We start from the raw sequence: 72089 nt of genomic DNA, 5'->3' as shown, positions 1-72089 counted from the left end.
ACACATGAGACTGTGTCCCAAAAGAGAGAGAAAGAGAGACAGGAAAAACAAATTATTGCACGTAGAGAATCTGAAATTATGCATAGTAAGAGTAAGAAGTCCGTACTAGTGCAATTATTTTGCTAATATTTTTATTCTCTTTCTAATATATCATGAGCCAGTCTTTCTTATTATTCCAGGACTTTTCTTTCCCTGTCTGCACTTTGAGTGCTCAAGTTTCTCACTCATTTCTTTGTTTTTGAGACAGGGTTTCTCTGTGTAGCCTGGCTGGCCTGGAAGTTGCTTTGTAGACCAGGCTGGCCTCAAACTCAACAGAGATCTGCCTGCCTCTGCCTCCTGGATGCTGGAATTAAAGGCGTGCACCACCATGCAACACCCTTCTCACAACTTACTCTATACACTCTAGTAGGGCTGTCTTTTATTGTCTCATCCAATGGCCACTTTTGTCCCTAGTACCCATATCCAAAGCAGGTGACTGTGCTGTGACCTGGACTCGCTCCATCCAACTGTCTGTTTTAGAGTTCACCTGCAGATCACTCAGTTCTTCAGGGTCCCCTTGTGACTCCCCATTGCCTGACAGCTCACATCCTCTTCAGTCGGTAGTTCCACTGCCAGAGACTACCTGTTCTTCACCTGAGATCAAGGCCCCTGGGCCTAAACTCTTTCATGGCCACATCCAGGTACTCAGTGCTACCATCTCCAACTCCCCCCACCCCCGTTTTGGGATATTTGATCACACTGCGAAACTCTGAGACTGTGTTAATAAAATTAACCTTGGATCAGGGGGCAGAGCCAGAAACTAATTGACAAGAATTAGCCATAGCGAGTATGGAGGGCCCGGGAATATGGATAGAGAGGCACATGGGAAGGAGTAAGAAGGGACTCAGATTTATGGTCTTTGGTTTGGGACAGTGGAGAAATGCTTCTCTTGCTGGGTCTAAAAGGAAGGTCAGCTGGTTGCTTCTGTGCCTCTCTGACCTAGCAGGTTCTTACCCCAGCATCTGACTCCTCATCCTTTATTGGTACACAGAATGATAGACACTTAGTTAAAACCTACATTTGGTGGTGGTGGCCAAGCTGGTGCTGGCCGAGGAAGTCCAGCCAGGCTGAAGTCTGAGTGGAGGGTTGCTGACTGCGGGGCCTCGGGGCCCAGATGGTATCAGTAGACTTGATAGTAGACTCAGGTGTGGCCACTAAGCCAACAGAAAAGCAACACGCCCCCCCCCATGCATCATGGATGGGACATGTTCTAGGGTTCACAAGATCAGGACTGTGGGAAGCTGGTTCTCAGATGAAAGGGGTCAGGAAGGCTGGTCGCTATAGGGAAACCCTTTAAATGGGGGCAAGTTGTGGGTAGGGGGCTGTGTCCTCTAACTCTCCTGTCACCTTGGGTGCTTGCATGAAGCCTTTTGTTGGAGCCCTTTGTTGAAATGAAGGTGGTCACATGTGTCTCAGCTCCCAAAGACGGCTCATGGAAGACTCATTCCTCAAATGGTCAAAGACTGAGTGGGGGCTTCCTTGTTTTGCTTGGCTTGAAACGAAACAAAACTTCTTAAGTCACCAGAAACCAAATGAACAAATAACAACAAAGTCAGTGGGTTTTTGTATTCTTATATTTGCAGTTGCCTTAGTCACCATACTACAGAAGGGAGAGTGCCAAATCAAACAATCCTCTGGGTAAGTGTTTAGCTCTGTCTAGGGCACAAAGGGACACATTTTTATGCCAGAAAAAAAGAAAGAAAAGAAACAGTGCATATTTAATCTCCAAATGGTTCTCCTCTTGTAGGTGACTCCATGTGGGTGAATTTTTTTAAATCAGCAGCAGCCAGGTAGTTATGTAATACTGGGAAACACTGGCCCCAGGCTAAGATACCAACTTTCAGGGAAGCATTCAAAGTTTTACAATACGCACCCCCTGTTCAGCACTTTGGCCTCCTCTCCCAACTCTCTGTGTAGAAATAGTAGCTCAGGCAGTACCAGAGTCTGGAGTCTTCATCTTCTCTGTCCAGCTCATCTCACCCCAGGGATCTCCATTCTCGCTGTGAGTTGGCTCGGGTTAGCCTCCACTATTCTGGACCCTTATCTATACCTTATGGTTACATTTACCACACGGGGGTTCAATGAGCCCTTTAGGTCTGTTTCTTTGAATGGAGAATAGAGACCATGATTGATTGCCTGTGTGTGTCTATGTGTACCATGTGTGCCTGTAACACACAGAGGTCACAAGAGGATGTTAGAGCCCCCCCCCCAGAGCTGGAGCACAGACAGTTGTGAGCCACCAAGTGGGTCCTGGGAACATAACACAGGTCCTATGCAAGGGTGGTAAGGGCTCTTAATCCTTCCACCCATCTATCCAGGCCCCATATAAAACTTTTTGGGAGAGGGAACAAAGTCTCACATAGCTTAGGCTGGCCTCCAACTCACTGTAGTTAAGGATGGCCTTGAACTTCTGACCCTCCTGCTTTGAGTGCTGGGATAACAGCTATGCCACATAATGACCAGTTAATGTAGTTCTGGGGATCAAAACCAGGGCCTTGTGCATGCTAGACAGACACTCTACCAACCGAACTACATCCCCAGCCTAAGGCCAGACAGTATTAATGTGTATACATGCCGTCCAGACAATATTAATGTGTGTACATGCCGTCCAGACAGTATTAATGTGTATACATGCCGTCCAGACAGTATTAATGTGTATACATGCCATCCAGACAGTATTAATGTGTGTACATGCCGTCCAGACAGTATTAATGTGTATACATGCCGTCCAGACAGTATTAATGTGTATACATGCCGTCCAGACAGTATTAATGTGTATACATGCCATCCAGACAGTATTAATGTGTGTACATGCCGTCCAGACAGTATTAATGTGTATACATGCCGTCCAGACAGTATTAATGTGTATACATGCCGTCCAGACAGTATTAATGTGTATACATGCCGTCCAGACAATATTAATGTGTGTACATGCCGTCCAGACAGTATTAATGTGTGTACATGCCGTCCAGACAGTATTAATGTGTATACATGCCGTCCAGACAGTATTAATGTGTATACATGCCGTCCAGACAGTATTAATGTGTATACATGCCGTCCAGACAGTATTAATGTGTGTACATGCCGTCCAGACAGTATTAATGTGTATACATGCCGTCCAGACAGTATTAATGTGTGTACATGCCGTATGACTGGCGCAGAGTCCAGAAAAAAGTAAGGTGCAGGAGGAAGCATGAGAGGGATGGTGTCCTAGTTTGCCTTCTATTGTTGACATAAAACACTATGGCTGAAAGCAACTTGGGGACGAAAGGGTTTATTTCAGTTTCCAGCTTACAGTCCGTCATGACGGGAAGTCAAAGCAGGAACCTGGAGGCAGGAACTGAGGCAGAGGCCATGAAGGAACACTACTTACATGGCTTGCTCAGCCTGCTTTCTCATAGCACCCAGGACCCCCTGCCCAAGGGTGGTAGCACCCACAGCGAGCTGCATCAGTCATTAATCAGGAAAATGCCCCACAGACTTGTCCCTTGCCAATGTGGCGGGGCCATTTCCCCAGCAGGAGTCCTCTCTTCCCAGCTGACTCTAGAGCAGTGGTCCTCAACCTTCCTGATGCTGGGACCCTTTAATACAGAGTACTTCCTAATGTTATGGTGACCTCCAGCCATAAAAACATTCCTATGCCACTTCATAGCTGTCATTTTGCTACTGCTACGAATCAAAATGTAAATATTTGGTACACAGGATATCTGGTAGAAAAACCCAAAGTGGTCACAATCCACAGGTTGAGAACCAGTGGATTCTAGCTTGCATCAAGATCCAAAAAACTAACCAGCATTGATGCTATTAGTTTCTCTTATGAGAAGGAAGTATGGAGATAAGGTATGTAAGAAATAAATGTATCGCTGAGAAAATGCAGGAGAGAGTCAGAAAAGAGCACAAGGCCTCTCAGGTCTCAGTGCACGGAAGCTGGGCGCTCAGCACCATTGGTGGGTCTCAGGAAGGAGAGAGGCCAAGAAGGAAGTTTGGTGGAAGCAACAGACTACAGTTCAGTCTGAGGAAGCTTTGGGGAGGCCGGTGTGGAGCTCTATAGCCAAGCTGTTGGTTCAAGGCCTTTCCTTGTCTTCTAGGCATGGGCCTGCCTCAGTACTCCTGCTGTACCCGGCCACTGGTACAGAACAGGTATCTCAGCACCAGGGGGGTAGTGCATTTGAAAGGCTGTAGGAGCCCCAAAGTCCACTACATTCCCAACAGCAACAGATCTGAGAGACGGATTGAGGGAGAGAGGGGAGAAGGAAAGAAGAAGAAAGTAATACATTACAGAACGTTATTGGTATTGTTTATTTGGTTTGATTTTTCTAGACAAGGTCTCACTATGTAGCCTGGGCTGGCCTGGAACTCACTCTGTAGCCCAGGTTGGGCTGGAACTTACGATCTTCCTGCCTCAGCATTCCAAGTGCTGAGCTTGCAAGTGTGGGACACCATCCCTGGCTGTCTGTGGAAACTGTGACAGCTTAGACAGGCCATCTGGCTGTTTGGATGCAGGTGGCCTGGTTGTATTGACTAAGTGTGTAGCCAGAGGCTGTCCATCACTATGTATCTCATTCTTCTCCTCTAAGTTAGGAGTATTAGCATCAGGCCCACCCTTGTCACAAGATCCATGTCCCAATTAGGGTCGGGGCACCCCTCTTCACTCAATCTTGTTTGCAATCAAGGGAAGAAATACAGTTTTGGGGCATCCACAACATCAAACCAATAATACCTGGGATTGTCTATTGGCTCACTAGAGTTGTGGGTCCTTGTGGGAACACTAGAACAGAGTGTGCCCTTCACCAGGGTTTTCCCAAGTGACAGCCACCCTTCCCTGCCTTCCAAGGTCACCACTCATTTCCCTAAACTTACAATGAAAGCTACCTATTGATCAAGAGAGTCACATAATTGCAAACCCACACTGCATTCATCCCTTAAGCCTCCCCGGGGTGTTAAGCAAACGCATGTGTGAGACTCTCGGTCAAGCTTTTCCAAAATGGGAATTTATATCCTCACCTCTGACCTCCTGCATCAGAATCTCCAGTGAGGGAGCCTGGCATTTTATTTCTTTATTATTATTTTACTCTGTTTTCATTGTATGTGGTACCAGTTACACAAAGACATTTTCATACAAGTATGTAATTTTTAATCACATTACCCCCTTTATAACCTGCTCCTCTCCCATTTCTTTCCTCCCCCCACCATTAATTCCCTTTGTTCCCCTAGACATCTGTGTTTTAACTGTCATGCCAAATGTATGTATACAATCTTACATATCTATAGAAAATCTAGAGCCAGGTATAGTGACACATGCCTTTTAATCCTGGAACTCCGGAAGCAGAAGCAGGCAGATCTCTGTGAGTTTGTGGCCAGCCTGGTCTATATTGTCAGTTCCAGGACATACAGACCTGTACATCCTGTACATAGTGAGACCTTGTCTCAAAAGTAAAAATAAAAAACTCAACCGTGGTGTGTATATACATATATTTATACTATATATAGTAGCTATACATATGTAGTTCATATACATATGTATATATGATCTACAAGTGAGAGAAGACAAAGGTTATTTATCCTTTTATTTATGTATGTATTGTTTTATTTATTTAAATTGTGTGTACATATGTGAGCCTGCAATGGCCAGAGGCATCAGATCCCCTGGAGTTGGAGTTACAGGCAGTTGAGCCACCCATGGGTGCTGGGAACAGACTTTGGTCCTCTGGAAGAGCACTATAACTGCCGAGCCATCTCTCCAGCCCACAATATTTGTCCTGCTGAGACTGACTTAATTTGCTTAATATGACTGTGTCCTGATGCATCCATTTTTTGCACAGGGCTAAAAAATGTCCTTTGTTCATATATACCACCTTTTCTTTGTCCCTCCCTCTGTATACGCCACCGTACCTTATCCACCCCTCTGCTGATGGACACCTGAGCTGCTTCCATAACTTAGCTACCGTGACTAGTGCTGTGGTGAACACGGATGAGCAAACGTCTCTGTGGTATGTTAGCTTAGAGCCCTTTGGCTGAATATCTAGGGATGGAACAGCTAGGTCATGTGGTAGATCTATTTTTAGTTTTTTGAGGAACCTTCATACTGTTGTTTAAAGTGGCTGAACTAGTTTACACCCCCACTTGGAGTGTATAAAAATTTCCTTTTGCCCACATCTTCATCAATATTTGGTATTTGTTTTCTTAATGACCAAGGTCCTGGCTGGTGAGGTGGAATCTCAATATTGTACTAATTTGCATTTCTCTGAACGCTAATGAGGTTGAGCATGTCAACATGTTTATTGGCCATTTGTAATTCACCTTTTGAGAACCGTTGCTCATTTAATCTGTTCATTTATTAATTGTTTTGGTTTTTGAGACACGGTTTCTCTGTATTGTTTTGGAGGCTGTCCTGGAACTCGCTCTGTAGACCAGGCTGGCCTCGAACTCACAGAGATCTGCCTGCCTCTGCCTCCCGAGTGCTGGGATTAAAGGTGTGCACCACCAACATCTGGCTAGGGGACCTTTATTTTTAAAGATTGGTTTTATTTTTAGTTTTGTATATGTGTGCATATAGGTATGTGCATGTGTGCGGATGGCAACAGAGGCCAGAGGAGGGAGTTAGATATCCTGGAGATGGAGTTACAGGTGGTTGTGAGCTGTCCAATGTGGGTGCTGGGAACCATACTTGGGGTTCCTCCACAAGAGAAGTACAAGCTCTTTACCACTGAAGCATCTCTCTAGTCCTGAGGACTTTCTATTTAAAAGGTCTCGGTTGATTCTAAACTATAACCATTAATAAGGAGGTCATCAAGCCTCTTAAGAGTTGAAATGTCTAAATCTAGATCCAAAACATGCCAGCAAACAATCCCCGTCTGGTGCCATAGTGCCACACTCCATGCTATGATCAGTTTGGTGGGTCCATATAGGTTTTTTTTTTTTTTGGTTTTTCGAGACAGGGTTTCTCTGGCTTTGGAGGCTGTCCTGGAACTGGCTCTGTAGACCAGGCTGGCCTCGAACTCACAGAGATCCGCCTGCCTCTGCCTCCCGAGTGCTGGGATTAAAGGCGTGCACCACCAACGCCTGGCTCCATATAGGTTTTTAACCTCCCCCTCCCATATCAACATTATGAAGGGCATTGAAAAGAGATCGTCAATTAGAAAGACCATCTGACCCCCGATCCTGAGCCTGTTCTGGGTGCTATAAAACTGTGCTGGCTTTGTGGGGAGGAACAGAGCTTTCTTTGAAGCATGACTTGTACTATTGTGGCTCTCACTGTATCTCTATTGACACTGATAAGTACACTCCTTGGTCGGAGTCTCCAGACAATCTCCTTGACAGTTCCAGAATCCAGTAAGAACCAAAATTAGGGGCTAGAGGGATGGCTCAGAGAAAGTGTGAGGTAATCATTCTCAGCGCTTCTGCTGTGAGGGCGTGCAAGACAGCAGAGTCCCCAGAAGGTCTCAGGGACTAGCCCAGTATAAGCAGCAGTAAGCAACAAAGAGTCCCTGTCTCAAACAAGGTCAAAGGCTAGGACTGATATCCGTGATTGTCCTCTGACTTCTACAGCGGTGCATAGCATGTGCATGCACACAGTCACACAAACACACAAATGTGTACACACAAATACAAACACACACATTATACAAACACAACCAACCAGGATAATAAAGTTATTGGATACACAGCAAAATGATCCTTTAGTGCAGACATTTTAATTGGACCAGTTTTTGTGAAAACCAAGAATAGAGGTCAATGTCCCCTCCCCCTCCCTCCCTGGTGTGTACGTGCACATGTACCCCTGCTTGTGTGGAGATTAAAGGACAATTTATGGGAGTGAGTTCTCTCCTTCCACCATGTGGGTCCCAGGACTGAACTCAGGTCATTAGGCTTGGTGGCAAGCATCTTCACCAGATAGGAGGTCATTGTTGCCTTTCACATTTCCCCTGTTGCTCCGTCTTTGACTCAGTGAGTATTCAATAAGTGTCTGCTGACAATGAACATGTAGGTACTGTGACTCAATTAAGTGTGCCTTTCATCACAAGGCAACATAGTCACCCAGCTTGTGAGGTTTTTCCTTCTACTGGGGCTAGGCCACTCAGTTCACCTGGAAATGACTCAGTTTTCCCTATTGTCCTGCTTCTGCTCCTTTGTCACAGGTCAGTTTAGTGCATTTATGTGGTTCTGTTCCTGGGCTCTCCTATCCCATGGTTCTGCTACATTTGTCGGTTCTTCCCTCTCTATCCAGACTTGCTGCAAGTTTGCAATCAGCTTTAACATGGGTAGCATTACTGCTCTAACTTTTCTTTTCCCCCTCATTATTGTGTTGGCTATTTTGGGCCTTATGTCTCTTCATATAGACTTTTAATAATTTTGTCAGTGTCTGTAAAGAACTTCTGAGATGGTTAGTGACTGAGTCTGAATTGAGTGTGTGGATCGAAGGCAAGGTGCTGGGGATCTGGACTCAAGTCCTCATGCTTGCACATCTGAGCCATCTCCGCAAGCCCTTAAATTCTTTGTCTTTTTCTTATCAGAGGTGGGATGAAATACCAAATGTGGCATTTCCTTAATAAAACATATTTGATTTTCAGCAACTTAATATTACAGATGTTAATATAAGTTCTAATATTATGGAAATTCATCCTCCATCAGCCATTAGTTGTAAGCAGAGGTTTTCGTTGGGACCCCTGCTCCCCAATAAATACACAGAGACTTACTATTAATTGTAAATTCTTGGCTGATAGCTTAGGCTTGTTAGTAACTAGCGCTTACAACTTAAATTAGCCCTTATTTCTTATCTGTGCTCTGCCATGTGGCAGTACCTTTTTTCAGCATAGCATGTTCATCTTGCCTCTCTCCTCATCTTCTGACAACTCTGCCCTCCTTCTTCCCGGAAAGTCCTGCGTAACATCTGCCTGCGCAGCTGTTTATTAGACCAATGAGAGCACAGTGTGCAAAGGATTGTTCCACAGCAGGTAGTTATAACTATTTTCTCACTGCTTATTAGCCGTCTTTTGACTTAAAAATTTAAAGCTTTAAAAAGATTCATTTATTTACATCTTATGTGTATGAGTGTTTTGTGTTCATGTATGTATATGCACCATGTGCATTCAGTGCCCATGGATACCAGAAAAGGGGGTCAGATCCCCTGGAACTGGAGTTACGATGCTTGTTCTGGGAAATGAACCCTCATTTTCCCGCAAGAACAGCAAGTCCTCTTAACTACAGAGCCATTTCTCTAGCCCCCCTTACATGTTTCTTTAAATGTATTTTGTGTGTATATGTATATGGGCACTCATGTGCCATGGCACTTGAGTGGACGTCAGACGACAACTTTCAGAAGTCAACTCTCTCCTTTCATCTTGTGATCCCTGGGGATAGAACTCAGGACATCAAGTTTGGCAGCTGTCAGCATTGCAGCTGGGAGGGAAAGGTATCCTGGCGATCGAGAACCAAGGAATACCATGAAGTCACTGTAAGCACAACAGCTTACACTTCTGCTCCAGGGAAAGGTTTCCCCAGTGTAGCAACTCTGCCCAGACAAAAGTGTTCCAGCTCTGTTTGCGTCCCCTGGAGTGTAACAGCTCTGCTCCCTTAGGTGAAGGTTTGCTCAGCCCAAGTGTTTCAGCTCTGCTCTGCTCCACTTCCCCCAAAGCTGTTACTTCTCTGCTCCCCTTAGGGGAAAGAAGGTGTCAGCCAAACTTCATTCAAGAGATTCACTGGGAGGAAGAAACCAAGAAGGTGGCTACCTCTGGGGTGAGACACAAGCAAACTGAACAGGATACAGAGTTTACATAGGACTCCCTGGGGGCGGGGCAAAGCTTTCTAGGATGACTTGGGGATTGGTGGGGTTTGTGCTCAGGGACTTCAGGGATTGGTGGGATTTGTTTCTCTTATGATTTCTAAGTTTCTTGTGCTATTTAGAGAGTCACCCTGATCATCATACAGGTCATGGGGCTTGACAGCAAGCGCCTTTACCTACTGAGCCAACTCATTGTCCCAATTTTTATTTTAAAAGGAGAATTTTCTACTATAGCCACACATTGCAGGCTAGGAATAAAGAGGAAATGAGCTGGTCAAGGGGAGACAGAGCAGAGGCCATGCGGATCCTGGCAGTGGAGTGAGCATAAGTGGGGCCTCTAGTCTACACGAAGTGTCCAAAGATATGGGGAAATATGTTCTGACTTCTGGTGGCCATGGGAATATGAGGAAAAGACGTAGTGTGATCTTGTGGACTAGCCCTGTCGGGGGTGTGTGGCAACCCACTGTAGGGGCAGCTGTTCAGGGCATGACAGGGAGAAAAGACACAGCGCTGGCAGGGCGGGTGCAGGCCACACTCCTGTGATGATTCATCTCAACTGTCAACTTGATGAGATGTAGAATTCACTTGGGAGGTGGGTCTCTGGCCACGGCAGTGAAGGATTTGTTTAGGTTAAAAGTGGCAGCAGCTTGAGTTCAGAACTGCATCTAAAGGAGAAATGGAGCTGGGCACTAACATTCGTCATTCTCTTTTCCCGACTGGGGGTACAGCGTGACCCACTGCTTCAATCACCTATCTCCACGCCTTCCCCACTGTCAAAGACTGCACCCTCAGGGAGCCAAAATAAGACCTTCCTTCCCAAAGTTGCTTTTGTCAGGGTATGTTATCACACGACAGAGGAGTAACCAATGCAACTGCCCTTTGTAGATCCTGACGGATGGGGGAGAGAGAAAACTCAAGAGCGCAAACTCCAGGCAGAAGACTACGTAGGCTTCTCTATCTCCTGCTAGAAAGACTCACTCCCAGTCAGGCATGGTGGTGCATGTCTTTAATCCCAGCACTCCAGAGGCAGAGACCGGGGAACCTCTGCGACTTCAAGGCCAGCCTGGTCTACACAGTGAGTTCCAGGAGATCCAGAGCTGTTACACAGAGAAGCCCTGTCTTGCCAAACCAAAACCAAAACAACACCAACAACAACAAAAAGATTCCCTGAGAGTGTTGAGAGCAACAGCTCTGGGCAAGAACCATAGCAGTATATCTCCCAACTTGCCTGCCTTTTGTTCCTACAGACCCAAGCCACCCTTCTTCAATTGGCTCTCTTCACAGGATTCTCTCTCTCTCTCTCTCTCTCTCTCTCTCTCTCTCTCTCTCTCTCTCTCTCTCTCTCTCTCTCTCTCTCTCTCTCTCTCTCTCTCTCTCTCTATCCCGGCAATTGCTTCCTTCTTCTACTCCTTCTGGTCTATGGATTCCACACACCCTGATCTGCTTTGTAAATCGTCTCTTTATTAAACTGTTCGCATTTTACCCAATCAGAGGGCACCATCTGTTTCCTGCCAGAACCTGGAATTATATACGTGACTTGTCTGACAGGACCTATTGATGGTGAGCCCAGGTACCCTTTATTGTCCTAGACAGAGGTAGGGTAACCCGAAGAGAACTGGAAGAGTCACTACCTGGAATGAAGCCAGAAACTTGAGCTCCTTGGGGGGTAGGCACTGTGGCTTACTGGCATTGCAAGGCTGACCCTAATTTAACAAAGGGCCTTCTTAAGACCAGGTCTCCTGTTTGCCATCATCTAGGATCACTGTTCTGTCTTAAAAGGGTTCCGTTTCTCAGACAGTGATGTTGCTATGTGAGTGATTTTTTTTTACTCCCATGAATGCAGTGAGTGCCCAAGGAGAAATTAGATGCCAACATTTGCCAAGGCAGAGGCAGATTGAAAAAAGAAAAGAGCTAGGCTCCAGAAGTTTCCACTTTTGTTCAAGGCTGAAGTTCTAGGTCTGGAGGAGGTGGTGGTCCTCTGTAGGGAGAGATCTTATGCACCTGTAGCACCAACCACGCCCATTTAGGAGTGGCCACAAGTACGTGGAAGAAGGCAGGGACATAAAGAGCTAGGAGGAAGAGGACACTCTTCTCTTGGGGTTCCGGTAGAAGGTCGGAGATCAGCAGAGCACTAACCTGAGGTTCTCGGCTTCTCATGTAAGTGACTTCCCCCTCAAGAAATATTATATGATAACCTACCTTGCGTAGCTCCATATTCCACATTAGTTCTCAACCTTCCTAATGCTGTGACCCTTCATGTTGTGGTGACCCCAACCATAAAATTATTTCATTGCTACAGTAGCAAAATTACTTCATGGCTGTAATTTTGCTACTGTTGTGAATCATAATGTAAATATATGATATACAGGATGTCTGATATGTGACCATTGTAAGAGTCATTTGATGCCCAAAAGGGTCACAACTCACACTTGAGAACCTCTGAGCTAAAGAGAAGCAGGAGAAAGACAAGTGTCCCTATCACTCTGCAAGAGGGCATTTACTGCCCACCAGCAGGCAGGTATAGGTCACTTACCTGCAAATTCTGTGGATAGGAATATGCTAGTAGAAGATATTGGGCATATACAGGATATTGTCATGTTTTGAAAGGCAAGATACATCATGATTACTACTATGTCCAACTACATAAAACCCAATAGAGACTAGAAGATATGTGAGGGGTTAGAGAGACAGCTCATTAGTTAAGAGCACACACATTGTTCTTGCAGAAGATCAGAGTCGATTCCTAGCACCCACGTCGGTGCTTATAACCATCCATAATCCCAGTTCTAGGGGATCTGACGCCTTCTTCTGATCTTGTTGGACACTGTATAAACATGGGGCATACATGTACATGCAGGCAAACACTAGTACAGGTAAGGTAAGCATAAATAAGTTTTTTAAAAAAACATACATGTAACTATTGCTGTGGTATTGAAGTGAAAATAAATTTCAACAACATTGTTATTGGAATGAAATAACTTAGGAATGAACATGAGGGGAAGCATAACACAAATTTGTCTACAAAATATGCTTCCTTAGCATCACCCTCTCGCTCCTCTCTGTGGTGGGGAGGGTGCATTCTTCCAGCCCAGGCCAGTCCAGGTTTACAAAGTAGGATTCTGAACCATTAGATGAGTCATACAAATGTGAATCCAGGAGAGAGAGAGGGACAAAAACACAGACACAGACAGACACAGAGACACAGGCAGACACAGAGACACAGAGAGGCTTCAATTATTTCAACATTTCCATAAAAACAAGAAATGGTGGTCTTTGGAATGACTCAGTGGGTAAGAGCACTTGTGCCAAGCCTGATGACCTAAGTTCCATCCTTGGGCTCACATGGTGGAAACAGAACCGATTCTCATAAGTTATTGTCTGACCTCTACATGCACATAGTAAAAATGTCAATTCTACTGAAAGCAATCTACAGATCCAATGCAATCCTCATCAAAATTCCAACACAATTCTTCACAGACCTTGAAAGGACAATTCTCAGTTTCATATGGAAAGAAAAAAAACCAAGGATAACTGAAATGATACTGAATAATAATAATATCACCATCCTCAAATTGCACTACAGAGTTATAGTAATTAAAAAACAACAACAAAACCAGTATGGTATTGGCACAAAAACCGACATATTGGCCAATGGGATGTAATTGAAGACACATACATAAATCCACACACCTATGGACACATGATTTTTCAATAAAGAAGCCAGAAAAAACTAGAGGGGTGCATATAGAAGAATTCACATAGATACATACTAACTGCCCTGCACATAACTCAACTCCAAGTGGATCAAAGACCTAACAAGGACATAAAACCAGATACACTGAACCTGATAGAAGAGAAAGTGGAGAATAGCTTTGAATGCATTGGCACAGGAGGCAACTTCCTGAACAGAACACAAATAGTGTAGGCACTAATATCAACAATTAATAAATGGGACCTCATGAAACTGCATGGTAAAGGACACAGATTTTCAGAAAAAGTGGCAGCCTACAGAATAAGAAAAGATTTTCACCAACTACACATCCGATAGAAGGCTAATTTCCAAAATATGTAAAGAACTGAAAAAAACACTAGATACCAAGAAAAATAATTTAAAAATGGGGTACAGATCTAAACAGAATTCTCAATAGAGGAAACTCAAATGACTGAGAAATAGTCAAGGAATTGCTTAGCCATCAGGGAAATGCAAATCAAAATAACTGTGAGATTTCATTTTATACCTGTCAGAGTGGCTAAAATAAAAAACACAAGTGACAGGTCATGCTGGAGAGGATGTAGAACACAGAAAACACTCCTTCATTGCTAGTGGGACTGTAAACTTGTACAGCCATTATGGAAAGCAGTATGGAGGTTCCCCAGGAAGCTAGGAATCAATCTACCTCAAGATCCAGATATATATACACTTGGGCATGTACCCAAAGGATGCTTCATCCTACCACAGAGACACTTACTCAACTATGTTCATTGCTGCTTTATTCATTCTAGCCAGAAATTGGAAACAACCTAGATGTTCCTCAAGAGATGAATGGATAAAGAAATTGTGATACATTTACACAATGAAATTTGCAGGTAAACTAATGGAACTAGAAAAAATTGACCCTAACATGGAGGGAGGGGAGAGGAGAGGAAGCTGGTAGAGAGGGGGAGAAGAGGAGGGGAGAGGAGGACATGGGGGAGCAGGAAGGTTGAGCCAGGGGAAGAATAGAGGAGAGCAGGATGAGAGATACCATAACAGAGGGAGCCACTATAGGTTTGATGAGAGATCTGACACTAGCGAGATTTTCAGAGATCTACAAGGATGATACCAACTGACAATCTAAGCAATACTGGAGAGGCTACCTTAAATGTCCTTCCCTGATAATGAGACTGATGACAACCTTATATGCCATCCTAGAGCCTTCATCTAGTGGCTGATGGAAGCAGGGACAGACACCCACAGCTAAACACTGAACTGAACTCCTGGAACCCAGTTGCAGAGAGGGAGGAGTGATGAGCAAAGGAGTTGAGACCGTGCTGGTGAAACCCACAGAGGCAGCTGACCTGAACAATGGGGAGCTCATGGACCCCAGACTGGTGATTGAGAGACCAGCATGGGACTGATCCATACCCCCCTGAACATGGGTGTCAGTGAGGAGGCCTCAACAATCTATGGGGTCTTGGATAGTAGATCAGTATTTAGCCCTGGTGTACAAATGGACTTTCGGAGCCCATTACACATGAAGGGATGCTCTCTCAGCCTGGACACATGGGGGAGGGCCTAGGCCCCACCCAGGACGATATGACAGACTTTGGAGATCCCCGAAGGAGGGCCTCACCCTCCCTGAGGAGTGGAGGGGGAATAAGGTGGGGGGTTGGGGTGATCAGTGGGGGCCAGGGGAGGAGGGGAGGGTGAGGGAGCTGGGATTGACATGTCAATCAAGCTTGTTTCTAATTTAAATTAAAATAGGATAAAAAAGAAAAAAATGACCCTGAGTGAGGTAACCCAAACCCAGAAAGATAAATATGGTATGTATTCACTTATATGGACATTAGCTAAGTCAATGATAAGCAACCTACAAATCATAGAACCACAAAGGTTAGGTATAGAGTAAGGGACTGGGGTGGCAAATAGCTCTCCCTAACAAAGCAAATCAAATAGATACTTATGTATGGACAAGGGGGAAAATTAGGATGGGAGGATCAAGTAAGGAGGGGGATGAGGGAGGGAATATCAGATGAGACAGCTAAAATTAAGGACCATATGAGGGGTAGTTTTGGGTGGAGTTTTTCTCTCAGGACCACTGGCTCCCAAATAACCACACAGAGACTTATTATTAATTATAAATGCTCAGGCCGGGCGTTGGTGGTGCACGCCTTTAATCCCAGCACTCGGGAGGCAGAGGCAGGAGGATCTCTGTGAGTTCGAGACCAGCCTGGACTACCAAGTGAGTTCCAGGACAGCCTCCAAAGCCACAGAGAAACCCTGTCTCAAAAAAAAACCAAAAAAAATTATAAATGCTCAGATGATAGTTTCAGCTTGTTATTAGCTAGCTCTTACATCTGAAATCAGCCCATATTTCTTATCTACACTCTACCATGTGGTGGTACCTTTTTCAGCATGGCATATTCATCTCCTACTTCTTCTGACTCTGGCTCTTCTTCTTACCAGCATCCTCTCAGGATGGCTCTCCCACCTAACCTCTTCATGTCTAGCTATTGGCAAATTAGCCCTTTATTAAACAACAAATATTCACAGTGTACAAAAAGATTGTGCCACGTTAAAGCTAATACAGTAGAAGCTGTGTGTGTGTGTGTGTGTGTGTGTGTGTGTGTGTGTGTGTATGAAGGCAATCTAATGAAATGAAATGAAATTGCCAAATCATGGGGAAAACAGAGCCCCATTTAATGTTGTCACCAAATGACACTTCCAGGACTGGGAATGGGTTACATCTAATTGAGTTGGCCAAAGGCATCCCATGGGGATCCCCAAAACACTCAGGCTGTTGCCAAGACTATAGGTTACTCTCCACAAAATGACAGCAAGGCCGTATTGTTGAAGACAACACCTATATAACTCATTAAACACAGAGAAGTTGAGCTGGTGCCTACCTAGCGCCTTTACTCCTACATTCTAGTGTTCTTGGTACAGGAAGCTACTCTACCTGCTATCAAAAGAGAAATGTAAACACCAACCCAGCCACAAACCCTTTATCTACAGTGGTGTCCTGCCTGCAAGATATGCTAATGCAAAAATGGCACAAAACTTGTGGGAGTAACCAACCAATATCTGATTTGACGTAAGGCCCACTCCACAAGATGGAACCCATACTTGAAGCTGCTTGGATGACCAAGAACCAAAGACTAGATAGCCCAGGGACCTAGGTAAAACTAAATACTACTGCCCTACTTAAAGACCACAGCAATAAAATGACTCTTAATGGCATTCTGGTATACTCATAGATCAGTGCCTTGTTCAGCCATCATCAGAGAAGCTTCCTTCTGCAGCAAATGGGAACAAATACAGAGACCCACAATGAGACATTATGCAGAGAGTGAGAGACCCCAGAACACTCAGTGCTATATGATGTCTCCATCATATCCCTCCCCTTAGGGCTCAGGACACTCTGTGGAAGAGGAGGTGGAAAGAGTGTAAGAGCTGGAAGGCGGGATAAGACTGCAGAGATGCCTCAGCTGTTAAGAGCACTGACTGCTTTTAGAGAGGACCAGGGTTCAATTCCCAGCATCCACATGGCAGCTCACAATTGTCTATAATTCCAAGACCTGACACTCCCCCACAGACAAGCATGAAGGTAAAATACCAATGCACACAAAATGAAACAAAAGAAAAGCCAGAAGGAATGAGAGATAGCAAGGAAACATGATCCTCTAAGTCAACAGGGGAGTTGGACGGATGCACTCACAGACTGAGGCAGCATGGCGCCTGCACACATCTGCACCAGATGTGGTCCTAGAGCTGAAAGAAGGAGTGGACACATGCCCCCATTCGTAACCCAGAAGCCACCTCCAGCTGATAACCACTTGCAAATGGAAACTTGCTTTTTCTCCAAGGGGGTCTCACTGGGAAAACAAAGTACTGTTCAGGGTGGGCCAACAGAAAATGGAGTCAATGGCGTTCTTGGAGGCTCCTTGTCTCGTAATGTCATGCCAGGGCTTTTTCTTTTTGTATCTTTTTAAATATTTTATTGATATTTCTTTTTTATCCTACAGTTTGTTATGATAAAGCTGGAAGGGAACCTTGTGTGGGGGACCTTGACGGATTCCACAGCAGGCGAGGGTGACGGTGGTGGGGGGGGGAGCACGGGCAGACAGAACTTAAGTGAGAAGTTTTATTAGAAAGGGGAGGGAGGGAGAAGGAAAGAGAAGAGAGGTAAAGAGACACGGAGACAGGAAAAGTCCTGTCTGCCCAAGGGGAACTGCAGGGAAGAGAGTGGGAAGAGAAGAGAGCATAAGTGGGGGGTCTTTCTTTTAAAGGGGTCCTTTGCACCTGCGTGCAGACTAGTACTCATGAAACCCTGGGCTGACCAGAGTACTGCCTGAGTGCATTCTGCAAGGTGACAGGGCAGGCCAGCATAATGCCTGAATCCTTACACAGTTCCTTTGCATCTATATTATGGTTTCTGGTTTTGTGTTTTTATGGGATTTTTTGTTTTCAAGACTGGGTGTCTCTGTATAGCCCTGACTATCCTGGCACTACCTCTTGTAGACCAGGCTGGTCTTGAACTCACAGAGATCCACCTGCCTCTGCTTGCGACTGCTGGGATTAAAGGCGTGTGCCACCACCACCCCGCTTTTTGAGATTGAATGAATGAATTGTCTCTGTGCCTTTTCTTGAGCTCTTTTCCTTCTGTTTGTTTGTTTTGTTCTATTCTGCTGTGTTTGTTTTTGTTTTACCTTATGATTTTTATTCTATTATTATCCCTTAGAAGCCTGTTTGTTTTCTAATGAGAGACAGAAAGGAGGTAAAGCCGGATGGGAGGGGAGCCGGGGAGGAACTGGAAAGAGTAGAGTGAGGGGAAACTGTAATCAGGATATATTATATGAAAAAAAACCAATTTTCAGAAAAAGGAAAACAAATGTTGGGCTTAAAAAATCAAATGTGAGGGCGGGAGAGATGGCTCTGTGGTTAAGAGCCATCCAGGGCCATCCATCTGTTCTTCCAGAATACCTGTGTTGGATTCCCAGTACATACATGGTGGTTCACTACCATCTGTTAACCCTGGTTCCAAGGAATCCGACATTGTCTTCTGGCCTCAGAGGGCAACAGACATGCACCTGGTTTGCAGGTCTATGTATGGGCAAAACACCCAAAAATTGAAATAAATAAATAAAACAAAATGTGACAAGAAAAATAGAAGATATGAAGGAACAAATGGAAATTTTAGATGGAGGGGGGATCCCAAAATCTAAAACTCAGTGGACAGCCTCAGAAACAGAGTGGAGAGACAGAAAGAACTACTGAATTAGAAGATAGAACAAGCCGGGCATTGGTGGCGCACCCCTTTACTCTCAGCACTTGGGAGGCTGAGGCAGGCAGATCTCTGTGAGTTTGAGACCAGCCTGGTTTACAGAGTGAGTTCCAGGACAGCCTCCAAAGCCACAGAGAAACTCTGTCTCGAAAAACAAACAAAACAAAAATATACAAAGAGATACATGAAAAAGTACTATAAATGAGTCAATATATAATATAAGAAACAGTTAAGGAAACCCAGAAAAGCAGAAAAAATAGAAAACGGAAAAAGAAAAACAAACAGAAAACAAGAGATCAAACAGCAGATTTAATTATCTTAAGCACAGACTGTCCAAATATACCAATTGCAAGCAGAGAACAGTAGAGTAGATACAAAAGTACAACCCAATAATATTATATATACAAAAAAACTAACTTCAAATATTATGATAAAAAGCTGACTGAGGAGCTGGAGAGATGGCTTGGTAATTAAAATCCAATACTTGTTGGGGAAGTCTTATGCCAATAAAGCACTGTCTGGCCAATAGGGAATCTAGATAGGAGGGACTAGGAGTCCAGGAGGACTCTGGGAAGGAGAAACACGAGAGAGTCGACATGTAACCGCCATGGGGTAGGAAGCCTGGAACTATTCTCCGGTAAGAGAAATACTTAGATTAACAATTATGGGGTAATTACTTAAGTCAGAGTTAGCCAGTAAGAAACAAGCAAAGGCCAACAGCTTCATAATTAATATAGCCTCCTGTGTGTTTATTTGGGACTGATGCGGCTCTGGAACCAGGCTGGCAGGAAGGCTCCACTCAAAGAAAAAGCTTCTCTTTACAGAATGGTTGTCAGGAGCGGTTTTGAATTTCCACGCAAAATAACAAAAGATTTAAAAGAATTTTAGAAACAGAAGAACGGAGAGAAGCACAGATTTTGGTAGCAGCATTTTTCTCAGGTGGGCTCTGTTTTGCTACCCACAAGCCGAGATTCACGCGGCTTGCTTACTGGAGTCTTCCTGACTAGGCATAAAAAGAAAAACCAACAATGTTGTTTTAAGAGATTCTGCTAACGATTGAAAGGCGTGTAAGTACAGCTGGAAGTGGCAGCTTTTGCTGGATGTCAGCATGGACTGAGGCGGGAAGCTGGAATCACGCTTACGCCCGCCATCTTGGAAACCGCAGTTTAAAACAGCCGTGGTTTTACAGATAAGACACGTGGCCAGAAAAACGTAAAGATTTACAGTAAAGTCAGACTTGGATGAAGAAAACTTCTAAAGGTTTACAGCGTGTTTAAAAATATACGTGAGATTGAGAGAGAAAATGAAACAGCAAAGTGGTATATAAATACAAAAGCCAGCATTGTGGTGGCGCACGCTGGTAGGATTTACTCCAGAGGCAGAGGCAGGCGGATTTCCAAATAGAAACCCTGTCTCAGAGAAAAATAAATAAAAGTAAAATAAATAAAGTAATAATAGATAAATAAATAAGCCACGTAAAGATGGAAAATACATAGTCTGGATACTGTACGCTATTATGTTTTTCAGTTTTTTCATTGCTAAGGAAGGAACAACTAAAGTACACTTGATTATAAATGCTGCTGAATTAATTCAACTTATATCTTTTAAAAATGCCTTGACTTCAAAATTTAAGTATAAGGATGTGTTACTTGGAAAAGGAGATTTTGCTTATGTTTCTACAGAAAATGAAAAGCTGAGGATTCCTTCCAGGCTTCTGTGGTTTGATGAACCAAGACCCCTGGAAGCGGTGGACCAGGTGTTATTTGGGGACTACAACGCGGCAGAGCCCAGGTGACTGGTGGGTGATAAACCAAAGCGGCTAGCAAAGGAAAAGCTTCTCTTTACAAATACTGCTCCTGTTGAGGACCCAAGTTCACTTCCCAGTATCCCTATCAGGTGGCTCCCAATCACCTGTAACTCCAGGTCCAGAGGGTTCCCACACCTCTGGCCTCCTCAGACATCAGCACTCATGTGAACGTAAGCACTCATAAAAGAAAAAAAAATCCCATTGAAAGTAAAAGGTCCAAGTGATACATATAGCAAACAATTCAAATAAATTATGAGTACTTATATGAGATAAGATATACTACAGAGGGAAAAAATCACCAGCATCTGAATGACTTTATATAACAATAAAAGCACCAAGACACCAAATGGACATGGTATTTGTAAAAGTATCTGCACCAAGCACCAGAACATTAAAGCAATGTCAACTGAAACTTAACAGAACCGAAAGGAAAAACAGGCATCATGAAATTCAAACATAAGCTTCTCAACAACTAGCCTGAAAATCAGCATGAGAGAAATTCAACAGCAGCACTCACTAGAATGCAGCCAACATTTAGAGTATACTGTACCCAACAGCAGCAGAATATACCTCAAGAATCCAGAGTATATACAGGTAAAACATCAATGCCCATGCCTTTAATCCCAGCACTTGGGAGGCAGAGGAAGGCAGATCTCTGAGTTCTGAGTTTGAGGCCAGCCTGGTCTACAAAGAGTCCCAGGACAGCCAGGGCTGTTACACAGAGAAACCCTCTCTTGAAAAACCAAAACCAAAATGATTAAAAAGTAAAAATGAAATAGATAATTTAAATATCTCTATAACTATCAAGGGGATTGAATTTGTAATTTAATCAACCCCCCAAAAGAAATATTGATAGCTATAAGGTCTCACTGGAGAACTCTACCAATTCTATATAGTATCTTAAAAAAAAACAAGAGGAACAGTTTCCAACTCATTTTCTGAAGATAGAGAACACTAGACAAAGACTGCACAAACAGGTACTACAAACCGACGCCCATTGTGCATACACATGCACAGATAACCAGCAAATTATAGGATTGAGCATATATGAAGTATGGGAATTTTATGAAAACAATTATGTAACAGATGTAAGGCTGATTTTAAACCCATTCAGTGTAATCCACCATCTTAACAGTTTCAAGAATAAAAGTCACAGGTCATTGAGATGGCTCAGTGGGTAAAGGCAGCTGGCACCAAACCTGGCAACCTGTGTCTGAACCCTGGGACTTATATGGTGACAGGGTAGAACCAATTCTGCAAGTTGTTCCACATCCAAACTGTGGCATGTACACACACGAAATAAATAAAACGTGCTCATTATAGTTTCTTTAAAACAATAACCAATAAAATGGAGTGTATTTCTTTCTTTCTTGGTTTATTTTGTTTTGGAGGCTGTCCTGGAACTTGCTCTGTAGACCAGACTGGCCTCAAACTCACAGATATCCGCCTGCCTCTGCCTCCCGAGTGCTGGGATTAAAGGCATGCGCCACCAACGCCTGGTGAGTGTATTGCTTTTAAAAAAAGTATTTATTATGTACACAGTGTTCTGCCTGCGGGCCAGAAGAGGGCGCCAGATCTCATTACAGATGGTTGTGAGCCACCATGTGGTCGCTGGGAATTAAACTCAGGACCTCTGGAAGAGCAGCCAGTGCTCTTAACCTCTAAGCCATCTCTCCAGCCCCCAACTGAGCATATTTTTATATACTATCTAGGACGCATAGACACCAAAATTAAATATAAAATGCTATTCATGGACATTCAAAAGATACGGAAATAGCCAAGAAGCACACAAGAAGATGCTCAGTATCACTCATCATTTGGAAACACAAATCAAAACCAAACACAGGGCTGGGAAGGTGGTTCAGTGGATACAGTGCTCAATGCAAAAGCAAGAGGTCAGAATGTGGGTCCCAAGGACATGCGTGAAAGCCAGGCATGGCTGTGAACATCTGTAACTCTAGTGATGGAGAGTAGAGACAACAGAATTCTGCAGGCTCGCTGGTCAGCCAGTCTAAATGGAGCTTCAGGTCAAATGAGAGACTGTGTCTTTAAGAAAAGGTAAAGTTAAAAGATCAAGGAAAGACATCATGCTGGCTTAGTACATACACACATATATGTGCATACACTTGCACTCATAGACACAAGTCACACATGCATACACACAGATGTGACAGCCCCTCTCACATCTATTAGAAGCCCCTGCATTTTCGTGGAAATGTAAAATGGCACAATCACTATGGAAAAGAGTGTGGCAGTCAAAAAAAATGAAAAATTTTACATCGAAGGCAAGATAGATGCCCTATACCTTGACTTTGGTGGTGTGGCATTGTACTAAAGATCTTGCCACCATGGACAGGATACATGAGACTCTCTTGGTATTTTTTTCTTACAAGTAAATGAAAAGCTAGAATTATGAATGTAAAGTACTGGGATTTATTTGTTTGGAGAAAGGGTCTCACCATGTAGCACCAGCTGGCTTGGAACTCGCTGTATAGACCCGGCTGGCCTCAAATTCACAAAGATCTGCCCACCCCTGTGTCCTCCTACATGCTGGGATTTTAAGGCATATGTTATTATGCCTGACTCAAAGTAAAAAAAATCTTAAAAAGAGAAAAAGTAGAATGTCTTCTAAAAAGCCCAAAGCCTGTGAGACTATGAAGAAAAGTCTCCCTTGGAGTGATTTCAGGACTTGTCAAGTCAGAAGAAGAATGTACAAACATTCTTTGCTACTTTCTCTAAAGCCAGTCCTGGCACCTGCTATAGAGAGATGTTAATATTTACATATGACTGATTTAGAGAAGAATCTTCCCCCGGTACCCTGCATAAAATTCGCAGTCACTGGCTGGGGAGATGGCTCAGTGGTTAAGGCACTTGGCATGCAAGTGTGAGGGCTAGAGTTCAGATTCCCAGCATCCGTCTAAATGCCAGGTAGATTTGGCAGCCGATCTATAATTCCAACCGCAAATGGAAAAGGCAGAGAAAGAGACTAGCCATATCAGCGAGCTCTGGGCTTGACTGAGAGCCCATGCTTCAGTGAATAAGATGGAAGGGTGATGGAGTGTGATTCCCAATATCACGGGTGTGGGGGTCTGAGGATGGGGCTGCTTCACATCTACAAAAATGCATGCACACACAAAACAGAAACATTAAAAAAAACGATTTTAAGTCATCAGGAGCAAGGAGTTTGCTTCTTAGACATAGGCATAAAGGAGTTCTTATTTGGTGCACTGCTTGTGTCATCATGAGGGTTAACTGTAATGCCTTTCATCTAAAAGAGTAGCAGAGATGTAATCTGTACCAGAGAGGAATGTGAGTTGGAAAGATTGCAGGCCCATCTAGGTGCATTTTTGGGATAGCTTCTTATTCTTAGAGAAGATAGCCACTATCCCAGATGTGCTTGTAAGATAATGGTCTCCCCATGGCCCACAAAATATCTCTAGCATTGAAGATAGGGGTTGCAAAATTGAAGACAAGTTTTGTCTAGTCAGAAAGGCTGGACACACTGTTGATGTAACTCCTGTTGGGGGGCGGGTTGGAGGAGATGCCAGAGCTATAGGGGTGAGTTTGGAGAGAAGCTTAAACAGATTCTAGAGACCAATATCAACTTGTCCTCCAAGAACCTTAGGACATACCTCTCCTTACATATACATACACATGTGTGCCTCTGTGTGTGTGTGTGTGTGTGTGTGTGTGTGTGTGTGTGTGTGTGTGTTGCTAGGGACTGAACCTAGGGCTTCTTCACACTTGTTAGGCGAGCACTCTACCCCTGAACCATATGCTCCAACCAGGAAATATATCTTAAGATGGGAGGGAGCTGGCCAGTAATTTAGTCATCCCTGTGTGAGGACTGAAAGGCCCAAGGCAAATACATTTTGAGGTTTGTGTTGATGACTCAGCACAGACCCCTCCAAGATGAAATATTCAGGGGCAGATGAGGGAGGGGGAGGGGGCGTGATTGGTGTGGCTGGAAGACATGAATTCACTTTTGTCCCATGTCATCCCAGTGTGAAGGTTCTACCTGTTATCCCAGAAGGACTGACCAAGCTTCATGGGTTAGTTGAGACAGGGACACCCACTTTCTGAGTTTTAAGGAGTGTGACTATGCAGCCAGCAATCAGGAAATGGAGGCATGTTCTACATAAGGAGCAAATGTGGGGGCTGGGCATACAAGGATGGAAGTGGGGGAGCATGGAATTCTGAATCAGAAACCACAGGCAGGTCAGTAGGAGCTGGCCTTCAGGCTGATGAATGAGAAAAGAGGGACTTGGGAATAAATTAAGGAATGACAAGCAACTTCTAAGAGGACTCCCCAATTTTTCTGTTCTTTAGTATACATATTTTGTATTATGCCATCGCCGTTGTGTGGGTGGCATCTGTGAATACAACAGAATAATCACCCTGCTCCACTGATTAGGTTACGTCATGCAGGACTCTGTGCAGTCTGCAGCAGGCCCTCCTGCTGGCCTTTGCAGGTGTTGATGTCATGCGAGGAGAGGGCCATGTAGCTAGGGGGCTTCAGAGCAGTCTTCGATGCTGTTATCTCCACAAACAGTCAGCAAAATAATGGGGCCTCAATGTCATAGGGGTGTGTGTGTGTGAACATGCATACGTGCAGGTGTACTTGCCTGTGTTGAAACACTAAGTGCCTCCCTTGACGGCTCCGAACCTTATGCATTGGGGCAGGGTCTCTCATTTGAACCCAGGGCTCACAGATTTTGCTAATCTAGCTAGCCAGCTTGCTCTAGGGATCCTATAGCTCTCCTTCACCAGGAATTACAGATAGGTTTCTATGTCCACCTGGGCATTTACATGGGCAGTGGAATTCAAATTCTTGTCATGTTTGTGTTGCAAGCACTTTATTCAACGAACCATCCTCCCAACCCAAATTCCATATCTATAAGGAAATGCATCCTACCAGCAACTTAGAAGACTTCCGAAGTGGTTCCTGGGCGTCAGAGGAGAACACAGCTGGTGATGGCTGAGACCTTGGTTTCAGGCTGGTCAGACTCTGAAGACTCAGCTAACTGTGAAGTAACTGTGAGGTAATAACTCTGTGTTATTGCAAGCTACTAACTTGGTAGTTATTTACACCAGTAGAAAACTAAGTTGTAGAGGGCTGAGGCAATGGATTGGTGGGCAAAATGTTTGCTCTACAAGTATGAGGACCTGAGTTTGGATCCCTGGTATCCAACTCCAGTGCTGAGGACAAAGGGACAGAAGGACGCCTAAGGCTTGCTGGCAAGTCAGTCTAGCCCATCAGTCAGGTGCAGTGAGAGACTTTGTCACAAAAACTAAGGTGGACAGTGACTGAGAAAGGCACCCAACACTGACCTCTGGCCTCCACATGAACGTACAGGCACACCTACACCCACCCAAATGCTACACAAGAAAACTAACACAGAAAGGCAGGCCTAGGGCCTGGTGAGATGGCTCAGTGCTTAAGGGCACTGAGTGCTCTTCCATAGGATCTGGGTTCAATTCCCAATAACCACGTGGCAGTTCACAACTGTCTGTAACTTCTATTCCAGGAGATCCAACACCTTCACACAGACATATGTGTAGACAAAACACTGATGTACATATAATACAGATAAATAAACTATTTGAAAAAGAAATAAAGGTTGGCCTAGATCTAGGAAGATTTGGATTATTAAAAAAAAGATGGAAAACAGTATTCCATTGGGTAAATGGCTCCCAGAAGGTAGGAATCTCATTTGGAGAAATCTTAGAAGACAATCCATGTGCTACCTCTTGTGCAACTGTCTTTAACTAACCTTGGCCACTCTAAGACATTGACAGGATGGCATATAATAGTGTGGTACAACCTCCACAGAAGTCCATTTAATAAGCCAAGTGTGGTTACACATGCTTGTAATCCCAGCATCTGAGAGGCTGAGGAAGGAGCATTGAGGTGGTCAAACTAGGTTGTATAGTGAGACTTTCTATATCTCCAAAGGAAAAAATAAACTTAAGTCAATTTGGCAATATCTATCAAACGCACAAGAATATGCTTTTTTCTTAATTACATATTTATTTATTTATTTATTTATTTATTTATTTGGAGTGTGTGTATGAGAGAGAAGGAGAGAGGAGAGAGAGAGGGAGGGAGAGAGGAGAGAGAGAGAGAGAGAGAGAGAGAGAGAGAGAGAGAGAGAGAGAGAGAGAGAGAGAGAGAGAGAGATTTTGTTTCCTTGTGCCCTTGTGTGGAGGTCGTAAGACAACTTTTGGGATTGTCTGTTCTCTTTTTATTTTCCGTGGGGAAAAGAGCTCATTTAATGTTAGCTTACACTATTATTTCAGTTCATCATGGAGGGAAGTCAAGGCAGGAATGCAAAGCAGGATCCTGGAGGCAGGATCTTAAGCAAAGACCATGGAGGGGAGCTGCTTACTGGCTTGCTCCCCATGGCTGCTCAGCTTGCCCTCTTCTACAATCCAGAACCATCTGCCCAGGTGTGGGCTGGGCTTTCCTTAATCAAGAAAATGCCCCCACGTGCTTGCCTATAGGGCAGTCTGGTAGAGGTATTTTCCCCGTTGAGGTTCCTCTTCCCTGATGACCCTAGTCCGTGTCAAGTTGACAAAAAAGTAACCAGCACACCATCTGTCCTTCTGCTATGTGGGTCCTGGAGATTGAATTCAGGTCCTCAGGCTTGTCCCAGGCCATTTTACCCACGAAGCCATCTGGCTGGCCTTAGTATATGTTCTTTCATTCAGTAATTTCACTTCTAGGAATTGACCCTACCCAGAGATATGCATTAGCAGACACGGGAGGTGATCTGTACTGCGTACAATATTGTACATATGACTGCGCTTGCTCGGTTAATCAGCATGTATGAGTTATTAGCAACATAGAAAATGCGAGAGAGGACAGCAATGGAGGAGTTTCATATGAATTAATTTGGAAGCATTTTCAATATATTTAAAATTTTTTATTTTATTCCTTTTTTTTTTGAGACACGGCTTCTCTGTGTAACCCTGGCTGTCCTGGAACTCTCTCTGTAGACCAGGGTGGCCTCAAACTCAGAGATCTGCCTCCCTCTGCCTCCTTAGTGCTGGGATTAAGGAGGAGAAAACATCCAAATTGTAGAAAGTAGAATATACCATGTTAAAAGGAGGGAAATGGAGTCAGGTGTGATGGCCTGTTTAATCCCAGCGCTCGGGAGGCAGAGGCAGGTGGAACTCTGTGAGTTATAAGCCAGCCTGGTCTACAAATCAAGCTCCAGGACAGCCAGGACTGTTGCACAGAGAAACCCTGTCAGAGAAAAACAAACAAACAATAAAACAAAAATGGGGGTATGAGGGTGCAGGCTTGCTTTTGCTCATTTTGTTCCTTCTTGCTTTAAAAATGGCTTCCTGCATGCAGAGCATAGGGACTACAGGAGATGAGGGGCAGAGCCCTCTCACGAAGTGTCTGGATACTTTTTATTTTATTTTTGAAGGAGGATCTCCTGTATTCCACGCAGGTTCAAACTATGTAACCAAGGATGACCTTAATCTCCCGATCCTCCATACCCTGAATGCTAGGATTGCAGGCCTGAGCTGCCACACTGGTTTTTGTGTGGTGTTCGGGACTGAAGCCAGGGTTTTGCGCATGCTAGCTGAGTGCTCTGTGAATTGAGCTATACCTCCCCACCCTATATATTTTGTTTCTGAATCATGTAGAACTATCAATTATATAAGATGTCATATAAATGTATTTCTTTCTAAGAGTTTTGAAACCCATGTATATGTGTGTTTGTGTGTGGCCACAGAGGCCAGCAGCATCATATCTCCCCAGATCTGGAGTTACAGGCAGTTGGGAGCAACCTGATATGGGCCTTTGGAACGGAACTCGGGTCCTCTGCTAGAATAGTACCGGCTGTTAACTGCTGAGCCATCTCTCCGGCCTCCAATGAATGCATTTTAAAATGAAAACCTTTAAAGAGGCTTTGGCACAGTAGAGTTCAGAAACCACGAGATGTTTCTAGGATCACCTCTTGCCAGTCCTCAACTGTACTACCAAGCCAGAGGCCCAAGCTCCTCCCACTGTAGCCCCGCACACCGGGATTTTGCATCCACATCACTTTCTTCTAAAGGACTCACCACACACACTTACCTTTTCCACCCAAGGTCTCTGGGCAGGTTTTAGGGGCTGCTTTTCCCGAGAGGTCACCAAGGCTCTCCAATTGCATCCGCAGGGTCCCCCGATGGCAGCTAAGATCCCCCCAGGAGGGGAGATTCTGAGGCTCTGGCTAACTGCCAGCCCCAAGTATCTGGGAAAGCTGGAGTTCCGAGAACCCAGCCTAGCCTGTCCTGCAGGTCTGCACCCCCTGAAGCAGGTCTGGGATTCCAAAGAGATGCATCAGGGCTAACAGAGCTGTTTACACAGCCGTCCATTCGTCCTGTTTGGGACCTGTCCTCCACCCTCCCAGCTCACATACTTTGCTTATCACCTCTGTCCCCAGTGGTCATTCCTCTCTCCTCAGTCCCTCCTACCCCTTCCTCCTCCAGGGCCTTTGGCCTTGATCTGGCCCTTCTGCTGCTAATCGCCTTCCGGTAGCAGACAGGACCCAGCAAGGGACAGATGGCACACCCTAACTGGGCAATTTAAGAAAAAAATATTAACAAAGGACTATTCCTAAAAGTATGCGCAGGATACAGGGAAAGCGCTGGGGCTAGAGCAAGGGGCGGGTGCCGCGGTGCGGCGCCGGTTGAGGTCTGTGCTTGCTGCCACAGGCAGGCAGTTCCCTGGGACTCTCGGTGACAGGCCTTGGGAAGTTACAATGCCTGGACCTCAGACTCCTTGTTTCCATCGCAGTTCCCAAACCCAACTGGAGCCCACTGATTTATTTGCTTAGTGGGACCAGCCTCGCAGGCACCCGGCATAGTGGGAAAGGGTGGAGAGTAGATCCAGAGGACAAAAGGAACATACCCAACACCCTTCCCACTTCAGAAAAGCTTCATGACCCGAAGTTTTCCAACACGAGGACGCAGGGGGTGCGGGTGGTTGCAAACCTGGGATGGTAGTGCATACCTGGACCGGACAGATGTTCAAGGTCACCCTCAGCTACTTAATGACCTAGCCTAAATGAGACCCTGTCTCACAAAACGAAACAAAGGGAATGGAGAGACGGCTCCGCCGTCAGGCAGCTCACAATGCATCTGACTGCAGCTCCAGGGTCATCTGAGGACGGCAGCCTGCCAGAGCACCTGCTCTCAAGTGTACACACTCCCGTAGAAACACAAACACGCGAATAACTTAAAAAATCTTAAAGGCAAAACAACAAAAGCAAAAGAAATCATTAATGAGTTCCAATAGCCAGTGTCTAGAGTCACCAGCTCTCGCCCCAGAGTCGGTTTCATTTTAATCACGTTCCCACATACTACCCGTCTTTGTACGGTTTCCTTTGTCAATGATTCATATGCATGCAGAATAAATAAACCCTGGGACTTTCTTATGCTAGCCAAGCGTGCTTACCAAGGAAAACTTTTTGTTTGTTTTAGGGGGACAGGATTTCACTATGTACCCTGTGCTGGTTTCAAACCTGTGATTCTCCTGTTTCAGCCTCCCAAGTGCTGGCATTATAGGTCTGAGCTACCACATCCCAGAATAAATGATAAAATAAAAACTAAAAGCTGGTTATGGGGGTGCATGCCTGCATTCCCAGCATTCAGGAAGCAGGGATCATGAATCCCAGGCCAGCCTGGGTTACATAGAAAAGCCTGGGTAAGACCCTTTATGAAAACAAAAGGTGAAAGTAATGGATCTCAACAATGGTCATTGGTGCACACCAAAAGAATTAAGTAAAACCAGGTCTGGAAAGTTTCTAATAGTTGAACCAGACTGGTACCACCTGATCTACTAAGGGGTGTCAGTCTTTCTACAGGTGAGACAACACATGTAATCTATTTCTTGATGGAAGTACACAGCAGTGCCTCTTAAAGAAGTCCTGCCTATAACAAAGCTTAAATAAAGCCTCTTTGCCTAAGAAGAACCAGCAAATGAGTGGAATGATACCCTACAGAAGCAATCAACAAGGGTCCAGGACACGTTAGCCAGTATTTTCAATAAATCACTAGTACGGAGGTAAGGGGAGGTAAGGCTGTCATAGAATAACACATGCTTCTGAGCTGTAATAACCACGTCCAATATAGGAACCTCGCTTAGGCCTTAAAATATCTTTGTTATCATCAAGGACCTTTGGGTACAGACTAAGATGATGCTGTGAAATTACTAGGGCTTGGAGTGGAATTCAGTGACAAAATGCTTGCCTAACAGGCATCAGGACTCAGGCTTGAGTCCCAGTCCAAGAAACAAAAAAGAAAGACAAAGAGAAGGGGGAAAAAGAAGAAAGGAGAAAGATATTTTTATTGTTGTTTCTGGCACCAGGGTTTAACCCAAACTTCCTACATTCTAGATAGACACCGGACCACAGAGCTACAGAGCCTTTGTTGTTCATTTTGAAGATGCAACTAGGGCATGGTATTTAGAGCAATTTACATGCCTTTATTACGTAGATGACATGACATGGTCTGGGTTTTGCTTTAAAGTACTCTAACAAGAGCTGTGTGTCTATACAAAGCAAGTGTCTATACCTAAACTTATTCCTTCAGAGAAAAATACTTCTGTCTCTATTCCTGAGTTAGAAGTTTTAAATAATTCCTAGAAGATACTGGATATTTACACTCCACCTCCATGTGTCTCTGTCCCCACAGTCATCAGGATTTGGTCGGTCACATCATGGTCATCATGATTTCTCTCTATTGTCATAGTGTAGATACTATGCATATGAAAGTCTGCTTTTAATGGACCATTGGCCACTCTTATGCATTTAAAAATATCTATTTACTATGTGTACAGTGTTCTGCCTACGCACCAGCAGAGGGCGCCAGATCTCATTACAGATGGTTGTGGGCCACCACATAGTTGCTGGGAATTGAACTCAGGACCTCTGGAAGAATGGCCAGTTCTCTTAACCTCTGAGCCATCTCTCCAGCCCCATTTTTAAAATGTTTTAACTTTTATTTTAACTTTATGAGTATGGGTGTTTGTCTGTATGTGTGTCTGACCACATGTAGTGCCCTCAGAGGTCAGAGGAGTGTATGATCCTCTGGACTGGGGTTAGAGACAGTTGTGTGCTGGGAATTGAACCTGGGTCCTCTGGAAGAAAAACCAGTGCTCTTAAGTACTGAGTCATCTCTCCAGCCCCAACTCCTAGTCATTCTTTACTCAGCCAATCAATTAATTTGTGTGTATGTATGGGCATGTACTATATGTTAGGCCACAGTGGATAAGCTTGGGTGCATGCCCTTGCCCTACCCTTTGTTTGGGGTACAGAGTCTTTCATATTGCTGCCACCCTGCACCTTCGAGGCTAGCTGCTCCACGAACTTCTGATGTGGAGGACAATGATTCTCCTGCCTCTATTCCTGTCTTGCTTTGAGAGTGCTAAGATTAGAAACACATGCACCTGGCATTTACTTGGGTTCAAGGGATCCGAACTCAGATCGTCAGGTTTGCATGTCAGGCAAAAGCTTTTACCGACGAATTTGTGATTAGAACTTTTTCAGACACTGTGCTTGGGAACAAAGAGGCATTTGTGCAACCGTGCTGAAGGTTCCACAGGTGTGGCTCCTCTGTCTTGGAATGTCAGGTTGATGATATGGAAAGACTGGAAGCCAGACAAATTATTTTTCCTGTTTACAAGTAATTTGATTTGCTCACAATTATTTGAGTAGAATTCTTTCTTAATCTCTGAAGTTCAGTGCTTTCATGAGGATTTGTACTGAATTCAGCTGCTGCAAGGCAATTTTACCTAGGTTAGGTAGATTTGATGTGTGTATGATGTGTGTAGGGGGTGCTCACACCATGTAGTATGTATGTGTGGGTGGTCAGGGAACAACTTTATACAGTCAGTTCTCTCCCATGCATATACATAAAGTAAAAATAACTGAAACTTTAAACAATTAAAACAAAAACAAATAAAAAGCACAGGCTGATAATCCTTGTGGATTTAGAGAGAGGGGGAGGGAGGGAGAGGGAGGGAGGGAGAGAGGGAGGGAGGGAGGGAGGGAAAGAGAGAGAGATTGGAAACTAGGCAGTGGTGGTGCATGTCTTTAATCCCAGCACTCAGGAGGCAGAGGTAGACAGGTCTCTGTGAGTTTGAGCAGCCTGGTCTACAGAGTGAGTTCCAGGACACTCAGTGCTGTTACATAGAGAAAACCTGACTTGAAAAACAGAGAGAGAAGCTGGGCGTTGGTGGCGCACGCCTTTAATCCCAGCACTTGGGAGGCAGAGGCAGGAGGATCTCTGTGAGTTCGAGGCCAACCTGGTCTACAAAGCGAGTTCCAGGACAGTCTCCAAAACAATACAGAGAAACCCTGTCTCAAAAAAAAGAAAAGAAAAACAGAGAGAGAAAGAGAGAGAGAGAGAGAGAGAGAGAGAGAGAGAGAGAGAGAGAGAGAGAGAGAGAGAGAGAGATTGGACGGAATGATAAGAGTTTAGTGCTCATGCTGTGCCAGCCAGATAACAAAATTGTTCTGAATGTCTGCTAGTCTGCTGCTGTTAGTCAAATGATTACTGAAAGAAACTAAATCTACATTTTTTCAGAAAGGAAAAAGCCAAGGCAAGATAGTTTGACAAGCAAAATGCTGCCCAGTGTGTAGGGTAGGAATGATGCCAACACTGTGGAAAGTCTTCCGGGGATTGGAGAAGAACCCTTTCTGGCCACAGACACTGTGGAAAGTCTTCCGGGGATTGGAGAAGAGCCCTTTCTGGCCACAGACACTGTGGAAAGTCTTCCGGGGATTGGAGAAGAACCCTTTCTGGCCACAGACACTGTGGAAAGTCTTCCGGGGATTGGAGAAGAACCCTTTCTGGCCACAGACAGGAGCACTGGTAAACGATGATAGCAATGAAAAATGAGAGCCAGCTATGCATGGGATTTATCCACGGGAGGCAAAGTCAGTGGACTTCAACATAACAACAGGCTTCCAGAGGGAAATCACATGCTCATATCAAATGATGCAGAAAAGGTATTGGCAGAAGACAATGTCCATCCAAGAAAAAGAAAAAAAAACCAAGCCACTTACATCAGATTAGGAGGACAGATAACTTTCCTCAAGTTAATAAAAGGTTTAACACACACACACACACACACACACACACACTATTGCAAATGGTTTATTTTTGTTTGTTTGTTTTTGGCTATTCTGGAATTTGCTCTGTAGATTATGTTGACTCAGAGATCCTCCTGCCTCTACCTCCTGAGTGCAGGGATTAAAGACGTGTGCCACCAAGTCCAGCTACTATAAATATTTTTTTAACCCTGAAAAATTGAATGCTTTTCTTTTAAGATAGAAAACAGAGGCTGTGGATGTAGTTCAGTTGGTAGAGTGCTTGCCTAACATGCACAAAGTCCTGGTATCAAATCCCAGCAGTACATAAACCAGTTAAAGATAGTGTCTTTGGGAGGCAGAGGCAGGCGGATCTCTGTGAGTTCGAGGCCAGCCTGGTCTACAGAGGGAGTTCCAGGACAGGCATCCAAAAACAATACAGAGAAACCCTGTCTTGAAAAAAAAAGATAGTGTCTTTAATAGTACTATAATGGCACACATCTGCAACCTTATCTCTTGAGAGTAGAGGCAAGAGGATCAAAAGTTCATGATCGTCCTGAACTGAGTTTACAGCCAATCTGGGATTGTGACCAAAATACCTCTACCATTACTGATGATATGATAGCCAGGCAGAGTATTGCATGCCTTTAATCCCAGAAGTCGGATCTCTTGAGATTGAGTCCAGCCTGATCTACAAGGCAAGTTCCAAAACAGCCAGGGCTACACAGAGAAACCCTGCCAAAACAAAAAACAAAACAAACAAACAAAAATAACAAGAATAGCCAGGCGATGGTAGTGCACACTTTTAATCTCAGCACTCTGGAGGCAGAAGCAGGCAGATCTCTGTGAGTTCGAGGTCAGCCTGGTCTACAGAGTGAGTTCCATGGCAGGTAGGGCTATTACACAGAGAAGCTCTGTCTTGAAAAAGAAAACAAAATAACAATAATAATAATAATAATAATAATAATAATAATAATAATAATAATTGAAAACAAAGAGCCAAGTGTGGTAAATTTGTGATCTCAGCCTAAGGCAGGAGAACCACCTCAAGTTCAAAGCCAGCCTGGGCTACAGAGTGAGTTGCTGGGCAGCCTGAGCTGAAAGAAAGCAAGAAATTGAAACAAAGTGAAGAGCCGACTCTGAACAATCCCAGTTCAGAAAAACAGACAGTGAACAGAAGACACTGTCCCTTTTACAGGCATTGTGATTGTCTCTGGAGAAAATCCCAAGAAATCCACACAAAAGTTCTAGAACTGAAAAGAGGATTCATCCAGGTCCCAAGATACACAGTCAAGGTCAACACACAGTATTTCTATACACAGTGCTAACAGTTTGGCAGGCAAGTTCTTACACAGTTGCATTTTAAAAGACTTTTCTGTCTTTTTTTTTTTTTGAGACAGGATATACCTGTGGCTATCCTGAAACTCAGTAAATCAGGCTGGCCTGGAACTCGCAGAGTAGCTCCTGGGATTAAAGAAGTGTGCCACCATGTTTCAAAGAAGCTGAAAAAAATTTTTAAAGATCATCTGTGGGCCTGCTGGTTGGAGTGTACGACTTTAATCCCAGCACTTGGGAGACAGAAGCAGGCAGATCTCTGTGAGTTTGAGGCCAACTGGTCTACAGATTGAGTTCAAGGACAGGCAGGGCTCCACTGTGAGACCCTGTCTCTGTGTAGCTCTAAAAGTGACATAGCTAGATATAAATCTGGCAACACGGCCTGGAGAGAGGGCTCAGTGGTTAAGATTACCGGCTACTCTTCCAGCAGCCACACGGTGGCTCACGACTGTCTGTAACTCCAGTTCCAGGAGACTGGTTACCCTCACACAGACAGACATTCAGGCAAAATGCCAATACACATATAAGTAAATCTTCTTAAAAACCTGATAACACATATATAGGGTCTAGACACTACAACTATTACAAATTGACAGAAGAAGTCAAACAGGTAAATAGATGGAAATATGTTTGGAGGACTCACCTTCGAAATGAGGCAGTTCCCTCCAAAATACCTGTAGATATCAAAAATCTATCAGAATTGTTTTGTAGTCAAGTTAATTGTAAAGTGGAGAGGCAAAGTTACTAAAGTAAGTGAAACAATTTAAAGAAGAAAGTTGGAGGCACCTTCGGTTCCTATTTTTTAAGACTTACTAAGGGGCTGGAGAAATGATTCAGTCAGTAAAGTGCTTGCAAGCATGAAGATCTGAGTTCAAAGCCTGCCATCATCTAAGAAGTTGGGTGCTGCAGGGGCCCATGTCTATCATCCCAAAATTGGGAAGGCAAGAAACAAGTGGATCTCTGGAACCTGCTGGCCAGCCAGTCACGCCAAATTGGTGAACCCCACATTCAGTGAGAGACCCTGTCTCAAAAATTGTATGGATGGCAACTGAGAAAGACACTCAGGGTCTACCTCTGGCTACACACACACACACACACACACACACACACACACACACACACACACTCATGCTCTCATACATGTGCACACATATGTACGCATACACTATACACACACCAAAGCACAGAAGGCTTACTGTGTAGTTGTAATCATGGAAGTTGCTTGGTATTTTGCAAGGAGCTAGCCATATAGATCAATAGCCCCAGAAATCAATGGAACAAAATAAAGAAGCCAGAAATAGACCAGCAGAAATGTCGACAACCAATTCTTGACAAAGGTGTGAAAGCAATTCAGTTGAGGAAAAAATTGCCTTTTCAACAGGATGCTGGAGCCATTGGACATCAGGGAAAGAGGTGGTGGGGGGTTGATTTCTCATCTCACATAGAAATGAACTCAGAAAGGAACAGAGACTTAAGTATAAAACAGAACTATAGAGCATTTAGAAAAAAATGGTTGGAAAAAATCCTTCAGATTTAGAGCTAGAGAAATAATCCATAGAGTTGATATCAAAAGCACAACCCATGAAAGGAGAAACACAATTGTACTTTGTGAAAATAGTTTTCTCTATGAAAGAGTCTATGAAGAAGCGAAAACGGACAAGTTATAACCTGGGGAAGATATTCGCAAAGCCCGCATCTCCTAAAGAATTCCTATCTAGAAGATGGAAGGAATGCTTGAAACTCTGCAGTGGAAAATGGAAAAACAATAATTAGAAGATGGATGAAAAAGAGAAGTGGACTTTCACCCAAGAAGATACAGAGATGCCAAACACACCTGCGCGAAGCTTCTCACTTGGCATTAGCTAGCATCGATGTTAGCGGTAAGACTTCTGGGCGGTTCGAATGCACAAAGGCCCGCTGGAATGGCTATGAGATGCTGGTAAGACTGAATACTTTGATTCGCACAGGGTGCCGGAGCCCCCATGCATGCTGGAAAGGAGGTAAAGGGGGAAGCGCTGCTTCTGAGTCTAAGCAGATGTCTTAATCATTACTCTCTCAGGTATTTACCCCGGAGCAAGGGTCATTCAGTAAGACAGGTGAGCCCAAATCAGACCCAGGATCTGCTTTGGAAAGGCCATGAGCTAAAGAATGTTTTTGACATTTTTCAAAGAATTGCTTAAGAGAGGAGGGAGGAGAAGAAGATGGTGGTGGAGGAGGAGGAGGAACTGTGACAGAGATTGTTGGTGGCCTACAGGGTCAACGAGCCGTACTCCCCAACTTCTAAAGAAACGGCATTACTGACCTCTGCCCAAAGAAATGAAAACATGAAGTCGACGCTGAACCCTGTCTGTGAACTCTTACGGCTCCTCTCCCTTTGGATGCAAACTGGAAATCACCCTAAAATGACCTTTCATTGGGTTACTAGGTAACAATGAGTGATCTGACCATTAAAATGGAAGTCTACTCAGCAAAAATAACTCCAGCAAAGACTACATGAAGGCTGGAGAGATGGCTCAGTGGTTAAGAGTATGGGATGCTCGCCCGGTGTTGGTGGCGCACGCCTTTAATCCCAGCACTCGGGAGGCAGAGGCAGGTGGATCTCTGTGAGTTCGAGGCCAGCCTGGTCTACAGAACGAGTTCCAGGACAGCCTCCAAAACAATTCAGAGAAACCCTGTCTTGAAAACCCCTCCCCCCAAAAAGAGCATGGGATGCTCTTGCAGGGTACCTGAACTCAGTTCCCAGCATTTATATGAGGTGTCTCACTACTGCCTTCAACTCTAGCTCCTGGAGGACCTGACACTTCTGACCTTCTGAGTACCTACACTCGGCATATGCTTGAGGGTACAAGCACACATACAGACACTTAAACATAAAACTATTGAAAATAAGACTATATTATTGATATAATATCATAAAACTGAAGCTTGAACGAGCCTCAGAACCATTACACAGAGGAAAAGAAGCCAGTTTCAGAAGAAGATCCCCATGTGATTCTTCTAGGGGAGTCTTTTTTTCATTAATCATCTTTTTATTATTCATTTAGTTAGTTAGTTAGTTTTGGGTTTTTCAAGACAGGGTTTCTCTGTGTAGCTTTGGAGCTTGCCCTGGAACTAGCTCTTGTAGACCAGACTGATCTTGAACTCACAGAGATCTGCCTGCCTCTGCCTCCTGAGTGCTGGGATTAAAGGCATGCACCACCACTGCCTGGCTCATTTTTTACTTTTAAAACAATCTTTTCTAATTTTACATACCAATTCCAGTTCCCAGTCCCTCCCCTCCTCTTGCTACTCCCTCCTTCCCCCCACCCCACTCCCCATACATTCCTCAGAGTCAACAAAGTCTGGCACATCTCTTTGAGGCGGGACCAAGGCCCTCCCCCCTATATCCAGACTAAGCGAGGTATCCCTCCAAAGAGAATGGGCTCCAAAAAAAAAGCCTGTTCAAACATTAGGGATAAATCCTGGTCCCACTGCTGGTGGCCCCACAGACTGCCCAAGCCACACTACTGTCACCCACATTTAGAGGGCCTAGTTTGGTCTTATGCTGGTTCCCCAACTGTCAGTTTGGGGACCGTGAGCTCCCACTTGCTCAGGTCAGCTGTTTCTGCAGGTTTCCCCAGCATGGTCTTAACCCCTTTGCTCATCACTCCTCCCTCTCTACAACTGGACTCTGGGAGCTTGGCCCAGTGCTTAGCTGTGGATCTCCGAATCTGCTTCCATCAGTTACTGGATGAAGGCTCTGTGATGACAATTAAGGTAGTCATCAATCTGATTACAGGGGAAGGGCAGTTCAGGTACCCTCTGCACTGTTGCTTACCGTCTTAGCTGGGGTTATTCTTGGGGATTCCTGGGAATTTCCCTAGCACCAGGTTTCTCAACAACCCCATAATGACTCCCTCGATCAAAATATGTCTTTCCTTGCTCTCCTTCTCTGTCCTTCCCCCATATCTTCCCTCCGGTTCCCCGTGTTCTCCTCCCCCACCCACTACCCCCCACGCTCCCAGTTTCCTCAGGAGATCTTGTCTATTTCCCCTTCCCAGGGGATCCATGTATGTCTCCCGTAGGGCTCTCCTTGTTGCCCAGCTTCTCTGGGATTATGGATTGTAGTCTGCTTTACATCTAATATCCACTTATGAGTGAGTCCATACTGTGTCTTAGGACCAGTCTTAAAACTGTAAAGCTACAGCAGTAGGGACAGATCAGTGGTGTTGGTCATGGGGAGATGTGACCATTGGGAGCAGAAGGATGAGGATGCTGTGCTAGAGCTGATTACACAAATGTATGCATTCTAAGACTTGTGTGCCTAGCCTGGCGGTGGTGGCGCACGCCTTTAATCCCAGCACTCTGGAGGCAGAGGCAGGTGGATTTCTGTGAGTTCGAGGCCAGCCTGGTCTACAAGAGCTAGTTCCAGAACAGCCTCCAAAAACACAGAGAAACCCTGTCTCGAAAAACAAAAAAAAAAAAAAAAAGAGTCCATCTGTTGCATGGTCATATGGGTTTTTGTTTTTGATTTGGGGGTTAGTTTGTTTTGATTTTGGTGTATTTTTTTGTAACAAGATCTCAAATAGCCCAGAGTGGCCTCACAGTCGTCAAGGCTAGTCTTGAATTTCTGGTCTTCCTGCCTCCTCTTCTGCGTACTGGGATTGCAGGTGTGCCCCTTCATGTCTGGGGACTTTTATTCTAATTTATTATGTTTATTTATTTATTTGTTCTTTTTGTCGTTGTTGTTTTGTGTATGTGTGTGCACACACATCCATGTACCACGACATATGTATACAGGTCAGAGAAGAAAATGTGGTGAGTTAGTTCTATCTTTCCACCCTTCCCTGGATTCTGGGGACTGAACTCAGGTCATCAGGATCGATGGCCAGCCTTTTACCTGGTGAGATATGTTACCATCTCATTCCTGGCAAAATTTTAAGTAAAATACTAAAAGGCAATTTGAACCACTCAAGCATTTGCTAATGTGTAGCTCACTTTAAAGTAGGTCATGGGGCTAGGGATGTAGCTCAGTGGTAGAAAGCTCCCAAAAGGGTTCCATCTGCAGCATTGCAAAAATAAATATATGGCTCTTGAAAGCAAATGAAATCTCTTTTCTTCTCCCCCTCCCCAGACAGGGTTCTCTGTGTAACAACTCTAGCTGCCCTGGAACTTGCTCTGTACACCAGGCTGGCCTGGAACTCACAGAGATCCAACTGCCTCTTCTTCCTGGGTGCTGGGAATTAAAGGAGTGCGCCACCAATGCCACTGGCAGAAGTGAAATTTTCAATCGAGCTGGCAAGGGTTAAGGAGAGCAAAATAAAGGCAAGGACGCTGGCACTGCTTTGGGTAGAATTTAGGCTGGCTAGTACCCACGCCAGGCTGTCGTCCATTACTGCAGAACACTGGTTTTGACAACACAAGGAGGAACAGTTAGGTGGTGAGTGCCATGGGTCTGGAGACAGATGGAGGCTCATTACACATGTCACAAATCTTCTGTAACATCGTTGCTTCTGGGACGGCATTTTCAATGAAGCCGTTCTGAGCTTCACTGAGACATTGGCATGAGTTAGATTATAGGGTTACAAGTCATTCTCAGAGAGGATAAAGCATATTTTCAATTTTCAGAACCAATGCCTGAAGTGGCACTTCAGAACAAGAAGGCTCAGCATTCACGGGCAGGTGCTGCTGGGAGTTGGGTTTCCCTCTGATGAGCCTACCACACACACACACGCAGGCCTTGCAGGCTCGGGTACTCATGTTAACAGGGCCCTGTGGTAATGAACATTCTAGTGTTACCTCCAGATGGTAGCGGTGACGAAGAATATCTCTAATCCCTCCTCATCCAATTAAAGGCTTCCCAGTCAAGCCTTGCAAGCTAATGTGATACTGTTTTTCTTTGTCATCCAAGGACATGGCTCTCTGCCTAGCATCTCACATTCTATTTTAAAAAATGCGATTTCTTTCTTTTCTTTTTGTCTTATGTGTAGGAGTGCATGCCTGTATGTAAGTACACCACATGCATGCAGTGCCCTTAGAGGCCAGAAGAGGGTGTCAGATCCTCTGGAGATGATGGAATTACGTTGATTGTGAGCTGCCAAGTGGTTGCTGGGAATTGAACCCAGATCCTCTGAAAGAGCAGTAGATGCTCTTAACTGTGGAGTCATGTCTCCAGCCCCTTAGAGTCTATTTCTGAAGCTTAGCTGATGCAACGCTGGGGATGTAGCTCGGTGGCAAAGCACTTGCCCATCTTGTGCAATGCCTGCTCCATCCCCAACACCCCAACACACACACGCACACACACACACTCACACACGCGCGCACACACACACCGATTAGTTGATATGGAGGAAAACGAATTTCAAAGTCCATCCTACACTCTGTATGTGTGTCTTGGTTACTTTCTTATTGCTGTGAAGAGACACTATGACCAAGGCAACTTATAAAATAAAGCATTTAATGGGGGCTTAATTACAGTTTCAGAGGGTGAGTCCATGGCTATCATGGTGGGGCGCATGGCAGCAGGCAGGCAGGCATGGTGCTGGAGCAGCAGCTGAGGGACGGCATCTTGATTCACAAGCACGAAGTAGCAGACAGAGCTGACTGGGAATGGCATAGGCTTTTTGTTTTGCTGTTGCCATTGCTTTGAGACAGGATCTCTTTACATAGCCCTAGCTGTCCTAGAACTCATTATGTAGACCATGCTGGAACTCAGAGATCCACCTGCCTCTGCGAGTGCTAGAATTAAAGGTGTGCACCACCACTCCCAGCTAGGCATGGCCTTTTGAAACCTCAAAACCCACTCCCAGTAACACACCTCCTCCAACAGAGTCATACTTCCTAGTCATTTCCAAACAGCTCTACCAAGTAGTGAGCAAATATTCAAACTATGAGCATAATTATGGGAGTCATTCTCCTTCAAGTCAGTGTGTGGCGTATGTGCGCAGGCGCATTCGTGTGTGGAGGCCAGAGGTCAAATTTGGATAGCTTCCTCAATGGTTTCCTCAGTGTTGTTTGAGACGGGGGTCTCTCACTGAACTTGGGGCTCACTGATTTAGCTAGACTGCCTGGTCAGTAAGACCCAGGGATCCTCCCATCTCTGCCTCATTTGCCAATGCATAGCTCATTTTTCTATCTGACCCTTCGCAGAGAGATTACAGACCCAGGCCACCACATCTGGCTTTTTTTTAAAATTATTTATTTATTACATACACAGTATTCTGCTTGCATGTATGTCTGCATGCCAGAAGAGGGAACCAGATTTCATTATAGATGGTTGTGAGCTACCATGTGGTTGCTGGAATTTGAACTCAGGACCTTCGGAAGAGCAAGCAGTGCTCTTAACCGCTGAGCCATCTCTCCAGCCCCACATCTGGCTTTTATGTCTCTGCTAGAGATGAACCTGGGTTGTCATGCTTGCACAACAAACACTTCACGTACTGAGTCATCGCTCTACCTCACCCCACCATTTTGCATTCTTTCCAACATGCCTGAATTGCTACAAATATCAAAAGAAGAAAAACATATTTCCTTTGCTATCCACCTTAGTGCAAAGGAACCTAGTAAATGCAGAAAAATGGAGGAAGAGGCTTTGTGGCCAGCCTCCAGTTTGCCACAAGGAACTTGGTGGTGGTGGAAGATGGGTTGGTGAGACACCATTCGAACATTTTCCTGAGACTGTTTCTCACAAGGTCAACAGCAACCTAAAATCAAGACTAAAAGACAAAGCCTTTGATGGCATCCTGGGTGCTGATTAGGCCCTCCAGCACGTCTTGGATGCTCTTAGTTCAGAGGGAAGAGGCTTATGGGGAGGAAATGCCCGTGGGAGGTAGAAGCAGGAGACTTGTAAGGTGGGAAGGACCGGCCTTGAAGACCACAGCCTTGGAAGTGCAAGACCTCAGCTAAGAAACTGAGGCAGAATAAAAGAAACTCAAATGAAAACGCTGCTAAGATCAGATCTTACCCCACTTGGCACGCCTATCGTCAAAGAGGAATGTGGGAGAGGGTAGGGGATAGAGAGAATGTAAATTAGTGTACCACTGTGGAAATCACCTCCAAAAAACCTAGTAAAGACACAACTTCTGGGCGTTTACTCAGCAATCTAAGCCAGTTTACTCCAGATACCTCTGCACACCCTTGTTCTTTGTGACATCATTCCCAATAGCCGTCATGAGATCAGCCCCAGTGCTCACTGACAGAGGAATGCATAAAGAAAACATGGCTCATATACACAACAGAGGTCGTTTTTAGCTCTTTGGAAGATTTACTTTTTTCTTTTATCATTTTTTATTTTAATTTTAAATAGCTTGTTTTACATGTCAATCCCAGTTCCCTCTCCCTCCCCTCCTCCCGCACTCCCCTCCCCCCCCCCCCAGCCTCCCACCCTATTGCCACTTCCTTCCACATAGGGGATATCTAGAGTCTGTCATTTCATTCAGGGTAGGGTCCAGGCATTCCCCTAAGAGTCCAGGCTGAGAGAGCATCTCTCTTTGTGTTATGGACACACGATGTCTGTTTGTATTCCAGAGATAAACACTGATCCACAGCTGAGGGCCCCATAGGTTGCCCAGGCCTTCTCGCTGACACTCACATTTGGGGGGGTCCAGATCAGTCCCATGCTGGCCTCCCCACTGTCAGTCTGGGGTCCAAGAGCTCTCCCCTGTTCAGATCAGCTGTCTCTGCTGGTTTTGCCAGCCCATTCTTTGCCAATTTGCTCATCACTCCTCTCTCTGTCACTGGGTTCCTTGGGTTCAGTTCAGTTCTTAATTGTGTGTTTGCCTCTGCTTCCATTAATGATGGATGAAGGCTCCCGGATGGTTATAGACATCAAGTTCATTATCAGGAATGGGCATTCAAGGTGGTCTCTCCACTATTGCTTAGCTTGCCAATTGGTGTTATCCCTTTAGACACTCGAGGTCCCTCTGGTGCCTGATCTGTATTCGATCCTATGATTCCCTCTTCCCCCTATTCTACCCCCTCCCACTTAACTTCCTGTTCCCCCATGACCAACTCTCTTCCTCTTCTCCCCCTCTCTTCTTCCCAGCTCCCACTCCCCCCCCCCCACCACTCGCCGTACTAACTTTATGTATATAAGTGGTTTTTTTTCTGCATGTATACATGTATGCCTGATGCCTGCAGTGGGCAGAAACAATTCTGAGACGCCATGTGAGTGGTGGGAACTAAACCCATGTCCTCTGAAAGAGCAGTCCTTAATCCCTGAGCCATCCCTCCAGCTCCTGCAACTGAGTTTTCGTCATCCATAGAGAAGAGGGAAATTATGTCATTGGCAGAAAAATGAATGCATCTAGAGACCATAATATTAAGCAAAAGGAGCCAGAATTAGAAAGAGAAATATGGTATGTTTTCTCTCACATGTGAATCCCAGATTTTAAAAAACGGGGTGGTGGGGGGGACTGTTTAGGCAGTGGGCAGGATCGAAGGGAGAGTGGAAGAGGTCAAGATAAGATACGGACTGGACAAATACGAAGTGTCTTGTACTCGGTATGAAATGTACTATTTTGTAAAAATGATACATGAAAACAACTTTTAAAGTGATAAGTTAGAATGATGTCAGCAGCAGGGAGGATTAAGAAGCCTGGGACCATTTTTTTCCCATGGGGACACTGTGCCCACATTAATGTGTAGGCCGATTCCCTTTGTGAGGATGCAGAGACCAGCCAGGTGGCCCCTGCATCTTTGGCGAGTGGGAAAAGAACTTCATGGGAGGTGGCTGGGACTTTCTGGCACCTTCTCTCCCGAGTCTCTCTCATCAGCAGGCTCACCACAGGGGGTAGGAACTCTCAGTACCCTGGCTGCTCCCTGGGAAGGGAAAGACAGGAGTGGACTAGATGTCATACATTCTGACTTTTCTGGGGTCAGGGGCCACCTGGGGGGCTGACTTCTGTCTTGTCTGTCTCAAGAGTGCTGACAGGACTCAGCATGCTTCAGATGCCACAGGTCACTGGGAGCAAGAAAAAGCTAGACAGTCTGCAGCTGCTCCAAGGGAACCTTCCCCTAAAACAGCACACAGGCACACAGGCCCACAGGGCTTGGAGGCTTCTGGGAATAGGGAGGAGACAGATGAGCAGAGTGGAGCCGAGAGATCAACCTTGGGGTTTCTTGGGGCTGCCTGAGGAACCGATTCAGTGGTGCCTGTCTCATAGTCTGGAGGTCTCTTGATGCTTGAGGGCAGCTGAGGACTGAGGGCTGGTGTCCGTGGGACAGGCCAGAACAGCTCACTGGCTTCTCAATCTGTAGGGAAAGGGGGAAGGGAGCTGTCTGTTCAGTGCTTCTGCTTTGAGGGACTTGTTTTCTGCCTTGCCTGCCTTAGAGCAAGGACAGAACTCAGAAAACATCAGGTGCCAAGAATACAAGGGAAGCCGGGTGGTGGTGACACAGCACTCGGGAGGCAGAGGCAGGCGGATCTCTGTGAGTTCGAGGCCAGCCTGGTCTACAAGAGTTAGTTCCAGGACAGCCTCCAAAACAATACAGAGAAACCCTGTCTTGAGAAACCAAAAAAAAAAAAAAAAAAGAAGAAGAAGAAGAATACAAGGGAAAAAGGAGGATGAATGAACGAAAGAGAAAGAAAGGAAGGAAGAGAAAAAGCACCCCGTGGCATACTTCAGAAGGCAGCACAGAGGCCAGGAGCAAATGGATGGGAAAGAAAGGAAGATGGTCACACTCAGTCTGGACAAAAACTGTCAACATGAAACAGAAGGCTATTTAGTGTGCTAGCAGGGACAGCTCGCTGGGAAGACATAACAAGCACAGACATATATGCAAACAGCATCAAGTGTCTAAATGTAAGGCGCCCACAGAGTCACGTAGCTGGGCTCAAGGGTTAAGAGTGTCTACCGCTCTTCACAGGACCTGAGTTGGTTCCCAGCATCCATGTCCTTGGGCAGCTGTGAGCTATCTGTAATTCCAGCTCCAGGGAATCTGACACCTTCTTCTGGCCTCTGTGAGCACACGGCATACAAAGGAATAAAAAAATAACATTCATGTAGTTTAAAACAGGAAGTTGCTACCAACAAGGTAACAATACAGAGCTCTATTCCACTGCAACAAGACATTCGTCCTTCTGAAGTACACATAGAACGTTCTCTAGGACCACTCGCATGCTAGAGGAGCTAAAAGAGATCCAAGGAAGTTATGAAGACTGAAACCATACAGCGGCTTCCCTGACCACAGCAGAACAAAACTAGGAATCAATAGCAGAGATAACCCGGGACAGTTCACAGATACATGAAATTAGACAATAGACTCAGACAACATAAAATTTAAAAAGAAGGCAAAAGGGCAATCAGAAAACATCTAGAGACAAATGAAAATGAAAGCATAAACAGGGACTGGGTGTGCTTAGAATCCACCAAGGCCCAGTGTCCCAAAAAGAAGGAAGAGAAAAGGACAGGAGGAAAAAAGGGAAGGAGACATGGGAGGGGGAGAAGGAGAAAGGAAATGCAATATACCAAAAAATTTGTGGTGTGGCAAAAATGGTTCTGGGGCGATGATTAGTGATTCAGACAGTTAGGGATAAATGGCTACAATCAAAAAAGAAAGAACCTCACCCCACCCTGAGGGTTAGAGAGATGCTTCAGCAGTTAAGAGTGCTTCCTGAGAGCAGGGCATTGGTGGCGCACAGCTTTAATCCCAGCACTCGGGAGGCAGAGTAAGTGAATCTCTGTGAGTTCGAGGCCAGCCTGGTCTACAGAGTGAGTTCCAGGACAGCCTCCAAAGCAATACAAAGGAACCCTGTCTCAAAAAAAAGAGTGCTTCCTCATCTTCTAAAAGACCTCATTTTGATTGCCAGCACCCATGTTGGGAAGCTATAACTGACTGTAGCTCCAATATCCTCTTCTAGCCTCTGGGGGTACTGTTCTTGTGGGTACATACCCACACATAGACTTATAACTAAAGATTTAAACCAAAAGACATTTTCTATCTTTCTTTTTATTCTTTTTTTGGTTTTTCGAGACAGGGTTTCTCTGTGTAGCTTTGGAAGCTGTCCTGGAACTTACTCTGTAGACCAGGCTGGCCTCTCACTCACAGAGATCCACCTGTCTCTGCCTCCCGAGTGCTGGGATTAAAGCCATGAGCCACCAATGCCTGGCTAAAAGACGTTTTTCAAAGGACAGATCTCAAAAAAATCTAACTCTTCTGCTGAAGAAACCAGAGAGCCAGCAAGATGTGGCCACAGGTAAAAGCACTTGCCACCAAGTCTGATGGCCCAAGTTAGATATCTGAGATCCATATGGCAGTAAGAACCAACTGCTGAAAATTATCTTGTGACTTACACACATTTACTGTGTTACACATACTCCACTTCATAAAATAAATAAATGTAATTTAAAGAACTTGTTAAAGAGAGCGAGACAAAGGTTGGGTGTGGTGGCAAATGCCGTAATTCAAGCGCTTGGTGGAAGAGTTCAAGGCTAGCTTACACTAAATGGAAAGTCTCCGTCTCAGACAACAACAACCTAGAAAACAACAAAAAACTAAGTCCTCAAACAGACCGACAAAAATGGCATTAGAGCACAAATAAATTGAATAAAGGATAGTGAAAACAAAACAACACAACAATAAGACCAGGGCTGGAGAAATAGTTCAGTGGTTAAGAGTGTGTACTGTTCCAGGAATTGGTGGTGCATACCTTTAATCCTAGCACTCAGGAGGCAGAGGCAGGTGAATCTCTGTGAGTTCGAGGCCAGCCTGGTCTACAGAGTGAGTTCCAGGACAGCCTCCAAAACAATACAGAGAAACCCTGCCTCAACCCCCCCCCAAAGAGTGTATACTGCTCTTCCAGAGGACCAGAGTTCAGTTCCCAGCACCCACATCAGGCAGCTCACAAGTGCCTATAACTCCAACTCTGGGAGATCTGAAATTTTCTTCTGATTTCTTCAGGCACCTGCATTCGTGTGCACATACCCTTACACACGGAGACTACTGAATACACATGACTAAACAATAAGATAGGAACTGTGCTTTTTTTTTTTTTTGGTTTTTCGAGACAGGGTTTCTCTGTGACTTTGGAGGCTGTCCTGGAACTCACTTGGTAGTCCAGGCTGGTCTCAAACTCAGAGATCCGCCTGCCTCTGCCTCCCGAGTGCTGGGATTAAAGGCGTGCGCCACCAACGCCCGGCTGGAACTGTGCTTTTTGAAAGATTAAAACAATTGACAAGGGCCGGGCGTTGGTGATGAACACCTTTAATCCCAGCACTCGGGAGGCAGAGGCAGGCAGATCTCTGTGAGTTCGAGGCCAGCCTGGTCTACAGAGCGAGTTCCAGGACAGCCTCCAAAGCAATACAGAGAAACCCTGCCTCGAAAAACCAAAAAAAAAATTGACAAACTTTTAGTTACATCAAGGAGAGAGAGAAAGAGAGAGAGAGAGAGAGAGAGAGAGAGAGAGAGAGAGAGAGAGAGAGAGAGAGAGAGAAGGCAACTAACCGCACGAAAGTGGAAATCGTCACAGGTGACTGCTATGAACATGCCAGCAAATGAATAAGCTAAAAGAAATGGCTAAAGTCCTAGAACGTTATAAGCTACCGACTCAATTATGAAGAAATAAAACACCTAAACAGTCCTGTGACTCTTGGAGAGGTTGAGTGAACAATCCAAACCCCAATAAAGAACAGCTCAGAAGCAGGGCTGAGTGCATTCTCGGTGGTAGCTTGTGCCAAGCCTTGGACTCCACCTAGAGAAGCACACATGGAGGAGGAGGGGAAGGAAGGGGTGAAGGAAAGAGGAGGGAGGAGGAAGAAGAGGAGAAGGACAGGGGAAGACGGCAAGAGGAAGAAGAGTGGGAGGAGGAGAAATATGAGGGGAGGGGAGGGGAGAGGGGGAGGAGGAGGAGCTCAGGAGTGTTTGGCTTCACTGGTGACTTCTAGTAAACATTTCAAGAAAAATTAGTGCCAATCTTTCCCAGACTTTTCCAAAACACAGAGGAGGCAGGGCTGCTTCTCAGTTCATTTTGTGAAGGGAGAGCCATCCTTATACTAAAGCCGTGAATGAACCAAGGGGGGAAAAGTACAGCTCACTACTCACTTAAAATATTGCGTTTTTAAAGATTTATTGTTTTACTATTGTGTGTTTGGGTGCTTTCCCTGAATGTGTGTCTATGCAGTGCATGCATGCCTGGTGTCTGCAGAGGCCAGAAGAGGGTTTCTGATCTCCCTGGAACTGGAGTTAACAGATGGCTGTGAGCCACAAAGTGAGTGCTGGGAATTGAACCATGGTCATCTGGACAAGCAGCCAGTGAGTGCTCTTAGCCTTGGAGCTGTTGTTCCAACTGCTAGCTCAATATTCTTTTGTTGTTGTTGTTGTTTTGTTTTGTTTTTTCAAGACAGGGTTTTTCTGTATTGTTTTGGAGGCTGTCCTGGAACTCACTCTGTAGACCAGACTGGCCTGAAACTCACAGAAACCATATATGTAAATACCCTCAACAACTTACTAATGACATAATTTAGCAGCACACTAAAATGCAGATGTCATTACCCAATGAGACCTCCTGATGGAATGAGAGAGTGGGCCTGTGAATAAAAGTCAATCAGTGCCATACACCACTCCCCTACAATGATGAAAATCACATGGGCCTCTTAAAAGATTAGGAAATTCATTTCACAGATTTAAACATGCGGAAGTATACTTCACAAACCAGGAATAGAAAAAAAGCACCCAGCATAATAACCACTGTGTGTGCCAAGCACCAGGTGACAATGGTAAGAGTCTGGGAGTGTCAAAGGCCAGGTGAGGACACCCACTTTTACCACTCCACACAGTATTGACAGTGCCAGTCAGAGCAGTTGATCAAGAGAACCAAAGAGAAACTATTCCATTCAGAAAGGAGGAATTTCAATTATCGGCCTACAGATCATATGATCCTGGACATAGAAAACCCTCAAGTTTGCAAATACACATGCATATGCATACTGTTAGAACTAATAAATGAATAGTGAACACTAAAAAGTTAGAGATGGCCAGGCAGTGGTGGCGCACGCCTTTAATCCCAGCACTCAGGAGGCAGAGGCAGGTGGATCTCTGTGAGTTCGAGGACAGCCTGGTCTACAGAGCAAATTCCAGGACAGGCTCCAAAGCTAGAGAAACCCTGTCTCTAAAAATAAAAATGCAAACCAAAAAGTCATAGATGGCTTGGTCACACTCCTGCAACCCCAATACTCGGAGCTCTGAGGCAGAAGGGTTATGACATCTATTTCAATCTTCATTGCTCAGAAAGACCTTTGCTGGCTTTCATTTATTGTTGTTGTTTTGTTTTGGGGGTTGTTTATTCATTTTGTGGGTTTTTTTAAAGAAAAAAGTCAGTTGTTTCAATGCAATAGTAGTTAACAGTCTTTATTTTTTTTATTTTTTTATTTTTTTGGTTTTTCAAGACAGGGTTTCTCTGTAGCTTTGGAGGCTGTCCTGGAACTCGCTCTGTAGACCAGGCTGGCCTCGAACTCACAGTGATCCACCTGCCTCTGCCTCCCGAGTGCTGGGATTAAAGGTGTGCGACACCAACGCCCGGCATGTTAACAGTCTTTAAAGGGGAACCAAGATGTCCTCTGACCTCCCTATATATGGCTGTCTCCCAAAATAAACAGAGTAATTTTTAAAAGGTTCATATATTGGTGGTGCATACTTTTAATCCCAGCACTCAGGAAGCAGAGTCAGGCAGATCTCTGAGTTTGAGGCCAGCCTAGTCCACAGAGCAAATTCCAGGATAGCCCCGGGGCTACACAGAGAAACCCTGTCTTGAAAACACCAAAACAGCAGGGCGTTGGTGGCACACACCTTCAATCTCAGCGCTCAGGAGGCACAGGCAGGAGGATCTCTGTGAGTTTGAGACCAGCCTGGTCTACAGAGCAAGTTCCAGGACAGCCTCCAAAACAATACAAAGAAACCCTGTCTCAGAAAACCAAAAAAAAAAAAAAAAAAAAAAAAAAAAAGAAAAGAAAAAGAAAAAGAAAGAAACACCAGGATAGCCTCCAAAGCCACAAAGAAACCCTGTCTCAACCTCTCCCCAAAAAGAAAGCACCAAAGCAAAATAAAAGGTTAATATCTTGGACTGGAGAGAGGGCTCTGCAGTTAAGAGGAACAGGGTTCAATTCTCAGCATCCACAGGGCAGCTCCCAGTCACAGGGGATCTGATGCCCTTCTGGCCTCCACAGACACTGCACTTACTTGGTGTACATACACGCATGCAGGCAAAACACCTACACACAGAAAATAAGAGTTAAAAAAGCTAAAGTTAATATCTCAAAATACTAACAACTCAATAGCAAAACAAAACAAAAGCCTGATTTTAGAATGGATAAAGGACTCAATAGGCATTTCTCGAGAGAAGAAGCCTTGACTTGTGAAATGCTCACTTCCACTAAACTATGAGCAAACGGCAAATGAAAACCACCAAGAGCCGGGCGTTGGTGGCGCACGCCTTTAATCCCAGCATTCGGGAGGCAGAGGCAGGTGGATCTCTGTGAGTTCGAGGCCAGCCTGGTCTACAAGAGCTAGTTCCAGGACAGCCTCCAAAGCCACAGAGAAACCCTGTCTCGAAAAACCAAAAAAAAAAAAAAAAAGAAAACCACCAAGAGATACCACTCCACACCTCATGGGGGGGGGCGTGATAAAAAAATAAGCAAATAATAAAAACAAAATAACCGCCGGGTGTTGGTTGGTGGCGCTCGCCTTTAATCCCAGCACTCAGGAGGCAGAGGCAGGAGGATCTCTGTGAGTTCGAGACCAGCCTGGTCTACAAGAGCTAGTTCCAGGACAACCTCCAAAGCCACAGAGAAACCCTGTCTCGAAAAACCAAAAAAACAAACAAACAACAGCAACAAAAAAACCCAGTGATAATAAAGATGTGGAAACCACTGTGAGATCTCTTTAACAACAGTTTTAGGATTCTACAATCTCATCTCTTCTTATTATTCAAAAGAACCAAAAGCAGGAAAGCTCTCTCTCTCTCTCTCTCTCTCTCTCTCTCTCTCTCTCTCTCTCTCTCTCTCTCTCTCTCTCTCTGTGTGTGTGTTGTATGTGCAAGGCCCAACAGTTTCTGGGGCCCTGCTTCTCACAGCACTGGTAGTGCATTTCTGTAATCCCAGCTGTTAGGAGGAGAGGGTAGAAAGATCAGAGTTCAAGGTCATCCTCAACTACATAGGAAGTACCAGATCGGACCACAAGAGACCCTGTCTCTTAAAATAAATTAAAGTAGTAAAAGAAAATAGAAATGATATATATTTACATATACACATGCATATATTTATTATACATGCAATGGCAATGTTACTCAGCCCTAGGACCGATGTTACATGTATGGCATCACATCAATGAACTTGGAAGATGTTCAGTGAGATAATCCTGTCACAGAAGGATAAATATCACAGGATTCCACCGCCATGGAAGATTCAAAAGCAAAACTCATTGAAACAGAGGGTAGAATGGTAGTTTCAGGGACTTGGGGCAGAGATGGAAAAGGGAGCTCTGTTGCTACCTGGTATGTGTCAGGTTTCTATTAAACCAGCTTGGGACTACATGTAGCTGGGCTACCTGGAGTGCACGTGGCCTTGGCTTCCATTCCCAGTAGAGCGTAAACTGGGAGTGGTGGCGCTGTAATCTCAGCACTGGGTGGGGAGGGAGGCAGAGATAGGAGGATCAGGAGTTCAAGGCCATCTTTGGCAACATAGAGTTCAAAACCAGCCCCTGCTACTCCAGACTATGTTTCAAAAAATTTTTTTAATGAAAAAACAAAGAACAAAAGGTTCGGTTATGCTAGATGAAAAGGCCCTGAAGATGATTGTGCGACACTGTGCTCAGACTTATGATTGCGGCGGCCACGCTCCGCGGGTCGCGGAGGCGGGCAGAGGCGGAGCCGCGGGAGCCCGGCCCGGCGGCCCCAGGGGCGGTGGCAGCCCAGCAGGCGTCTCGCGGGGCCGCTTCGCTTCCACACTCGTCTCGGAGGACTGGAGAGGAAGGATGTCGTCGGGGCTTAAGGCCGAGCTGGAGTTCCTGGCGTCCATCTTCGACAAGGACCACGAGCGGCTGCGCATCGTCAGCTGGCAGCTGGATGAGCTGCAATGTCAGTTCCTGGTGCCGCCGGCGCCCGCGGGCAGCCCGCCCTCGCCGCCGCCGCTCACCCTGCACTGCACCATCACCGAGTCCTACCCATCTTCTCCGCCGATATGGTTCGTGGACTCTGATGATCCAGATCTCACATCGATCCTAGAACGTCTGGAAGATTCGAAGCCCAACAGTTCGCTTCGTCAGCAGCTCAAGTGGCTGATCTGTGAACTCTGCAGCTTATATAACCTGCCTGAGCACCTGGATGTGGAGACGCTGGACCAGCCGGTCCCCATCGCCCAGAAGGCGACCATCGAAGAGGTGCCCTCGGAGGATGAAGAGGAAGAGGCAGCTGACGGGCTGGAAGACTTGGATCATTATGAGCTGAAAGAAGAAGACACTAGTAGTGAGAAAAAGTCAGAGGACGAAGGGATTGAGAAGGAGCATTTGGCAATATTAGAGAATATTAGGAAGAGTCAAAGGCAAGACCATTTGAATGGTACCGTGTCTGGGTCAGTGCATGCTTCAAATAGACTTATGAAAGAACTGAGAGAGATATACAGATCGCAGAGTTACAAATCAGGGACTTATTCCGTGGAACTGATAAATGACAGCTTATATGACTGGCACGTTAAACTGAGGAAGGTTGACCCTGATAGTCCCCTGTTTGGTGACCTTCAGCTTTTGAAAGAAAAAGAAGGCGTAGAATATATTTTGCTTAACTTTTCTTTTAAGGATAACTTTCCATTTGATCCTCCATTTGTTCGCGTCGAGTCACCTATTCTGTCTGGAGGGTATGTCTTGGGTGGAGGGGCATTGTGTATGGAATTGCTCACAAAACAGGGCTGGAGCAGCGCCTACTCCATAGAATCGGTCATCATGCAGATCAATGCCACCTTAGTGAAAGGCAAAGCTAGGGTGCGCTTTGGAGCAGATAAGAATCAATATAATCTAGAAACAGCGCAACAGTCCTATGACTCCGTTGTGCAGATGCATGAGAAAAAGGGCTGGTTCACTCCTCCAAAGGAAGATGGGTAAACAGTTGACTGCCATGTGTTTGAACAATGTAGCTTTAACGACTGCAAGCTTTGAGTATCTTTGTAACAGTAGTACTGAAGATATTAGCTAATTGGTGTTTTAGTGAATAATCTGTCAACTGACCGCCAATAGAAGTTCCAACCTTTTCATTTTGCTTACTATAGGGGTCTTGGGCTGAACTGTGAGCCTTTACTGTGGTTTTCCCTGATAAGTAGACATAGTGTCCATTCTTTGTCATCTGTTCTCCTTGATTAGGTGAAATGTGTTAAGTAGGCCAGTCAGTTGTGACTTTTAGGTAATTTTCTTTGATTGGGGGAATAATGAGGGTTTGCAAATTATTGTTCCATTTAGAGTCAATAAAAGTTTTGCCGGTGTCCAATACTGGCTAGCACATTTTTGTGTTTGTGTCTTTTGTTTGTGTGATGTTGGGGATTGGAACCCAGGGCCACCTACGTACTACACAAGACCTATGCCACTGCGTTCCTGCTTGAATGGTTGTCTTCTCAACCACAGCCTTTTCCGGTCTAAAGCGATTTTATTGTCTAAATAATGACAGAAACATTGCTTGTGAATTGATACGTTTTTTTTAAGGCCAGGTGATGATATGAACTACTTCCTGGAGCTGGGCTTTTAACTGAGTTATGTTGCACTTGAGCAAAGCAATCAGGCCAAGCCATTTAAGGCTTGTTAGCAGGCATTTGTCCTGGTCCTGCTGTCTCTTCTCCTTTGATGCAAGGTCTCGGGTACCCAAGGCTGACCAGGAACTCCTGATCCTCCTCCTGTGCCAATGAATCTGTTTCTTACTGGTTCGCTGTTTCTTTTTTTTTTTTTTTTTGGTTTTTCGAGACAGGGTTTCTCTGTGGCTTTGGAGGCTGCCCTGGAACTCGATTGGTAGTCCAGGCTGGTCTCGAACTCACAGAGATCCGCCTGCCTCTGCCTCCCGAGTGCTGGGATTAAAGGCGTGCGCCACCAACGCCCGGCTCTGGTTCGCTGTTTCTTATGAAGAGCCATAGCCTAGAGCTTTGGGTGGTTTGTGAGACACTGTCATTCTGCCTTTGCATTTTATAAACAAGATGCTGCGATTCTGTGTAGGCCAATGAACTTTATAAAGGTGCTCAGCGTGAAAACAGACTTTTTTTTTTTTTTTTTGGTTTTTCGAGACAGGGTTTCTCTGTGGCTTTGGAGGCTGTCCTGGAACTCACTCGGTAGACCAGGCTGGCCTCGAACTCATAGAGATCCGCCTGCCTCTGCCTCCCGAGTGCTGGGATTAAAGGCGTGCGCCACCAACGCCCGGCTGAAAACAGACTTCTTGAACAGAAGTTACACAGTTAAGTTTAAAATGATACCTAATTTAGAGACGTCTACATTTTTTTTTGCTACCATAAGAACAATGACTGTGCATCAAAAGAACTAATGGAACTCTGAATGTGTCAATTCTTTCATAAGGCGTGACTCAAATCAGTGCACTTTGTCTGCATTTTCTTGCTTCACTGGAATCTGGCCCCTTTGGTTGGTAATTGTTTGATTTAAAAATAAATTCCAGTTATTAAGTCCTTAAAAAGAAACCCAGAGACACATTTTTCCATGCACAAACCAGTTACAAGTATCAAAAGTGATTCACATGCATGTTATATTTGTGTGTGGATGCAATGTATGTGTGTGCGGATGCAATGTGTACACCTATATATGAGCATGTGAAGGCTAGAGGTTGACATTGCTGTCTTCCTCTGTTGCTCTCCACCTTAAGAGTTTTAAGATTTATTTTTATTTTTAATTGTGTATAGGCATGTGTGCGGAGGGGATATATATGCACATCAGTGCAGATGTCTTCAGGGGTCAGAAGGTGTCAAACCAAACTTGGGGCTTCTGCAAGATCAGTATGCATTTAATGGCTAAGCCATCTCTCCAGCCCCTCTACCTTGTTATTTCTGAGACAGGGTATTCATAGAACCTGGAGATCACCAATTGTCTAGGTTTGGCTAGCCAGAGAGTACCAGCTCTGGGGTAACAGAGCTTCCCAGTATCTACTTCCCAGCTGTGGGATCACAGACATGTGCCAGTACATGCAACTTTTTTTGGGGGGGGCGGTTTCAAGACAGGGTTTCTCTGTATTGCTTTGGAGGTTGTCCTGGAACTCGCTCTGTAGACCAGGCTGGCCTCGAACTCACAGAGATCCACCTGCCTCTGCCTCCTGGGTGCTGGGATTAAAGGCGTGAGCCCCTAACACACAGCACATGAAACTTTTTATGTGGGTGCTAGAGATATGGACCCAGGTCCCGGTGCTTACGCAGCAGGTGCTTTACCAGGAACCCGTCCCCTAGCCCCTACATCTGTTTTAACGTTCGTGTATCAGCTGTGTTAAGCATATCCAGGAGACTTGGCTTTTGTGCATTACTGTGTACATTTAATTTCTTTTCATTCTATTTTGGGTATGAGGGCAGGAGATCAATTTGTGGGCCAGACCTGGTGGCACAGACCTGTAATCCCAACTACTTAGGGACTTGAATTAGGAGAATTGGAAGTTCAAGACCTGTCTGGGCTGTGAGTTCACATTCAGCCTGGGGTAAGATACTGTCTCAAAATTTATAAACAAACAAAACAAAGCAAAATAATTTTTTTTTTTTGGTTTTTTGAGACAGGGTTTCTCTGTGGCTTTGGAGGCTGTCCTGGAACTCGCTCTATAGACCAGGCTGGCCTCGAACTCACAGAGATCCGCCTGCCTCTGTCTCCCGAGTGCTGGGATTAAAGGCGTGCGCCACCAACGCCCGGCGCAAAATAATTTTTAAAAAGAATAAAAATTAAAGGTGAAGGGGGCAGCTAGGAATTTAGCTCAGCAGTATAGCCCACGTGTAGCATTCACAATTTCCTAGGCCCCAGTTCCAGCCAGTACCGGCCAGTACGAGCCAGTACCCACTCCCAGCCCATTTGCTCTTTCTGACATTCTTGGTTATATTTACATAAGGTTCTGACCAGTTGTTCAGGTAAACTGTGACAAGGCAGAATTATTTAAAACATGTAAGTTCCTTGAGCCTATGATTAAATCGTGAACGCGTTACTGAATTCTTCAGCACCCTGACTGACAGCTTTAGTTCTTTTAATCATCACAGATTTATCCAATAATGCATGGTAAACTTTATAAAATTGAATCAAATTCACAGATAACCATCAAAAACATTGGGGCTGGAGAGATGGCTCAGTGGTGAAGAGCATGTACTGCTCTTCCAGAGGACCGGCGTTTGCTTCCCAGCAGCCACCACAGGAAGCTCCCAACTACCTGTAACTCCAGCTCCAACAGCATCTGATGTCTCTGGCCTCTGTGAGCACTGCACTCACAGGACACACTTAGACACACAGGCATACATGTAATTACAAATAAAAATAGAATCTTTTTAAAGGTAGCTATTTTTATTTTTCTGTTAGTATTATTGATTCTTTCAGAGGCAGGATTTCTCTGTCCTGGAACTTGCTCTGTAGATCATTCTGGCCTCTAACTCAAGAGACCCACCTGCCTCTGCTTACCATTAAAGATAGTTATTAAGACTGTGTCATGCATTTAAATAATAATAATAACTCAGCTAATGTACTTTCAGGGACCTTGCTATGTAGACCAGGCTGGCTTCCAACTCACTGAAATCCACCTGTTTCATGGTCCCCAAATACCAGGATTAAACACTACTGCACTTGCCCCAAATGCTTTTTTTAAATTTTGAGACAGGGTCTCATTATGTAGTCCTGGCAGGTCTGGAACTTTCTAGAGCAGGCTGGCCTCTAACTCATGACGATTGGCCTGCCTCTGCCTCCCAAATGCCAGGATTAAAGGTTTGCACCACCACGCCTAGCTTGGAATCAACCTTTTATTTCAAAAAAGAAAGAGTTGGAGTAGACAATGAAGGCATTGACTGCCGAGGCAATTTGCTAGCTGCATTCCCTGCAGCTGAGTAAGCAATTTTTTCTTGACATCAGAGTCACATCCTTCACCTCCAGGGCTGCTGAACCTTGCACTGCTCAGCATTCGGGGCAAGAGTGACTGAGATGAAGGTAGAAAATCATACAGACTGACATTTCTACAGCTGACTTGCCAGATGGAAGGCAAACCTCTCTATGGACAACTAGCTAACAGAGTTGAAACTACTTTGAGGTGGGCATGGTAGAGCATTCCTTAAACCCAGCACTCGGGAGGCAGAGGCAGGCAGATCTCTGTGAGGTTGAATCCAGCCTGGTCTACAGAGCAAGTTCCAGGCCAGTCACAGTCTGTCTCTCTCCCTCTCCCTCTCTCTCCCTCGCTCTACCTCTTCCCCTCTCTGCATACCTCATTCTCCTCCCCACACACAAACATGCATATAAAGAAATAATTTTTAGGGACTGGAGAGATGGCTCAGAGGTTAAGAGCACTGGTTGCTCTTTCAGAGAATCCAGGTTCAATCCCAGCATCTACATGGCGGCTCACAACTGTCCAGGAGATCTGACATCCTCACACCAATGCACATAAAATAAAGCTAAATAAGTTATTTAAAAATAAATAATTTTTAACAAACTACTTTGATGATTGGAAGAAAGCTGGACTGAATTCAACCAGATGACATCCTGCAACCCATAGCTAAAGATCTTCCATTTATATTCATGATAATCTATTAGATAAGTGACAATGGGGAAATTGTTTTGCTATTTATATGCAAGACAGAAGAATTCTAGAACAGGGCATGATTGCATACACTTGTAATACCAGGGGAGGATGAAACTGGAGGATCAACAGTTCCAGGTCAACCTGGGCTACACAGTGAATTCTCGACGATCCCGAGCTACACACACATGTGCACACTTCTGAACACACACACACATGCACGCATGCACACACACATACACGTATGCACACACATGCATGGACACACATGCACATACACACACATGCACACACACACACACACACAAGAGGCATACACTAAAAAGGATGCAAGAATGTGTGATAGCTACTTAGAGAGCCAAAGAAGATTCTATCCACACTGAGAAAGTATTGTGTCTAGAACAAGAACTTCCAGTCTATCTGAAGGTGGCTGTTCCCTCCTGGGCATCACTAATTAAGAAGGAGCCTGAGAGATGAGACAACCTTTAGAGAAAGACAGCCTGGCTCTTGGAAAGTCACAGAACCTTGTATTATTAAGAACATTTGTTATAAACCCTTTTAACACCCTGGAGTTTTCCTGTCAGGAATTCTAGAAAGCACTGTAAACCACAGCACTGTTCAATAAATAATGTTTCAGTTGCACAACCATTTCCAAATTATTTGAATTAAAAACTTTTTTTGTTACAAAGATGTCTTGTTTATTCTTATCAGCATCCCTGACTCTCAGGGTTCACATTTTCCAACACCGCTCCTCTCCTCTCCATACAGTAGTTAATGTGCAATTTCACTCGTGGGTCTGGGAGGGGTGGGGGCTTGGCTCTGGGTGGGGAGGGCATTGACACTTCATATGGGCCAGTGGGTGATGGCCTGTTCCCATGACAGGCATGGGTGGGTAGGAGGGTGGCCACTGGGTTTGCCCCTAGTTGTCTTTCTTTTACATGTATTCTTTCTTTTTGAGATAACTTCTTTGTGCAGTCCAGGCTGGCCTTGAACTCAAGGACCTCCCGCCTCAGCCTCCCAAGTGCTGAGGATTCCAGGCACGTTCAATACACTCAGCTCCCTTTTCACCTTGAGATAATTAAGTCACAGGACAGTAGGAAGGTGATTCAGACAAGTTCCATAATCCCTTCGCCTTACTTTCCTGAGGCTTACATTCCTGACAGTTATCGTGTAGTTTGCAAACAAGGAAGTTGAAAGTGGCAAAAAAAACCATGTGTATAGTTCTGTCATGTTGTCACATATATGGGTTTGTACAGCCACCCCAAATTTTATTGACCTTTGCAAAGAATCACCTTTTTGTTTGGTTTCTAACTCTTTATCCTGTGTTCAACCTCACTGACTTCTCTCCTCCCCTCTGAACTAGATCCCCCTTCTCAATTGCATTTGGTTGTTCTATGCTCTTGTTTTTTTCCGAGACAGGGTTTCTCTGTAGTTTTGGAGGCTGTCCTGAAACTCTCTATAGACCAGGCTGGTCTTGAATTTACGGAGATCCGCCAGCCTCTGCCTCCCGAGTGCTGGGATCAAAGGCGTGCGCCACCAATGCCCACCTTTTTTTTCCCCAATGTTCTATGTTCTTGAGGTAGAATTAAATCACAGGATGGAAAGTTTTTCTCTTATCTCCTGGTAGCATCTGTTACTCTAACTTTCTTCTAAGTATTGCTTTGTGCCATACATTTTGATAGCATATAATTTTTACTTTTATTCTTACTAAACTCAGCATACATTGTAGGTTCACTTGAGATTTCCTCTTTGTTTGTTTGAAGTGTTAGGTTTAGTTTCTAAAGCTTTGGAAATATTTCCCATTAGCATTTTGTTATTGGTGACATTACAAGGCAGAGACCACAACGTATGCTTTCTTTGGAATTTGTTAAGGTTTGTCTTATGACACAGGGTCTTGGTATACATTCCATAGGCAGTTGAAAAAAAATCTATTCTGCTGTCAGTTGGATTATCTGGTGTTGTTTCCCACTGGTTGGTGGATGGGTATATTATCATCTTCTGCCTAGCTGTTTACTAATTCTTAAAAGAAAAGCATCGACATCCTGGCTACAGTTGTGGATTTGTCTGTTTCTCCTTCCAGTCCTATAATGTTTCTTTTACGTTTCATTTTATTTTTAATTTGTGTGTGTATGCATGTGTGTACACATGAGCATGTGTGTACATGTGCATGTGTGTACACATGAGCATGGGTATACTTGGAGGAGGGCAGAGATGTCAAATTACCTAGAACTGGAGTTCTAGGCCACCACATGTGGGTGCTGGGAACTGAACTCAGGTCCTCTCCAAGAGCAGGAAGAACTCCTAACTACGAGGCAATCTCTCCAGCCCTCAGTTCTATAATTTTAGATTCATGTGTTTAGTCTATGATTTGCAGTGTATGCACACAGAAATTCAGAAATTGATGCCATCTTCATATATTAACCCTTTGGTGATTATGTAATTCAATGATACTGTATTATTCTTTTATTTTCTTCCTTTTTTTGAGACAGGGTTTCCCTGTGTAGCTGTCCTGGAACTCACTCTGTAGACCAGGCTAGCCTCAAAAGCATAGAGCTCTGCCTGCTTTGTCATCCAAAGTGCTGAGATTAAAGGTGTGTGCCATTACCACCACCCAGTAGCATTTTCTTTTCTCTGCACTCTATCCGATATTATGGCCATTCCTACTTTCTTTTGATTAATATTTGAATTATATAACTTGTCTGTATTTTCATTTTTTAAAAAAAGATTTATTTGTTTATTTATTTATTTATTATGAATACGACATCCTGCCTCCATGTATGTCTTCATACTAGAAGAGACTAGATCTCATTATAGAGGATTGTGAGCCATCATGTGGTTGCTGGGAATTGAACTCAGGACCTCTGGAAGAACAGCCAGTGCTCTTAAGCTCTGAGCCATTTTTTCCAGCCCCTGTTTTCACTTTCAAGCTACTATCATTATATCTGCAGTGTGTTTCTTGAGGACAATATATAGCTGGGTCATTTTTAAAATGTCCTTTGCTAACCTCTGCCTTGTAACTGGTATAGCAGCCCATTAAATTGAACATAAGTATTGATACACAAATGATTCAATTTGAAATTCACTTGGTCTTCTATTTGTTCTCTGCTTCCCATTTCTGTTTTATTTTTCCTAACTTTGAATGGGTTGTTAGAGTACTATCCATAGGTCCATTTCAAGTAGTGGGTGGTTATTTATTTTCTCTCCTTGCATAGTTTTCTTTTCTTTTCTTTTTTCTTTCTTTTTTGGTTTTTCTACACAGAGTTTCTCTGTGTAACAGTCCTGGAACTTGCTTTGTGCACTGGGCTGGCCTCAGTCTCACAGAGACCCTCCTGTCTCTGCCCCCCAAGTACGAGTATTAGAAGCGTGTGCCACCACCATCAGACTCACATAATTTTCTTATTGGTTCCTTTGGTCAGTGGTTCTCAACATGAGGGTCATGACCCCTTGGAGGGTCACATACCAGATATCCTGCATATCTAATACTTATGTTACGATTCAGAACATTAGCAAAATTATAGCAACAAAAAGTAGCGAATTTTTTTTGGTTGGGGGCTATTACCACAACATGAGGACTATTTACTAAAGGGTCATGCATTAGCAAGGATGAAAACCAAAGATCTAGATAATCTATGTATGTTGTATATATAATGCATTGTAAGTCATGTGTATCTGACTGAGTGTGGTCTGCTTATTTCATTATCCCACTAGTTTTTGTATATAACATTTGATGTCCCAGCCAGGCATGATGTCGCAGCCCTATAATCTTAGTACTTGGGAGGTTGAGGCAGAGGATCATGACATTAATTCAACATGGGAAGATGTCTGGGAGCTAGTAAAGCCCCACATTTCCTACAGGAGTACTGAGGTAAAGAAACTTGCTTAATTTTGTTTGATCTAAATTGATTTGACCGCAAAATCTCATAACCCCTATTAATATCTCAAAAGCCAGAATGACCCAAGTAAAAAATACAGTTCCTAGGCACCTTTGCTGCTTGTTTCTCTCATATCATAGTATTGAAACTATATTATTGTGCCAGACAGTGATGGTGCACTCCTTTAGTCCCAGCACTCACGGGGTAGAGGCAGGTGGATTTCTATGAGTTCGAGGCCAGCCTGGTTTACAGAGTGAGTTCCAGGACATCCAGGGCTACACAGAAAAACCATGTCTTAAAAAATCCAATATAATTGTTCTAGTGCTCAAAGTATTTCTCAAGAAAATTATGAGACCCTTAACCTTGACCGTGAGACTTCTTGTCATAGTCTGGATTTCTGAAAGACAGGCACATGGGCATTAATTTGATACACAAGGAGAGAGGAAATCTCAGGAAATGCTGGCAGGAGAGTTGGGAAGTGGTACAAACAAGATAAGGGCTGTTATTGAGCATGTTATAGTTATGGGCATTTGAGGCCATACCACTGGGGTTCCCTAGGAGATACTGTAAATGCCACTGTGCACCCATTCAGTTACACACACACACACACACACACACACACACACACACACACACACACACACACACACACACTGAAGCCTGGCAGCTAGAGTATTTATCTTAAGCTAGATCCCAGCTTCATTCTTTGGCACTAGCTTCTTTCTTGCGCTGGCCATAGCTGAGGGAAAGTGCACAGGCTGCTAGCCACAGGTTCTTGCAGTAGAAACACTGGTCTTGTGCTGGAGGAATGAGTGCCAAGGGACTCTGAATGGGCCAATGTCAGTGTCTGCCACGTCTCTGAATTATAAGTGTGTTTTCCCTAGTCTCTTCTTGCCTCCAGGGTAGTTAAACATACAGCCTTACTAGTAAAATATTTTCGAAACTCCTGAAGCAAGCTATTGACTTTTATTTTCTTAAGTCCAAAAAAAAGCCATCTGAGCATAATCAGATGGGAAGTAGTAAGATGGGCAGGCTGGACGGACTGACCACTCAAGCTGCAGCCAGCACCTCTGGAATGAAGCAGATGCTATGGAGATGGGGACAGCTGCAGGGATGTGGAACCACAGACCCAGCATCTGGGTTGAGAACAGTCCAGTGTAGTTGACAGCCCATGGCATGCGATGGCCACAGCAAAGGACGGCTCACTATGTGCCATAAGCAACTTTAGAAAGGGCAAAATGGGAGAAATGGTGACATGGTTCTGGGGGTGAAGTAAGCATGAGGACTTGAGTTCAGATCCCGCGTACCCACCCATGTTGGGGTTGGGAAAAAAGATCTTGGGAGGCTCATTGGGTAGCCAATTTAACCAAAACAGGTTCAATGAGAGACCCTGTCAAAAAGTAAGGTGGAGAGTAATTAAGAAAGATACCTGTCGACTTGTGAAGCAACCTTGTTTCTTATCTAAATTTAAACTGGAAAATAAAAAAAAAAGAAAGATACCTGTCAGCAATCTCTGGCCTCCGCACATACACACACAGACACACACACATGCAGACACAGAAGTGAACAGTGTCCCCTAAGAGTGCTTGTACATGTGATAGGAGTCCAGGTATGGGCAGTGCTTAGACACCAAGAGGACAATGGGCAATGGGTATCGGTTACTTGTCTCTAGCATCTGGAGCCTCCACTACGCTCTTGCTAAGACTAAGGCAGGACCCAGAGTCACAGAAGATGGTAGAAAGTAGACCACTTCTCAAGGAAGGGTCTCAAACATAAGAATCATGTGCAAGATTGAGGGAGGCTTAAAAGCAGAACTGTGGCTGAGGACACGCAGAGCTGTGACTCCAGCTATTGAGACGGAAAGTTCAAGCTTCAAGAATCTCAGTTCTGAATCTTAGCATGTGGGACAAGGGCTCCTGAGTCAGCAGAGCCAAAGGCAATGTGTGTCCTAACGCACAGGAAGGCAGGGTCACAGGTAAACAGGCACCAACTGGTCCTTGAAGTAGAGGACAAGACCTTCAAGGCCAGGGAATCAGGCAAGGCATGACCCCTGCTGTGATGTCTGCAGCCAGCAGTTTGGAAGTTGTCATGAGCCAGGCCTCCATCCTTCCTTCTCAATGTCTTCAATTATTGTTCATATTCATGTATCTAATTTTGTGTGCGTGCGTGGCGGGGGGTGCATGAGTGCCATTGTGGAACAAGAACACTTCTGGGAGTTGCTTCTCTCCTTCCTCCAGGGTTGAGACTTGGCAATAAGCGCCTTCCCTCACTGAGTAAAACCTATTGTCCTGGCCTGGCAATGGTGGCTCACGCCTTTAATCCCAGCACTCAGTAGGCAGAGGCAGGAGGATCTCTGTGAGTTCAAGACCAGCATGGTCTACAGAGTGAGTTCCAGGACAGCCTCCAAAAAAACAATACAGAGAAACCCTGTCTTGAAAAACCAAAACCAACCAACCAAACAAACAAACAACCTATTGTCCTCCTACCCCAAGCCTTTAGGAGAGAGGTAGGGAGGGAGAGAGGGAGGGAGGAAGGGGGGAGGGAGGGAGATGGAAAAAGGAAATAGGTGAGTGGAGAAGAAAAGGAGGGAGAAACACACTTAAAAAGTTGATCAGAGCTGGGCGGAAGTGGTGCATGCCACTCTGAGTTTGAGGCCAACTTGGTCTACAAAGTGAGTTCCGGGATAGCCAGGACTGTTACACAGAGAAACCCTGTCTCAAACAAAAACAAACAAACAAACAAACCCTGTTGATCCCACCAAGCCACCAAACCAATCATTTCTACTACATCCTGAGCTGTGATCAGGACCCCAGCCAAACCACAAATTCAGCTTTTCCTACTCCATACCATGCTCGCATCCTCTGAAATTCATTAAGATGTGTGAGCACTTTGAAGGGCCTCTACTTTGAGCATGTGAACTCCCCTCCCCTTGATCTCTGCTTCCCCCCATTCCCCTTCAAATGACACAGCCCAAGTCTATTTTGGTCAGTTTCCTGTTAAAATCACTTCCTTTTTTCTTTCTCTTCTAGTTCCGTATTCGTCTTTCCCCCTAGGCTCATTTGCTGCCTTTGCAGGATTTTCTTTTTCACTGGGTTTGAACCTGGCCTGTTTTCTTCACACTGGATGCCCTCAGCCCCTCTCACACCGGAGATTTAGGTCCTCGTCTCTTTTACATTCATTTGCTGCCTTTTTTCCCCCTGCGGCCCTTTCCTTACCCTTGTTGTTTCCTTTCCAATTTTGTTTTCATTTTAATCCTTCATTACCCAGCTTTTCCTGGCAGATTTCCAGACCGAAACTGCATACTTTTCTAAGTCTCTCCTCTTTGCTTTCTCTTGGACTTCCAAAAGTCTGCCTCAGGGATCCGTGCTATATCATTCACTGCTGCAAAAACAAATACCTCATTTATAACTTTGAGTACATGGTGCTTTTTGACCAATGGAACCCCACCCAGATTGTCCTCTTGAAAAACGTTCTTTTGGGAGAACTGTGTCAGAAGAATCAAATGGACCTCTTGAACCCCTTCCATATTTTCTTTCAAATATTTCCGTTTGCAGATATTTTAGTTGCAGGATTGCAGCTATGTAGCTTCACCCAGATTTTGAGCAAGAATTCTGAGGAGTTGCTCACTGTCCCCTACAGCCTCCTGAGAAGGGTTTTCATCAAGTATAACCACAATAATTAGGATGTCCCAAGTTGGCCTGGCGGTGGTGGCACATGCCTTTAATCCCAGCACTCGGCAGGCAGAGGCAGGCAGATCTCTGTGAGTTCGAGACCAGCCTGATCTACAAGAACTAGTTCCAGGACAGGCTCCAAAGCTACACAGAGAAATCCTGCCTCAAAAAAAAAAAACAAAAACAAAAACAAAAAACAAAACAAAACAAAAAAAGATGTCCCAAGTTGGGACTGAAGAGATGGCTCAGAGGTTGAGAGTCCTGGCTGCTCTTCCAGAGGTCCTGGATTCAATTCCCAGCAACCATATGGCAGTTCACACCTGTCTGTAACTCCAGTTCCAGGGGATCTAACACCCTCACACGGACATTCGTGTAAGCAAAACAGCAATGCACGTAAAAATAAATAAATCATTAAAAAAGATGCCCTAGCCAGACGGTGGTGGCACACGCCTTTAATCCCAGCACTCGGGAGGCAGAGGCAGGCGGATCTCTGTGAGTTCGAGGCCAGGCTGGATCGATAGCCTCCAAAATAATACAGAGAAACCCTGTCTCGTAAAACCCAAAAAAATGCCCTAAGTGATTAGACTACTAGTGTCTCAACCCAGGAAGCCCAGTCACCTCCAAAAGGCTGTTTGCTGGAGATTATTCTGCAGTGAATTTTGTTCAGCTCTCACAGGTCTGTGGGATATGGGGAAGTCCCTTAAAAGTTCTTCGTCTCTCCAAACTGCCATAAGTGAGGAAAGAACCAAGGTGTATTACTGGAGTTCGGTGAGAAAAATACCGTAGAGTAGTAACAAAATGTTTTGGGTCTCTGGGACATTTTAGCACACTGTCATCATCCCCCAGTCCTTCCACCCACTTTCCGGACAGAGAAGGACAGAGAAGTGTAAGGGGAGGATAGGTCATTCCGGAGACAGCTTCAGGACGTGTACTGTTCCTTGTCAGCCAGATAGGACGAGAACAGAGCGATAAGGACAAGGGCAGGGGGTAGAACAGCAGCTGATAAACTGCTCGCCTTCCCAGGTCTATCCCAGGCCTAGTTCCCAAGGAGGCCATTATTTTCAAGACCTGGGAACTTACATTCTCAGGGCTATATAATCCTTTTTGCTCAAGCTAATAAATAGCCAATGGAGCAGTGATGATGATGGACAGGTCATAGACTGTGTGATTGATAATAAGCATTTGGGCTGGGTATGATAGCAACCAATGGAGATGCTGGGAATGGGGCACATGTATGTAACCCCAGCATGAGAGACAGAGGCAGGAGGATCAAGAGGTCAAGGCCAAACATGGTAAAACCCTATCCCATTAAAAAAACAAACAAAACAACTAATTAAACAAAGAATACACATTTGGAAAATGTGACTGGAGTTTGACATTTGGCTCTGCCGTGTGATAGCTCCGTGACTTTGGGGAACTCTCTGTGCCTTAGTTTCCTCGTTTGTATTTGGAGAACGAGGTCGTGAAGATTGAGCAGGTTAACACTTGGTAAGGGTCCTCTTGGAATGATGCCTAGCACTATATAGGCGGCACTGAACGAGAGCATTAACTCAATTCCCATGCTTTTAATGTCATAGAATATTTCTTAGAAATAATTAGGTAAGCTATAACGAAGGGTTGTCTGAAAAGACAGCCTTCTTGTCTCCAGAGCATAAAAGACGTGGTTCCATGGGAATATAAAATGTAAACATCAAAAAGAAAGTGATTTAGGGAGACACCAGGCTGACTGTCACAGCCATCCTGCTGGCAAGACTTCCCATCATGAAACAATAACTCACTGATGGCCGTGCTGTTTATATAGTAACTGAAAGGAAGGACAGATGAAGGTTAGGGAGGGGTGGGAGGGAAACAAGGGGAGGGAAGGCAGAGAGCAAAGAAAATCCTTGGAGATTATTAATTTATGTTTGCTTGGGGATAGAATGCTCGGCAAATGCTCCGCCACTGAGTTATTTTCATTACCCCGAAACAACATAGAACAAAGGGCTGGCGAGATGGCTCAGCAGGTGAAGACGCTTGCTGCTAAAGTCTGACTACCCAAGATTGATCCCCAGAACTCAGAATGGAAGGAGAATGGCTGATTCCTAACAGTTGTCCTCTGACCTCCACACAGCCTCCATACATACCATATGTACACACGCATCATTCACACCAATGAATTAAAAAATTGTAATAGAAAAACGCACAGACTCAAATTAAGGGGGAAAACTAAGCCTGGGTGGCATATATTCATAATCTTAGCACACAGGAGACACAGAGGCAGAAAGATCAGGAGTACGGGGTCATTCATAACCTGGGAGGCCAGCCTGCGCTGCATAAAACCCTGTCGGAAGGAAGGAAGGAAGGAAGGGAGGGAGGGAGGGAGGGAGGGAGGGAGAGAGAGAGAGAGAGAGAGAGAGAGAGAGAGAGAGAGAGAGAGAGAGAGAGAGAGAGAGAGAGAGAGAGGTGAGTTGGGGAGGGAGAGGGAAGGAGAGATACATAGAGATAGAGAGACAGAACAGGAAAAAGGGGGATGTTTACTAAAATCCTGTGGAAATTTGGACAGTGAGCTGGACTGCATTTTCCCAGTACGGCTGTATCAATGCATGTGTTCTTTCTACGTGCCAATGATACTATGTATATGCGACCTTCTACCGTAGACTGGGGTCTCTGTTTCCTTCTCTGGAATTTAGGCTGAGGTTTCCGAGGATTCCTGCCCATGTACAGTAAAATGACGCTTACTTCTTCCAAGGCTAGGTCAGGAGACAGATTCTTCTGGAATCTCTCCCAGAATACTTGCTCTTGGACTCAGCCCCTGCTTCTCCTGGGCCACATGAGAAGGCCACAGCGACACGTAGGAGGACTGGCCGACAGCCCACATCAACCAGCAGCTGTGTGGGTGAGCGAGCCTTCTGATGGTTCCAGCTCCCGCCTGGCCAGCAACTTCATCCCAGTTGAGGCCCCGGCAGTTGTGAAGGTCCAGTTGTGAAGTTGAGACGAGATGCCACTGCGGATCCCCGTTTAAAGTCTTGACCCACGTAACCTATCAGATGGAATGAAATGATTATCATTGCTTCATGCCGCTTAGAGTCCGCATCACTTGTTGGGTAGCGGTAGACAACTCACTTGGGAAATCTGCAAGGACACAGTGTCGGTTATAAAAAGGAAAGGCACTGGAACGCTCCCATGAGAAATTTGATTTGAACCCTTAGGGTCTGCAGCATAAATATTGAAAACCTCTCCCCTTTAACAGACACAGAGAGTTCCCAGATCTTCTCAAATGAGCTTTGCTTGATCCAAGCCAAACTGAACAAGTTTCATGAGGTGGGGGGGGGGCACTGAAAACCTCCTAGGGCTCCAGGGCTCATTGACCCAGGTTGCTCCCCGAGAATGCTAAGCAAATGAAGGTTCTCAACTTCACAGTAAGCAAACAGTGGTCTGATGTCTGGGACCCATTGGAAGACTGACCAGCAACACTTCAGCAGTCTGATATTTTGTTAGCTCTAAGTGCATGTAAGAAATGTAACAGAGGCAGGCCGATCTATGTGAGCGCAGACAGAACAAGTTCTAGTCCCAAACAGAAAAGAAATGTAAGAAAATGGCTGGGCATGGCAGCACGGTCCTGGGATTCCTGCAGTCAAGAAACTGAGACAGAAGCTGGGCGTTGGTGGCGCACGCCTTTAATCCCAGCACTCAGGAGGCAGAGGCAGGCAGATCTCTGTGAGTTCGAGGCCAGCCTGGTCTACAGAGCGAGTTCCAGGACAGCCTCCAAAGCCACAGAGAAACCCTGTCTCGAAAAAAACAAAAAAAAAAAAAAGAAAAAAGAAAAGAAACTGAGACAGGATCCTGAGACTAAAGCTAGCCTGGGCTATGCAGTGAGATCCTATCTCAAGCAAATCAATGAAGAAAAGCACGAAAATATAACTTACAAACTAATTGAAAGAAGACACCAGTAAATCTTCCATTTTTCCTAATTAAATATACAAGTATTTTTAATTTACGTTCCTAATTAAATATACATGTATTTCTCCTTAGAATGCCTTTAATAACGGCATTTGGGAGGCAGAGGCAGGCAGATCTTTGAGTTTGAAGCCAGCCTGGTCAAAATAGTGAGTTCCAAGACAGCCAAGGCTACTCAAAGGAATGCTGTCTGTAAAAAGCAAAAAAAAGAAAAAAGGAATACTAAAAAATAAAAATTCAAAATTAATTTTAAATATTATCATAATCCTATCACCCAGAGATATACAAATAACCACTCATAATATGGTGGCATATACTTTTTATTTATGCTTATCTTTAAAAGATTTTATTTTTAATTATGCTTATATTTATGAGCACATGCCAGGTGCCCTCAGAGACCAGAGGCATCCGGCGTTCCTGGAGCTGAAGTTTTCTGGAGTTGTGAACCCCCTGACATGGGTGCTGGGAACTGAACTCGGGTCCTCTGCAAGAGCAGTATGCATTCTTAACTGCTGAGTCTTCTCTCCAGCTCCCTAATGTTATTTTTCAAAATTCTAAATGTATTTGTTTGTTGAGGGGCATACAAACCATGGCACTTGTATGGAGGCCGGAGGTCAACCCATGGGAGCTGGTTCCTTCCTTCTACCATGTGAATTCCAGGCACAGAGCCCAGGGAGTCAGGCCTTGTGGAAAGAGCCTTTACCTGCTGAGTGGTCTCACAGGCCCTGTTTATTTTCCTTTTAGTTGACAAATAACACTGGTACGTCTTTTTTTGTTTTGTTTCTGAGACAAGGTTTCTCTGTGTATCCCCGACTGTCCTGGAACTCACTCTGTAGACCAGGCTGACCTCGAAGTCACAGAGATCCGCCTGCCTCTGCCTCCTGAGTGCTAGGACTAAAGGTGTGTGCCACCACAACCACCCCCTTCCCCCCGGCAACTTGTACGTCTTTATGGAACTTAATGTAATGTTAAGAGGCATGTATATATTGTGGAATAAGCAAACAAGACTCATTAACATACCCAGACCTCACACACTTATGTCATTACTCTGTGGTAACACTACTGTTCATTGGAATCATCATGCCGGGGAGCAGAACTTATTTGTCCTGTTCAACCCAGTGTTGTACATGCTGACATCTTTCCATGTCAGTAACTATAGTTCCACCTGATTATTCTAACACTTACAAAGGAACGCATTGTCCAATGTTCTGTAGTTTCTTATTCTTGGGAATTGGAGCAATTCTCCTTCCAGCTTTCTATAACACAGTCTTGCACTGGACACATTTCTGAAAAGACATAACTAATTATTCCTTTAACATAAATTCCTAGAAGCGGGGCCAGGTGTGGTGGCGCACACCTTTAATTACCTGCATTCTGGAGGCAGAGGCAGGTTGATCTCTGTGAGTTCGAGGCCAGCCTGGTCTACAGAGTGAGTTCCAAGATGGCCAAGGCTGCTACACAAAGATATCCTGTCTCAAAAAGAAGAGAGAGAGAGAGAGAGAGAGAGAGAGAGAGAGAGAGAGAGAGAGAGAGAGAGAGAGAGAGAGAGAACAAATCCTAGAGACAGGGTTTCTCTGTGGTTTTGGAGGCTGTCCTGGAACTCGCTCTGTAGACCAGGCTGGCCTCGAACTCACAGAGATCCGCCTGCCTCTGCCTCCCGAGTGCTGGGATTAAAGGCGTGCGCCACCAACGCCCGGCTCTAGAAGTAGGATTTTTAGACCAAGAGGTTTTTGTTGTTTATTGATTTTTTTTTGAGACAGGGTTTCACTATGTAACTATCTTAGTTGCTGTTATATTGCTGTGAAGAGACATCATGACCATGGCAACTCTTTTTTTTTTAAGACAGGGTTTCTCTGTGGCTCTGGAGGCTGTCCTGGAACTTGCTCT

At 44.8% G+C, this 72089-nt stretch overlaps 1 protein-coding gene across 1 annotated transcript; it reads left to right on the top strand.

The window, feature by feature from the left end:
• The first annotated feature begins 52861 nt into the window (after nucleotides 1-52861).
• Nucleotides 52862-54495, top strand: LOC101842233 (ubiquitin-conjugating enzyme E2 Q2-like). The gene has a single exon (XM_040733735.1). The coding sequence runs from the start codon at nucleotides 52981-52983 to the stop codon at nucleotides 54100-54102; it is 1122 nt and encodes a 373-aa protein (XP_040589669.1). The 5' UTR covers nucleotides 52862-52980; the 3' UTR covers nucleotides 54103-54495.
• The last annotated feature ends 17594 nt before the right edge of the window (nucleotides 54496-72089 follow it).

The sequence above is a fragment of the Mesocricetus auratus genome, unplaced genomic scaffold, assembly GCF_017639785.1.
Source record: "Mesocricetus auratus isolate SY011 unplaced genomic scaffold, BCM_Maur_2.0 Super-Scaffold_100033, whole genome shotgun sequence".
NCBI lineage: Eukaryota > Metazoa > Chordata > Mammalia > Rodentia > Cricetidae > Mesocricetus > Mesocricetus auratus.
This window is presented reverse-complemented; position numbering and strand designations above follow the sequence as displayed.

What these genes read in the sequence shown, in the direction of transcription:
- LOC101842233 (XM_040733735.1), top strand. Translation starts at nt 52,981, where the DNA reads ATGTCGTCGGGGCTTAAGGCCGAGCTGGAGTTCCTGGCGTCCATCTTC.